The 71,123-nt window shown below is 33.2% G+C and overlaps 4 protein-coding genes across 13 annotated transcripts in view; all 4 read right to left on the reverse strand.

Annotated features, from left to right (window-relative positions):
• The window catches only part of LOC116113645 (disease resistance-like protein DSC1), a 6,121-nt gene extending 1,990 nt beyond the window's left edge, over positions 1-4,131 (reverse strand). The window contains exons 1-5 of the mRNA XM_031399799.1: positions 3,602-4,131; positions 2,524-2,588; positions 1,510-2,435; positions 997-1,290; positions 1-899 (exon numbers count right to left, since the gene is read on the reverse strand). The exon at positions 1-899 is cut by the window's left edge and continues 547 nt beyond it. Coding sequence (XP_031255659.1) covers positions 1-899; positions 997-1,290; positions 1,510-2,435; positions 2,524-2,588; positions 3,602-4,131 — 2,714 coding nt within the window. The remainder of the gene's footprint in view (positions 900-996; positions 1,291-1,509; positions 2,436-2,523; positions 2,589-3,601) is intronic.
• Positions 4,132-27,774: 23,643 nt separating this feature from the next.
• LOC116113643 (TMV resistance protein N-like) lies at positions 27,775-31,528 on the reverse strand. Its single transcript, XM_031399789.1, has 4 exons — positions 30,907-31,528; positions 29,375-30,155; positions 29,084-29,240; positions 27,775-27,909 (listed from the first exon to the last, which is right to left on the reverse strand). Exons 1-3 carry the CDS (start codon positions 31,389-31,391, stop codon positions 29,199-29,201), a joined length of 1,308 nt encoding a protein of 435 aa, XP_031255649.1. The 5' UTR covers positions 31,392-31,528; the 3' UTR covers positions 27,775-27,909; positions 29,084-29,198.
• Positions 31,529-39,685: 8,157 nt separating this feature from the next.
• On the reverse strand, positions 39,686-52,316 carry LOC116113646 (transcription factor TGA4-like). The gene is made up of 3 exons (XM_031399800.1): positions 52,053-52,316; positions 51,309-51,533; positions 39,686-40,258 (listed from the first exon to the last, which is right to left on the reverse strand). Exons 1-3 carry the CDS (start codon positions 52,314-52,316, stop codon positions 40,106-40,108), a joined length of 642 nt encoding a protein of 213 aa, XP_031255660.1. The 3' UTR covers positions 39,686-40,105.
• LOC116113644 (TMV resistance protein N-like) lies at positions 44,920-49,950 on the reverse strand. 10 transcript variants are annotated; one of them, XM_031399798.1, is made up of 5 exons: positions 49,848-49,950; positions 49,467-49,640; positions 47,217-47,642; positions 46,054-46,124; positions 44,920-45,389 (listed from the first exon to the last, which is right to left on the reverse strand). In XM_031399798.1, exons 3-5 carry the CDS (start codon positions 47,576-47,578, stop codon positions 45,262-45,264), a joined length of 561 nt encoding a protein of 186 aa, XP_031255658.1. In that variant the 5' UTR covers positions 47,579-47,642; positions 49,467-49,640; positions 49,848-49,950; the 3' UTR covers positions 44,920-45,261. The 10 variants fall into 10 exon arrangements, 8 of the variants coding, with proteins under 8 accessions (XP_031255658.1, XP_031255653.1, XP_031255650.1 ...); XR_004125457.1 differs by lacking the exons at positions 49,467-49,640; positions 49,848-49,950 and adding an exon at positions 45,781-45,918 and having other exon boundaries at positions 45,304-45,393; positions 47,217-47,984; XR_004125458.1 differs by lacking the exons at positions 49,467-49,640; positions 49,848-49,950 and adding an exon at positions 45,781-45,918 and having other exon boundaries at positions 45,333-45,389; positions 47,217-47,984.
• Positions 52,317-71,123: the final 18,807 nt, after the last annotated feature.

Raw genomic sequence — 71,123 nt, forward strand, 5'->3', positions numbered from 1 at the left:
AGTGCTTTTAAATTTCCCAGGCCGTCAGGCAATCTTTCAAGTTTTGAACATCCCGAAAGGGAAAGATATTTAAGAGATTTTAATTCACAAATATTCTCAGGGAGACTCTCAAGTCTTGAACAATTTTTTAGACTCAATTTTACTAGTCTGAGCAGATGCCCTAATGACAGCAATTCTCTTATTGCAGTTCCATCCAAATATAACTCTTTTACTGTACAAGGGATTTGTGGAACTGTTTTGAGATTTGAACAATTTGAGAGAATAACTTTTTGAAGAGATTCCAACTCACAAATGCTCTCTGGGAGACTCTCTAGCCATAAACAACTTTTAAGACTCAATATTTCAAGTCTAGAAGGATGCTTTAATGATGGCAATTCTTTTATTGGAGTTCCATCTAAATGTAACTCTTCTACTGTACAAGGGATACATGGAACAATTTTGAGATTTGAACAATTGGAGAGAATAACTTTTCGAACAGATTCCAACTCAGAAATGCTCTTTGGGAGACTCTCTAGCCTTGAACAACTTTCAAGGCTCAATATTTCTAGCCTAGAAAGATGGTTCAATGGAGGCAATTCTTTTATTGCAGTTCCATCTAAATATAACTTTCTTACTGCACTGGGGATATAAGGAACTGTTTTGAGATTTGAGCAGTTGGAGAGAATAACTAATTGAAGAGATTCCCAATGACTGTCGATTGAAAGAATATCCAAGCTTTTGCATTCGCTTAGATTCAGGACAGCAAGCTTATTGAGAGTATGGACAGATGAGAAGCTGTCAAACAAATTTGTACAACCTCCTAGACACAAGATCCAAAGATTCGGGATAAGTGAGAGATCTGGCATTCTGAGTAGATACTTAGAGTATCTGAGGTCAATAACTTTCAAGTTAACAAGATCCTGTAACAAAAAATTAAATTAGATTAAAAAAACACAATTAACATATAGATATGTACAATTTAAAGCGCAAAATAGTAATATAAAAGTTAACATATACCTCGACACTCGTCCAAAGTTGTTCAACTTTGCTGTAACGCATCTCCACTGCAACAAGCCTCCGTGGATTAAAATTTGGTGGCAATGATTTGGCAGAATATCCATGCCAACAAAGGTACCTTAGCTCAGAGAAATCGAAATTAAGGTCTTCAAAACCATGCACCTTCTGACCATGCTCGGAGCCATATACTTCCAAGAATTTTAGATTTTGCATCTTCTTGAAAGCTTTAGGCTTTAAATAAATGTCTTTTGCTTTAGACACATCCAAGCGCATGCTTCGAATCGCTCTAGTCCCCTAGTAATCAAGAGCAGATTGATGATTAGTTAGTATTAAATGGCTTAATTACATTAACGGTCAAGTGATTAACTCTCATTTAACACTTCATTTTTTAACTTTCTTTTCAAAGTATATAAATATAAAACATCTCTCTCTGTCATATAAATATTATCTTGCAGAATATTGATTCGATTATTGTGTGTGTACATATATAATATTAATCTCTTTGGTTCTCACCGTATTTGTTGTCAATACTGAAACAATATCCTCATGATCCCACAACCGACTACGTTTGCCAGGATCCTCAGGTGATTCTTCCCGAACAATTTCTCTGCCTAATTCTTGAAGTAAATCATGCATTGTGATGATGGAGGATGATGTCATAGTTATGAGAGACCTTTCAATGAGAACGTTCATATCAATAATTGATTCAAAGCCACAGGCATCCAAGATTAGTTGTATTAGACGTGCACGATACCCTTTTAAGAAACATGCAATATCTAAAAATACACGCTGCTCTTCATTACTTAATCCATCATAACTTACTCTTAATACCTTTTGGATATCCTTATGAGGATTTTTTTTCAATCTTCTTAGCGCACTTTCCCATTCGCTTTTTGTCCTCTTGAATAGAAAGGAACCTAACACTTTAAGAGCCATTGGAAGACCATTAGCATATGCCACTACGCTCCATGATAGCTTGATAAAATCATCAGTTGGAGGGGTTTCTCTAAAGGCATATAGGGTAAAAAGATCAAAAGCATTATCGTCTGATAATACTTTCATTTCGTGTATGTGATCCACTCTACAAGTTTTCAGTACGTGTGCATCCCTTGATGTTATGATTATTCGACTTTCTGAATCCAAGTTGTAAAAAACTCCCATTAAACATTCAATTTGTTCTAAATGTGTCACATCATCAAACACAATGAGAACCTTCTTGGTAGTATTCCTTTTTCTTGTATAGGTGAATCTATTGTTGGGATGCATATCCCCTGAAACTGAAGAGCTAAGTTTTTGGCACAAATCAAGTAGTCCATTGCTTTTCTCTGATTCTTCTCTAATATTCTCAATGATGTAAGAAGCTTCAAATTTTCTAGAGATTTTGTTGAATACAGCACGAGCAAGAGTTGTCTTACCAATACTACCGGTGCCCCAAATTCCTAACTTGCAAACACCAGTTGTACATAATAAATTTTCAATATGCTCGATTGTTGAATCTAGTCCAACTAGATTCTTGTCAACAATTACTGGCCTTGTCATTCAACCTTTCCAAAATACATTTGACAATATCCTTTACAAGTAATGACTCGAGCCTAAAAAGTATAAAAAGATAAATAAATAGATAAAACATTAATAAATTTATATAAATGAAAAAAGAAACAAAGATAACAAAATTTTAATTCCAAGAACTTAATTTCAATGAAGACGTTACTAATTAATAAGTAATCGAAGATTAATATACGGCTTTTTCTCCATCTTAGGATATGAAAAATTTATGCCAATAGTGTACTAAAGTACCTCTCATTTCTCTTTATTTTAAATGTTCATTGACTAAAAAAATTAAAAATATAATATTGGCAAAATAAGGAACTGTCAATACAAGAATTGGAATATTTTCTGATTCAAAAAAAAAAAAAAAATCACAATGAAAAAAGTACCTATAAATGACATATACTCAATGCAAAAACACTTACAAAGCTTATGATATATACTCAATGCTCAAATTCAAAGAAATGAAAGTGCAGTCCATGGAAAAATGAATTAATCAGTAATTAAATATCAAATGACATCATATTAGACAGTAGAGGAATATCCTATGTTAGCCTCATCCTAAAAGGAATTTTTTGTTAAATAATGTAATCTAAATTATTAAGGTTCAAATGTACCACGTAACAGTTAACAAATTGCAAGATTGTCACTACAGTACTTGATATTCAAACAAAGATATATTTTGAGACTTGGAAGAATTTATTAATTGCAAAAGAGAACAGTATGAAGCTGCAGCTGGAGTGAGAAAAGGAATAAAAATCATAGTTCAACTCATATTATTTAATATTTTATTGTAGAAATCTATATTAATTTCATAAAAACGTGTAGTGAATTAAAAAACAAAAAACGAATTATATCAATAATCAATATAGTTGGTGTGAGATAAAGAGTTAGTAACGTTAACAGAAGAAGAAATACTTTTATTTGTAACTATTTTTTTATCAGGCCTTGTTGCAAATCCATGCGTTGATCCAAATGAAAATATTAAAAAATAAAAAAAACAAACAAATAAACAAACTTACTATAAAAAAGACGATGATAATAAATTAATAGTTACCCAGTGTTATTTAAATCAAAGCCAGATATGTTGCCTGCTTCATCTAAAGCAGTCCTCCATCTCTGCAACATCTCTGAATCATCCTTAAAACGCTCTTCAAGCTGAGCAAATGTTGTCCCAAAATCGCCAGTTTGTTTTCTAACATCTGATGGATCTACGTGATAGAAGACTGGCAGTACAATCTGACCATACTTCTTATGGCATTCAAGAATCTTTTCAAGTTCTAAGAGACACCATCTAGAAGAATCATACTCTTTAGAGAAAATGATAACTGAGATCTTTGACTCTTCAATTGCCTTCAAAAGAGACGAAGAAATTTGATCTCCTCTCTTAAGTTCATTATCGACGAAAGTTTTAATATCGTTCCCACACAAGGCATCATACAAATGGCTGGTAAAGTTGTTACGAGTATCCTCACCTCGGAAACTAAGGGTAAAGTTGTTACGAGTATCCTCACCTCGGAAACTAAGGAAAACCTCATACTCTAGTTTACAAGTAGTGGAAGAAGAAGAAGAAGAAGAAGAAGCCATTCAGTTTCAGTGAATAGAGGCACCACACATTAACAAAACGTAGAAGGACAAACTAATTATATATTAGAGTAAATGAGTTTATACGGAATGAAATGGAGATAACGAAAAACAAAATAAATAGAAAACACGCAAACATAAACAGTAAAAAGAAAGAAAATAATGTATGATTTACTTGATTCACTTAATTAATAGATTATGTTCAGTATAATTATTATTATTTTAAGACTGTCTCACCTATTTCATCTAGTAAAATGGGGTCTTACATACCAAATATTTCACACAGGCTCTTTCTCACGGATTATTCATATGAATAATTTGAACAAAAGGAGATCTAGAGTTTTTGATAATGTGATAAACAAACAAATTTGGCACGAAAGAACAGTGCCTCCAACCCATTTCCCGCGCTATTCACTACCTGCTCTTTCGCTACTATACAACACACAAGAGCCGTCCGATTAAAGTAAAAATTGAGAATCCACTTGATTGAATCGGATCTACTTTTATCTGTGGTATTATTCTAATGAGGAAGAAGTACTATGCTTATATATATATACTTTAATTACTTTTTCAGTTTATATTTTTGCTTGTAATATATTTTAATTTTTCAATTTTGTATTTACTAATTTACAAAGAAATATATATAAATAAAAGCATACTTTAATTTCTTTTTCAGTTTTATATTTTTGCTTGTAATACATTTTGATTTTGTATTTATTAATTTACAAAGAAATATTTAAAAATCATATTTCAATTTTAAAAAAAAAAAAAATTTTGGGTTTACAAATAAATGTTAAGAGAAATATTTAAACCTCACCAATCCAAAATGTCTTAATCCAAAAGATAAAAAATCGTGGCGTAATTTGTGTAAAACGAAAAAATGGGTGCTCTTAAACATGACTTTTATAATAATTTAAATATTTGACTTAAATTTGTAAGACAAATTATTGATTATGGATTCATTGTAACTGGATAAACTTAAAAACTCAAGTCTTGTGTCATCTTTCGAGGAATGTGATGGAAAAGTGGATGCCTACTAAGAAACTCAGGAAAAGATAATTCTTTAGTTGAGCAATAGTAGAACAAGAAGAAGACGCCATTGACTAAGACATCATATAATCGAGTCTTTGCATCAAGTTCTCTGCATTTTAACTTTATCTTCTTTCCTAGAAGATGCCTTGCTTTTTTCTTTCTTTTTCTTTCAAGAAAATTTAACTATTTTTATGAAAATCCTAACATACCCTTCTCTACATTGCCCTCAACAAATGGAAAATTCTTAGATGTAATCCTATTTTTTGCACTAAAAGAAAATTTTCTAATCAAATTTCTTTCCTTTTTTTTTTTTTTTTTTTTTTTTTTTCTTTCCTCGTGTAATTTCCTCGTGTAAAAGTACTGTCGGCAGAAATGCCGTCAAAAGAGATGGAAATTTTTGATCTCCTCTTATAAGTTCATCCTCGTCAATGAAAGTCTGAATCACTTTTTGACACAAGGCTTCATAAAGATGGCTAATAAAATTATCATGGGGTCCTCAACTCTGAAACTAAGAAAAAAGATGATACAATTTAGTCGTGCAATAGTGGAAGAAGACAAACAAGCCATTAACTTTCCACTAATGACGGTCAGTTCACATTGACAAAAATATAGAGAGCATCATATAATTGAGTATTTGCATCAACCTGTAAGCATTTCAACTTTATCGCATCAAAATATTTATTTATATGTATTAATGTAATTCGAGATGGCACATCACCTGAAAAGAAAATTTTGAGATATCTGGTGACATACATAATCTTATCCTGATATCTGGAAATAAAAATGAAAATGAAAAAATTAAAATTAAAAATTAAGAAGAAATAATTTACTTACCAAGCATCATTAACAAAGTTGTTCTCTTAGCAAAACATAGGCGGGCTAAACTAAAACATCGTATAACAGTGTAATTGACTTCATATATCACTATCTCCAAATCTTTGCATTGATTTTTCTACATTGATTTTTTCTGCCTTTCCTACTTTAATCAGTTTTTTCCGGAAGATTCTTTCGCTGTCTTTTCTGACTTAAATTATAGGCCAGTGAACATTAAGTATGATTGAGACTGATAGTCTGATTCAATAATTCTGATCTTTATCCTCTCCATTTCTTCCACCAAAATTCCTAAAATTTTAAAAACTCTAAATCATAAGAAGACAAAGAAGCCATTAACTTTCCACTAATGACAGTCAATTCACGTTGGCAAAAACATAGAGAGCTAAACCAAGACATCATATAATCGAGTATTTGCATCAACCTCTTAGCATTTCAACTTTATCATAATTCATATTGGGCGGTTTCAGAAAAATTAGAATTTTAAAGTAAGGAATCAAAATTAACAATAGCAAAAATCAATCAAAATAAAAAACTAAATAAAGAATTAATTTATTAAAAGCCATAATAAAGTAGGTTTTGTGTTATTTTTTAAACCTCCGGAGATTTTGATATTCAATGAAAACCCCCCAGGTGGATTCATTAACTCTAAAATTCTAAAATTGATCTTATCTCTTTCATAGACTATAAGCCACTTCTAAGTTCTAATGTTATGTAAAAAACTTATTTCACTTTTAGCGCAATTTTAAGCAGCAATGTAATGCGTTAAGGTAGATGAATAAAGTTAATCTGCAAAAATTAAAGGCATTTATTTCACTTTTCTATTTCATTGTGTTCATCTCTTTTTCCTGGAAGATGCCCTGCATGCCTAAGATTATAAAAAATTCTGAATCATAAGAGTTAGATGGGGTTAACTTAGGGCCTGTTCATTTATAAATTGTTATGTTTCCACTTTCCATTCCTTCGTTTTTGTGTTGGAATCGTGTAATTTAAGTTCGTACACCGTTTCTTTCAAAGTTGAACCGCAAAAGAGAAGAAATGGGTGGGTAACAAAGGGCAATGGGTCCCTGTTTTCTTTATAAATAATTTATATTTTGAATCAAGTATAATACATTTCTTATCTTTTTCATATCTTGTTTTTCTCTTTATTAAAAAAAAAATTTCATTTTAGAGCAAGATTTTTGACACAAAATTGCAAGTGGCAATCAACCTTTGACATATTTGAGATGAGCTCTTCGAGATGAACAAAATAATTAATAATTGAAGCTGGTTTTATCGGTTGTGGAGATAATTGATTTCGTATTTTTTATTCTTTTCTTTGTGTTTTCAGGCAAACACGTAGAGTCCTTTGTTGTTGGTGACGTCTTTAATTTTATGAGTGGAATTAATGAAGTATACTTTTAACCTCTATCCATAAAAGAGTGAAAAATTTTAGTTGGAAGACAAGAATTACACAACTCTCACAAAGTTCTTTTCTCAATTTTGTAATTCGGAACTGGGATCATGTAATAATAGGATTAGGGTTAGATCTCTTACCATGAAACTAATTGATTTAAGCAATCAAATCTCTCTTACCAAGTTAAAAGAAGATGTTTAGTTTGCGTTTACATGTTAAAGAAAGCCTTCCAAATATAAATCTATAAACTAAGACATCATATAATTGAGTCTTTCATCAATTTCTAAGCATTTCTACTTTTTATCTTTCTTATTTTTTGCATCCCCACTGACAAGCAACTATTAAACCAATCACATTTGGTGTGATTATGTTACATGGATTCATTAATTCACACACAATAAATTCCTCATCAAGGGTTCACATTTACAATTTTGAGAAATTCATAATATACCCTTTTACGTTGCCCACTATTTGCTCTGTTACCAAATTGAGATGGGTCTGAAACATTTTCTTACTGAAACATGCAACCAGAATTTTTGAAACTGGATTTTCACAACAAGTGAATTAACTAAGTGGGTTTCGGAAATTGGATCCAATTAAGTGAAATTTGGGATTCAAAATTAACCAAAAAAAAAAAAAAAGAATCAATCAATAATGAAGCTAATTATAGCAAAACGGATTTTACATAACAAAGTCTTCACTCTGGCTCTTTCTTAGTAATATGATAATTAGAAGTCGAGAACATCGCATTCAATATAGACAAGTAATCGGAGGATCATTTGATTTTATCTATTTTATCCTCCTTGTTATCGTTACATGTTGTCACTTTTTGACTTAACTCAGAAATGCAATCTCAATGAGCAATTAATGGGCTCTTTCTCTACATTCTACTTTCATCATTTTCCCCAGAAGATGCTCGCCTTTTTCTTATTTTTCTTGACTTATTGGGCCGTGAACATTGTGTGTGATTTTGACACTAATTCAATATAAAACCTCATGAAATTTCATTCACACCTACTTTTACTAATTTTCTTGAAATTGTCTCAATGAATTGATTTTCCTTGAAGTAAAGTGATGGAAAAGTGTATGCCTCTTTCTACTTTTGCCATAAAAGTCTTTCTTTATACTTACCACCTATTATATTAATTGATTCAATTTTTTTTAATTGGCATGTCTCTTGCCTTATGTTCCAATACCCATAATTTGTGCCTCATTCATCACTAAAAACCCATATCAGTCAGACCCTAAATAAAACCTACTCTAATAAACTCTACTTAGAACATAATTGAACAGAACACCATATAATGGCAGGTTACAACAATATTAAAGAGCAATCAACATCATTTAACTACTCGAAAAACCAAACATCACCAACATTAAACATTAACATAGCAGTAGCCTTCATGCAACATATATAATTAAATTGTATTCCGGAAAGATAATCCAATTACCGGGAAGAAAATCTAAGAGAAATTACAAAATGGCAGCTAACATCCATTGGATTATTATGCAATTAAATAAAACATGCAAAGCCAACTACTTTGGTTTCGAAATATGGGTAGAATTTTCAGTGATATTAGGCATTAAAATTAAGAGTCTTACTGCTTGAAATCAAGATTAACAACATTCAAACTTGAAAGAAAATTAAATCAAGAATAGTGAAATGGGTTTTTATATACCAAGTCTTTTGTCTGGCTCTTTCTCACTAATCAAGAATAGTAAGAGACACAGGAGAGCTCTGTTATGAGACTTGAAAAACATAAGAAAAGTTATTGATATCCAATCAATTGATTCATAACAATATCCTTAGGTAATAAAAAACGATCAAATAATTTAGCCTCTCCTTACACCCAAAAGTTTTCAAATTAAAACAGTGATCTCCCCAAGTCTGTTTAAGAAAATTTAACCATTTTTGTGAAAATCCTAACATACCCTTTTCTAGATTGCCCCTCAACTAATTGAAAACTCTTAGATGTAGTCCTCCATTTTTTTAAAGTCCGAATCTTTATTCCTGACAGTAATTTTACACTACAAGAAAAAATTCCAATCAAAATTTCTTGCATAAGAACTGAAATTTTTTCTTTTCTAGTGTAGAACTGTCGGCAGGAATGCAGTCAAAGAGATAGCGAAATTTGATCTCTTCTAATAAGTTCATCTTCATTAATGGAAGTCTCAATCATCTTCTGACATAAAGCAAGATGGCTAGTAAAATTGTCATGGGGTCCTCAACTCTGAAACTAAGAAAAAGATGATACTCTAGTCTAGTGGAAGAAGACAACGAAGCCATTAACTTTCCACTAATGACAGTCAGTTCACATTGGCAAAAACATAGAGAGCTAAACCAAGACATCATATAATTGAGTATTTGCGTCAAGCATTTCAACTTTATCTCCTTTCCTAGAAGATGCCTTTGCCTTTTTTTGTTTACCAGACTTATAATTGCATTCCTAACAAGCAACTAATAAACCAATCAGATTTGGTCTGATTGTGTTACATTGATTCATTAATTCACAAACAAGAAATTTCACAGCAAGGCTTCACATTTACAATTTTGAGATATTCATAATATACCCCTCTACATTGCCCACTATTTGCTCTGTTACCAAATTGAGATGGGCCTGAACATTTTTATACTGAAACATGCAACCAGAAATTTTGAAACTGGGTTTTCACAACTAGTGAATTAACTAAGTGGAAATGGGTTTCGGAAATTGGTGAAATTAGGGATTCAAAATTAACAACAAAAATTAATCAACAATGAAATTAGGGAAAATGAGTTTTTCATACCAAGTCCTCAGGCTCTTTCTCACTAGTGTGATAAACCCTTCATTTGGTGCGAATCAGCGGTGTCTGCACCCCCATTTCCAGAGCTTTTCATCGTCTCTCTGTCTACTAAGAGACACGGGAATTTTTATAGCATATATATTTTAAAAGTTAGGATACAATTTTTAGACCTTAGATTAATGTATTTTAATGGTTTAGATTACATCTACGCAATTTTTTTCTAAAATGTATTAATGGTAAAAATTGTATTAAATTTAACTATCCAAAATATATTAATCTAATAAAAATAAATAAATAAATGGTGCCCTTAAACATGACCTACATGTTAACTTAAATAATCGATTTAAAACTGCAATGTCAATTATTGAAATTAATTATTGTATTTGTTATCTCTTCAACTTCTAAATAATTTAATTACAATGAGTTGACAGCTAAAATTAGAGTTTTATAGTTAAATCAAATATTTAAGTTATAATAATCTAATCGGTTAAAAACCTCATTTGTTTGTATAAGATTGATTTATTTCAGTGATTGGGGATGTTCGGGTAAGTTGACAAACACCTCAACTAATTTTCTAGGGTTCTAAAGTTAATAATCGGATAAATCTCCTCAGTGGAATCTTTATTAATGCTTGAAATGACTTGAACTCAAGAACTCATGTTAATTCTTTTGCTCTTTCACTATCAGGGCCACCTAATGATAGTTTTCCTTGAATTATCTTGCTTTTATCAGGTCCTGTTCGCAAGAAAGTAATGGAAAAGTGTATGCCAAGTAGGCCTGCAATCGAACCGAACATGAACGAACAGACCCGTTCGAAAATCGTTCGATAAGCATGTTTGATTGTTCGTGTTCGTGTTCGTGTTCGTGTTCGAACGAACACATGATGTGTGTTCGTGTTCGTTCGATTAACAAAAAGCTCGTTCGTGTTCGTTCATAACTCGTTCGTGTTCATTCGACTAACTTGTTCGACTAACTCGTTCGACTAACTTGTTCGTTCGACTAACTCGTTCGATAATTTGTAAATACCTGTTCGACTAACTCGTTCGATAATTTGTAAATTCCTAAATATTTTAAATGTTTACATATATATTTTGTATCAACACCCATAAATTTATAGTGGAATGAAAGTCTATTGTAATATATGATCAATACATATGTGTGATTAATTTGTTTTATATATATATTTTGTATCAACACCCATAAATTTATAGTGAAATGATGGCCTATTATAATATATGATCAATACATATGTGTGATTAATTTGTTATATATAATGTGTAATTGTGTATATACAAAATTATTATCATACATATATTAATCATAGGTTAAATATGTTATGAAATTACCAAAATTATAGGTTATCATATATTTATTATCATTACATGAATTATCATAAATATTTTAAATGTTTACATATATATTTTATATCAACACCCATAAATTTATAGTGGAATGAAAATCTATTGTAATATATGATCAATACATATGTGTGATTAATTATATATATATATATATTATCATTACTGTCTACATATTTATTCTGTACCAACACCTATAAATTCATAGTGATATGAGAGTTTATTGTAATAAATGATCAATACAAATGTGTGATTAATTTAGGTTTAATTAAACTATTATATTATTAAATTTGGTATGCTATACATCACTTGATTATACAATATGTTATGTTTATCAATTTACCATACTATATTTATTATTTATTAATTGAAATGCTATCTTATAATATTTAATTATTGATTACATTTAGAAAAATATGAAGCTATTATGTTATTAGATTTACTATATTATATATCACTTGATTATACAATTTATTATGTTATTAAATTTGTCATGCTATGTATCATAATAATCTATTACTTTTTAATTAAAATTCTATGTACTTATATATTTAATTATTGATGACATTTGGAAAAAAAAATTCAAACATATTATATATATAAGAAAAACAAAAGCATCATAATATTTTATTATTGATTACCATTAAAAAAAATTCATCTAAACTAAATCAAACATAATATAAAAATGAAAAAAAAAAATTTAATTATAATAATGCATAACATATTTTTCGAACATAAACAAACGAACAATCGAACGGATGGATTAGTCGAACGTATAGTGTTCACGAACATAATCGAACGAACAACCCCTGTTCGAACTCGATCGAACATATTATCGAACAACTATCGAACTGTTCGCGAACATTATCGAACAGTAATCGAACGAACAACGAACGTTCGCGAACTGTTCGGTTCGTTTGCAGCCCTAATGCCAACTAGCTCTCTCCATCACTAGTAAGATGAATTAGCTCTCTCATTCAGTAGTGAGAGATTGATTGGATGAATTACGCCTATGGTTTGTGCCCATGTTCAAACAAGACATTCAAGGGCTAAACTAAAACATAAGATAATTGAGTGATTGATTTCTTAGTAATGATTTTAATCACATTGTTTTGTTGTGGAAATGTAGATTTTGTTTTGTTTATTTTATTATTATTATTATTATTTTATTACCAAAAGTGTTTAGGTTAGTTTACGTATACTTTAACTAATCCCTTAGGACCTTAGGATTACCGATCAGGTAAGTTTCAATAACTACACTTATTAGCAACTGAGGAGGAACTCAAATTCAGTACTTCTTAAGTAATATACCTAAACTCTTCCTTAGTTCCTTTCTTTCTCTCTGGTGAAGGTCTCAAGCGGGTTTTAAGCCAATGGGCCAATGGGCTTTCATTGTCTGATGGACCAACTTCAATTACTAATGAGCGAATGGGCTCTCATTACGTGATATACCAACCTAAAATTTTCTAAATTTTAATTTTAATTTTAAATTTTTAAAAATAAAAGTGGATTTCAAGCTCAAGTTCAAATTAATTAAATGAAAATATAGGTTAATGGAAAAATGAATTAGTAATTTGCTATCAAATGACATCATATTCAAACAGTAAAACAGGGTAGAATATAGTTCTCCAATCTATCATGTGTCCACTCTTTCTTTAACATCTCTCTCCAAACCCATCAATACTTACTAACCAATCATTTATTTTAACTTCAAATTATTGGTTCTTATTATCTTTTTTTCTTTTTCCTTCAGAGAGACCAAAAAGACTTTGATTTGTCAGATAAGATAATTTTCTCCGTCTATATTAATAATCTAAGATTACATTATGGTTTAGTTTTGACTGTTTTCCATATATACAAAAGACATAATTAATAATAACTATTAACAGTTACCTAATGACATTTGAATCAAAGCCAAACAGATTGACGACTTCTGTCAATAACATCTTTGAATCATCTTTAAAACACTCTTCAAGCTGTGCAAATGCATCTGCAATTTCCTAGTTTGTTTCCTTACATCTAATGGATCTACGTGATGAAAAATTGGTGTTACAATTGGATCATATTTGTTCTTGCATTCAAGAATCTTTACAAGTTCCTCGTGGCAGCATCTTGAAGATGACCAACAAAATCTTTGATTGCTCAATTGCATTAAAAAAAGATGGAGAAATTCATTAAGCTCATCATCAATGAAAGTCTTGATTTGTTTTTGACATAAGGTGGCAGATAAAAAATTAGATACCAAGAATAAATGAGAATTTCACAATAAGAAATCAAGATTAACAACAGCAAAAATCAATCTAAACAACAAATTAAATCAAGACTAGTATAATGGGGTTTAACATTGCAAGTCTTTCACCCCGCGCTATTTCTCACAACTTAGGCATGTGAAGAAATTGAAATGGAAATTTAGAGCTTGATAATGAGGTAAACAACCAAATTTGGCGCTAATAAATAGTGTCTCCACTCCATTTCCCGCACTTTTCATCGCCTCTCTCACAACTAAACGACACACAAGAACTGTCCGATTAGAGTAAAAATTGATTGTTGATATTGTGTGAATGCGGATTTTCTTGTTGATGTTTTGGACAATGCAATTTATTCAATTTTTATCCAAAATTCAATTCTTTTCATTCATTTTTAAATGATGGAGAATTCCATAACTAAAGCACTGAGAGCTAAGAAAAAGGAAGAAGAAAAAAAATGAAAAAAAAAATAGAAATAAACAATTGTGCAACTACAAATTGCAAATTTTTGTTTGTCTAAAACATTTATTCAACACATATTATTTATTTTATTTCACATTAAACTTGATTTTTAACACTAATATCTTTTGGTAAAATATTTGTAAATGATTTTCAATATTCTTAAACTATGCTATGGTAGAACATCTTGTTAAATAATATTACTATAGGAGAATTATTGAACAAAATATAATTATTTTTGTTTATGCTTAATTTTGACACCAACGACTCGCACTTGTAAAGTGCTAAGCTGCTCTTAGAAATTACATGTGAATGATTGGGATAATCTAATGCAAAGACTGAATAATAAATGAAAGATGGTTTTTAAAGTGGTTTGAATGCTTAAAGCGAATCCTACGTCCATTATTCTTACAAGAGGTTGCAAACGCAAACAGCGAGCAGAGATACAATAATTGAGTATTTAAATAGAATCTCAAGTAAATCTCTTTCTCGTTGGTTATCTTTGCTCTGAAAATAAAGATTACAATTAGAATGCGATTTCAGTATCAAAATCCTCGAAATGAGAGGGGGAATCCTCTATTTATAGTTGAAGAATTCAAGGTAATGATTACAAATCTGCAAGTGGGTAGCTGCCATGCAAATCCTTCATTGCGTCCCATTGGCTAATAACTTAGGAACTATCCTCAAGTTACCTCGGGCTTGGACAAGTGTGTGGCTGTTATTCACTCATAGACAAAACCTGAATCTACCAAGTTGGTGACAGCCATACTCTTCTTGTCTTGGGGTGACATGGTAGCTTCTAGACAGTGCAAAGCCTTCCTGAACTCTGATTGGTGCTTACTGATGTAAGTGTACATCAGCCTTGACTTTTTGGGCATAATAGGAGCTCCCCAGTTCTTAAGGTTCAAGGATTGAATCTTAAGCACTTCATGATTTTTCTGCTACCTGATTGGTTACGAGGAGAATTTGCCTGAATTAACAGTTGAGGACAATCACATTGTTATAAACAACATAAGGCTGATAGGTTTACTCAACCACCAAGCTGAGTAGAGATCGCAACATGGATTTCTAAAAGTTACACAAGCGACCTGAGGTGATCGTTTCAAAATGTTCAGTGACCCATGTCGGATCCTGCACAACGCTATAAAAAATGTGTTTTGAACTCTATTTGCCATTTGCAACCTGAAAATACTCAGGGTATTTTGCTATAAAAAAATTGAGAATCACTTTGTTTCGAGTTTGACATGAGGAAAAGAGTGTTTTATTTGAATGATCTCTTCAGATGTTATCCGTTGCGCTTAACAGTTGTCTTAGTTAATAAAATAAGCTTTATCTAATAGATGTGTCTCTACGCAATAAGTGTCAGCTATGAGCATTAAATGTAAGCCATGTTGAAACGACATTCTCTTTTGAAGCATTAAATGCGGATGAGGGCACATTTAATGTGGATGAGATAATCTTGCCAACGTTTGGTGATTTCAATGAAGGAAAACACCGGTTGATCTCCATGAAGCGTGATGGTTACTATTTACGTAGATTGACGACACATGGTCACAATCAATAGCTAGAAACATGTCCCGCCCAAATGTCACTTATAAAAGAAAACCAAGCATCGTCTTCTTCCTTGTAAAACCTCAAGCCATTTCAAGTTTTTCTCAAAACTTAAAATTTTAGAGAGAAAAACAACGTTTTTACACTCAAGAAATTAGTTCATCCTCTTCCAAGTTAATGCGCACTCATTGCTATGAGAGAACATTTATTCCTAGCAATCAAGAGGTAAAGAAAATTCTTTTCTATTTCTCTTTTTCAATTATGTTAAAAAACTTAGTTTTTACAATAATGGTGGGTTTAAACATCTGGTAGACTCAGACAGTGAATTCTTGGGTAGTGTTTAAAAAAAAAACACTCTTAAGAGTTGAAACCTAGGGCGTAGATCTTTAGAAAATCACCCTTAAGAATTTTTAGGGTTTTGGCAGCTATAGAAGAGAAACCAGGGTTCTTTTACTCTTTTAAGTTGCCACACGAGGTAATGTAAGCAGAGACTAAGTCACCTTTACATGTCGCACATTTTCAAACTCTAAGAGCAATGGACATCCCTGAGGCGAGGATGGTCGAAAAGGATGGCTCATAACCACCGGGCACCTCAGCAGGTCCCGAGCAGGTGGTATAAACAATAGTCACAAAGGATGAAATCCAAAAGTGATAGACCAATACTCGATCAACATAAACATCTTCCAACACAGGTCGCACATTGTTCAGGACCCTTCCAAGGGAATGACTGCGATCTCGGAGGCGATCTTCAAATGTGAAGTAAGGATACCCTTCCACCCCTACTTCGAGTCGATCCTCAATCACTTTCAGGTCACACCATTCCAGTTAATGTCAAATGCATATATGATAGCAGTCGCTGTGTATATCATATTTGGCAAACACAACCTTGACGAGCCAATAGCACTAGAACTCGGTTGTGCTTATTATCTAAAGAAGAGTAAAGATAAGGATTCATACTACCTTTCTAAGTGATCTACGATCGAAAAAGGGATATTTGCTTACCCCAACAATGTCGAGGCTTATGAAATTAAGTATTTCTTCTTTGAATATGATGGAGTTTGTAAATTTAAAGAGCCAAGTAGGTTTTCCTTTTAATTTCTAGACTACTTGTCCTTTATCTTTAACTTTTCCTTAATAAATAAGGCTAATGATTTTTTTGCTTTCTTGCAAAAAAAAAGAACCAAATTGTGGGCGCTAACAGACTTTAGCCACATCAAAGCATTTGGTCGATTGCCCTTGATCCATCTCCTGAGTGGGAGTTAGACTACCAACATACTCTTTGAAGTGCCTTTTTTCAATAAGGTTTTCAATTGCCTATTTAAGAGCTTGGCACTTCATCGGTATGGTGCCCATTATCCCAATGATAACAGAATATTTCTTGTTTTTTCTTGCTAAAGTGGGATTATTCATGGGCATTAGCTTTCTGAGCAGATTAACTTCTTCTAATTTATCCAGAATAGCTGATACCGATGCATTCAACGGAGTATACTGATTCTTGTCGCGATGCGACGAGGGACCTGGGCATAAGACTTCTTGGGCTCAAATCACTACTTTTTTCCCTTTCGTTGATCGTCATTAGCCCATTTGCGATCAGATTTCTACTACCCTCCCCCCGGTTTTCATCCTTCCAACTAGGAAAGCTAGTCGAAGGACTGGGGTTGTGGTAATTAAAGGAAGTTACTGAATTTTCAATCCTGAGATATTTCTCAGTGAGGTTGGAGAAGTGGGTGAGAGAAATATCATCCTCAGACTGTAGCTTCTTCCACAAGTCAATTTGCAGGCGAACTCCCGCAATAATAAGAGTCTGAACTGAATCTTCGGGTGTATTAGCCACCTTGTTCCGTTGCTGGTGGAACCTATCAATATAAGACTTGAGAGACTCATTCCTTTCCTACTGTATGTTGGTTAGATAGTTCAACGACATTGAGAACTTCTTGTTATCCTGGAAGTGTGTCTCACAAATAACGAACTCGTTTGCTGTAACAAATTAATAGATCTTGGCGAAAGCAATCTAAACCAATGCTTGGTATGGGCAATTAGAGTCACTACTAAGCAGCGACATTTGGCCAAGTTGGAAACTTGGTGAAGCTCCATAAGGTCGTTAAACTCATAGAGATGATCCTACGGACAAAATTTCCATCGAATGCTCGCATGTCAGGTATTCTAAATCTTGACGGAAGAGAAGCAGTCAACACTACTAGAGAAAAGGGAGACGCCTCAGCGACCTGCCCTTGCTCATTTTGTTGAGCTCTAATTTGATTCAAAGCTCATTGTAACTTCTCAATCTAAGGAAGCAGAGCTATCTGGGGATCACTTTCCACAATGTAGGCTTGCCCCTCACGATTGTAGTTGAGGAAAGACCACAGGTTGGACTCTTCCTCACCTTGGCCAGATCCTTCGGCATACCTTGACACACACTTGTTGGAACCATGTGAAGACACTGAGTGACTAGGAGAGCTATCCTGACCTCCACGATAATCAAAACTGACCTGTGGATTGTGGGCATTTTCCTCGCAGTGATAGTTGAAACCATTATGTCGACGATAATGGGAATCTCTCTACCTTGCACTCTTGTGGGGATGCCCATGCAATGTGGCGTCAGGCGGCTCATGATGCGACATACTGCCAAGTCGCAAAGCCACGGGTATTCTACCTACTTTACGACTGGTATTTGCTAGTGCCTTAGAGCCCTTTAGCCCTTTATCTACCAACTGTTTCCCCTTATCTTTATGCCTTATAGTATGCGTGGCATGAGCTTTCGCCCGTTTCTGTGCTTTAGCGTGACCTACAAGCGTCTTCAGAGGTGGCACCACTTTGTCAAAATTGGGCGGTACAACCTCATCCAAACAATCCAGCCTTCGGCTGACCGTTTGGAGAGTATTTTTGAACCTCTCCAAGTAATTCATCATAGTTGGGTCGAGCTATGAGTTGGAGGGAATATCTGTCATGGTACCCTTCGGAATTGGAGGTACTTTAGGAGAAGTATCATCGTATACTATAGGGATCTCCTCTTTGCTAATGTTGGCTCGCTTGGCTTTAAGGCCACGAGCCATTTGTTTGTGAGTAAAACTAGTTGATCAGAGATTCCTGATGAAAAGCATATACTAAATCAGACCCTTTTTCTAGTGTCAAATTGTTGATGCTTGATTTTGATACCAACGAGTGGCACGTGTAAAGCGCTAAACTGCTCTTAGAAATTAAACGTAAATGATTGGGATAATCTAATGCAAAGATTGAATAATAAATGTGAGATGGTTTTTAAAGTGGTTTGGATGCTTAAAGCGAATCTTACGTCCACTATTCTTTCATATATGAGTGATTACAAGAGGTTGCATGTAGCAAATAGCGAGCAGAGGTACAATAACTGAGTATTTAGATAGAATCTCAAGTAAATATCTTTCTCGCAGGTTCTCTTTGCTTTGAAAATAAAGATTACAATTAGAATGCGAGTTTATTATCAAAATCCCCAAAATGAGAGGGGGAGTCATCTATTTATAGTAGAAGAATTCAAGGTAATAATAACAAATCTGCAAGTGGGTAGGTGTCGTGCAAGTCCTTCCTTGCGTCCCATTGGCTAATAACTTAGGAACTATCCTCAAATTATCTAGGACTTGGACAGGTGTACGACTCTCATTCACTCATAGACAAAATCTAAATCTGCCAAGTTGGTGACAACCATACTTTTCCTGTCTTGGGGCGACGTGGCAGCTTCTGTATAGCACAAGTCTTTCTAAACTCTGATTGGTGTTTACTAATGTAAGCCTACATCAGCCCTGACTTTTTAGGCATAACAATTTTCATATTTTGTTTTATAATGATTTGTTAAACTAGGAAAGGAAAACTAAGTCATTTATTTTTTATTGCCTTCATAGAACAAGAATTTCTCTTGATATAAGCATTTTCCTGAGCTAATAAAGTGTTTTATATATTAGCTGCATCAGTGTAATTTTTAGTTTAGTTAACACAATGGACTTGTTCTTTAGAAATTGTAAAATTTTTATTTTGTTTCACTTACAAATGAAAAGATCACCAGAGGAGCCAATCAAACCCTGTTATTTGCTTTATAACACCTTCTTTTTCTGGAATTGCTATGATATTCTAATTAGCAATATATTAAATTATTGGAAGTTAAGGAAATATTGCATTCAATATATAAATTATAATGGTATGCTATTAAAGTATGAGTAATATGATGACATCTTTTAAAAAAAAAAAAAATCCAAAATGCATCTTCTTGACTCTTGAGATAATAATATATATATATTTATAAACCCAATAATTGTATTAAAAAAAAATGAAAAAATACATAGGTAAAGAAGAAAACCCCCCACGGCTCTCTTACCTTGGACAGGCCCAAGGAAGCAAATAAAGTTACAGCCTAAAACCTAAGGATGTACAACCTTTACAACAGGCTTAACAAAAAAACAAGGCTGGAACAAAAAGAAAGAACAATTTACAAAGCCAAACCAAGGCCAGAACAGACCAGCCTTTTTCAACTTACACAGTAAAGCCCAAAGTCTCTCTATTCCTAATAGTAGCAAATAGATGATCCATTAAACCATTAATGACTTCTTCCGCAGACCTCCTATTGACTTTGACATTATTATCATTAACAATCTCATTCCTAAACTATGTTTTAATAAAACTTCTTATTAAATAAAATTATTTCAGGAGCATAATTGACAAACCATCACATGCAAAGATCAATGAAATATTCGCTAAAGCTTATTTAAAGTCTCCTAATAAGAACAAGTGTATAATTACAAATTGTATTACAATTTAGATGGATCATTAAATGAGGTGAAGTCATGTTAATTGATTTTATGAAATTGATAAGTCAACAATTCTCCATCTTTTCTTTCATATATATCTTGTTGATAAGTGTAGAAATTGTAATATAACTTTCAAAATAATATAAATTTTGGTTATTTTAAAATAGATAAATCACTGAAAAAAGTCAAATCGTGTTATATAGTTGTATTAAAAAGAGTTGTCCTAAAAGAAACACGCAAAATGAATATAGACACCACAAACATATCCTAATTTCTCAACCCCCTTAATCCCTTTTATTAATTCTATTCTTTTTTAATCCCAAAATTCAATTATTTTCTTTCATTTTCAATTGATGGAGAATTTGATAATTGAAATTCAAGTTGAAATGTCGGGCAAGTTTTCGAATCCTGGAGTCAGTAAGCCTAAGAACTCTGAGTTAAGAAAAGCGAATGAAAATAGACAGAAAGGGCAATTTATGAGCTTATTCAAATTTTGCTGATGAACATATATTTCACTAGATATTTATTTACTTAATTTCACATTAAACTTGAATCCAGATTCATTATTAACAATAATTCTCCTTGGTATAATACTTTTAAATGCTTTTCTTATATCATGAAACTGCGTTTAATAGAACCTCTTAATTTTTCCTAATAAGGATACATGCATTGATATACTGATTTTTTTATCTTTTAAGGATTTTGGTGTATGTATTAAAAGCACGCGTTAAGATAATCCTACTAAGTAATATTATTATAAAAATATTATTGAACAAAAAATTATATGCAAACATTAGTAGAGTATTCGCTGAAGCTTATTCAAAGTCTCCTAACAAAAACAAATTTGCTATTACAAATTGTAGAACAATTTAGATTTATCACTAGAGGAAGTCAAACCATGTTCATTAATTTTATGAAATTGATGTGCTAACAATCCATCTTTTCGTCAGTATTTTTATCAATAAATATAGAAATCGTAATATAAATTTCAAAAGAAAAGCAATTTTGGTTACTTTAAGATAGATAAATCACTAAAGACGGTCAAGTCAAGTTATGATATATGGTTGTAATACTTTGAGGTAGATAAATAAATCACTAAAGGAGCAATCAAACCCTGTTATTTGCTTTATAACACTTTTTTTTTTTTTCTCAAATTGCTATGATATTCTAATCAACAATATATTAAATTATTGGAAGTTAAGGAAATACTATATTCAATAATTAAATTGTAATGGTATGCTATTAAAGTATTAGTAATATGATGACATCTTTAAAAAAAAAATTAATAATAATAATCCAAAATGCATCTTCTTGTGAAAAAAGTAAAAACCTTTTTTTTCCGTAAACCCAGTAATTGTATTAAAAAAAAAAAAAAAAGAAAACCGGGCGTCTCTTACACTGGACAGGCCAAAGGAAGCAAACAAAGTAAAGCCTAAAAGCTAAGGATGTACAAAAACAAAGCTCGAACAAAAAGATCCAACAATTTACAAAGCAAAAACAAGCCCAAGCGAATGCCAGAACAGACCAGTCTTTTTAAACTTACACAACAGAAGCCCAAAGTCTCTCTATTCCTATTAGCAGCAAACAGATGATCCATTAACCCATCAATGATTTCTTCCTCAGACCTCCTATTGCCTTTGACATTATTATTATTAACAATCTCATTATTAAACTATGCTTTAATAAAACCTCTTATTAAATAAAATTATTGCAAGTATATTATTGAACAAATAATCACATACAAAGATTAATAGAATATTCATTAAAGCTTATTCAAAGTCTCCTAATAAAAACAAGTGTATAATTGCAAATTGTATTGCAACCTGACAGATCACTAAAGGAGGTCAAGTCGTGTTAATTGATTTTATGAATTGATGAGCCAACAATTCACTATTATTTTCTTTTGTATATATCATATCAATAATTGTAGAAATTGTAATATGACTTCCAAAAGAATAGAAATTTTGATTACTTTAAAATAGATAGATCATTGAGAAAGGTCAAACCGTATTATTTGATTTTATTAAAAAGAACTACCATAGAAGAAATATAAAAAATGAATGTCTAAGCAAGAGTGCACAACCACAAGAAACCTAATCTCTACAATCTTGTGATCCTATACAAAAAGCCAAGCAAGAGACTAACACCATAAAACTCTATCCATCTCTCCCAACGGCAGCAAAAAACAACAAAAAGATATGCACAAAGGGCAGCCTCACTTCCCACACCAAAGCCACAACTGAGACTGCAACTCTTCCACTGTCTATGCTTACAATGCAGCATATATATATATATCAACTGCAAGAAATCCATCCTGCCCAAGTTCCCATCCTTCATACATGGCACTACAAGGACTGCAGTATACTGGATGCATATCGAAACCCACAACTGCATACGAGACTGTTTAAAAACTATTTATTTTATAAATGTAATTTTTTCCAATATATTTTGAACTTTAATATTATAAATTTTATTTAAATTAGTTATTATATTATTACGAAATTTGAATATAATTATTTTGTTCAATCCAGTATGGTCCCAAACATAATACAGTATCCTATCACACACACATGTATATATTCAATCCAATAGAATCATTTTAGGACTTTCATGTCTACACATGTTTCTAAACCGCCCTTGGTCGGCAATTAAATGAGTTGAGCCGGCTGCGAGGACAGATTTGAGGAACAAATAAATGGTGCTGCTTATAATGGCACATGGAAATGATAGAGAGAATGGCAGTTGGTCTGGCATATCGCATGATTTTATTGCCATGATTTCTGATATGACTAACACAAAACAATAAAGATAATGAAGATAAACAAATTTTACTTCTTGTGAACACACTCAATCTTCTTGTTTCTTTATTGCACAACTTTGTCTTATGCTTTAGAGTGGCAATGTTTATTATGCAGTTCTTCTCACATTGATCAAATCTTGTTTCAGTCGTTGGAGATGTGAGAGGGAGGGGCTTAATGGTGGGGGTAGAATTAGCAACTGACAGGAACGAGAACACACGTGCCAAGGCCAAAACTGTAGTCTTTTTTGAGAAACTCCGAAGTACAAAATACTTACTCTCCTCTTCAGAGAAAAGCTTTTCATCCTCATTTTTTCATTATGAAACTCTCGCTGCAATTGCAGAGCTTGGTGTTCTTGTTGAGAAAGGTGGACTACATGGAAAGTTACCATTTTTTTATCAGATCCAACAGTGATATTGGAATTAAAGCTGTAAACCCTTGGAGATTTTCCTTATGTACCTAAACTTCAGGTTATCAGACATCCCTAGTATCAGCAATTAGCAGTTTATATGATCGGGTATAGTATTAACGATATACTGAAAAACAAATCTAAGTATGCAAACATGTAGACAAAAATCAGCCTCAGAAGGCAAAAGTTCAAGAAAAGTTCAACAATGAACTTAGCAGTATCCTTAATGAAACACATAATTAAATAGTAGTTCGGCAACATAAACCAATTCCAGAGATGAAAATCCAGAGAACATCGAGATGACAGTAAAGGAAATATGCGTCCACGTGCCAAGTTGCCAGCCAAATTATTAGCATGGGCGGGGATCAAGCCAGCCTGAAAGCACAATGAATAGCATTAAAAAAGAGGCACTTCAACAATTCTGAAAGAGAACTGCAGGGCATGAATATAAAAACAGAGTTTCAAAAACTGAAGAGAATAAAAAAGAGGCACTTCAACAATTCTGGAACAGAGAACTGCAGAGCATACAACATGAATATAAACTGCAGAAAGTTAGCTGAGTAGCTTCAGAAGGCAAACAAGATTAGGCATATCCTGAAGATCGGGCAGAAATGGAGTAAAAAGCCTTGAATTCCCCTGGAGGGTTTCCTACTGAAGCAACAACAATCCTGCTATCCCGAATTAGCACAAGCATCGCCCATCAGCTTACTGTTGGAGAGACGTAAGGACATAAAAAGGGAATCCTTTTTCTGTCATAAAATTTACCTCCAAATTTTCCCAAGACTAGCGACCAAGTTAGCTTTCAGATCTAATGGAGTGGGTTATCTTCGAGAAATTGACAGTAAAATGCCAACGAATATGAACCCTCATTATGACCAAATATGATTAAAACCAAAAAGCCATGGCTAAATTAAGTAACACATAAATACAAATAACAATCAACAAAATCTATAGCTAAACACTCCAGATTATTATTGTTAACAAAATTTATTAGAGTATGAGAAGTATCCAATACTGAAAAGACTTAAAATGAAGATTTGACAAATAAATATCACATTAAATAAATAAAATTGAATTCAATGTTTGAGTCCACTTAGTGTAGCCTTTTCATATGCAGTCATCATCTGAGCCATTTATAGATTTCAATCTCTGGTCTTTGTCCACTCTTGCATCTATTCTCAAATCATTATCTTCGGCGTACAACAATCTGACTCCACACTTTTTCAACTTGAACGGAGGAGAACTATTATCAACTGAGAACTTAATGAGGCCCTCACTATTTAAACTGAGTGGAAGCAATTCAGAGGGCATAATTCCATAATCATATCCTATGAATGCATGATCTGAATCTGATTCAATAACCACTAGGCCTGAAAAACCATTACAGAGTGGGCCACAGAAAACAAGCTTCTCGTTAATAGAAAGATTAAATCGAACTTCGAAAGCATTGTCGACCCACCTTCCTGTGTGTGGAGATGATATAACAGCGCACACGGCAAAACCAATTAAGTTATCGTTGAGGCAACCTGGTGGAAGCTTTATAAAATTTTCACTACTTATAAAGTTAAACCAGTCTGAAATATCTCTTCCGGGGTAAAGTATACAACCACGTAGAACGATTTCCGGTCCCCATAACTGCTCGAATCCTCTTTCCTGTACCAAGAAAATCATCAAATTGCAATCTCCCTTTTATATATATGTACATATGGAGAGAGACACAATATGGGTGTGATTGTACTGGATAAAACAAGTGGGTGCAAACATAGATTTGAGAGTAAGCCTTTCACAATCTCCAAATCTGTTTTTCTGGGAAAAAGAAAATAGATTCCCTATTTTTATATAATGAATTTTGATATATCATATATAATATGTGAAAATTGTAATAGACTTCCAAAGAATAGAAATTTTGATACTTTAAAATTGATAGATCATGAGAGGTCAAACCGTATTATTTGGTTGTATTAAAAAGAGCTACATAGAAAAATATAAAAAATGAATGTCTAAGCAAGAGTGCACAACCACAAGAAACCTAATCTCTACAATCTTGTGATCCTATACAAAAAGCCAAGCAAGAGACTAACACCATAAAACTCTGTCCATCTCTCCCAACGGCAGCAAAAAACAACAAAAAAGATATGCACAAAGGGCAGCCTCACTCCCACACCAAAGCCACAACTGAGACTGCAACTCTTCCACTGTCTATGCTTACAATGCAGCATTATATATATATATCAACTGCAAGAAATCCATCTGCCCAAGTTCCCATCTTCATACATGGCACTACAAGGACTGCAGTATACTGGATGCTATCGAAACCCACAACTGCATACAAGATGTTTAAAAACTATTTATTTTATAAAGTAATTTTTTCCATATATTTTGAACTTTAATATTATAAATTTTATTTAAATTAGTTATTATATTATTACGAAATTTGAATATAATTATTTGTTCAATCCAGTATGGTCCCAAACATAATAAGTATCCTATCACACCACATGTAAAAAAAAAAAATTTGAAATTGATGATAAAATTTGTACAAATGGAAGCTTTTTTAACATACTCCTAAAAATTCTTGAATGTTTGGTTGATTTACGGCGAATGGCAGCGGAGATTTAGGACTTAGGGTTAATGAAAAATCGCAAATGGGTTTTACTTTTTCAGTTTTTGTTTCAGCTTTGATTGAAAAATTGAAATGGGTTCTGCACTTCTGCGTTTTTGTCTATATGGGTGCTATTTGCAATTTTAACAACCTTAAAATAAAAAAGTTTTGAAATCTTGCAAATTGCCCCCTAAGATCATTTAAGCTCACGAGCCTGACGAGCTAAGCTCGGCCCGAATCGAACTCGACTCGTTACTATTCACGAGCTGCTCGAGCTCAAACTCGACTCGACTAATTTCGAGTCGAGCTCGAGCTTGGGACTAGCCGAGCTCGAGTAGCTCGCGAGCTACTCGGCTCGCGGCTCATCCCTAGATAGATCACTAAAGACGGTCAAGTCAAGTCATGATATGGTTGTAATACTTTGAGGTAGATAGATAAATCACTAAAGGAGCAATCAAACCCTGTTATTTGCTTTATAACACTTTTTTTTTTCTCAAATTGTTATAATATTCTAATCAACAATATATTAAATTATTGGAAGTTAAGGAAATACTATATTCAATAATTAAATTGTAATGGCCTGCTATTAAAGTATTAGTAATATGATGACATCTTTTAAAAAAATAATAATAATAATCCAAAATGCATCTTCTTGTGAAAAAAGTAAAAACCTTTTTTTTTTCCGTAAACCCAATAATTGTATTTTAAAAAAAAAAAAAACCCGAAAGAATACAGAGGAAAGGACGAACCACCCCACTGACCCCCCCGGGCATCTCTTACACTGGACAGGCCCAAGGAAGCAAACAAAGTAAAAGCCTAAAAGCTAGGGATGTACAAAAACAAAGCTCGAACAAAAAGATCCAACAATTTACAAAGCAAAAACAAGCCCAAGCCTAAGCCAATGCCAGAACAGACCAGTCTTTTTAAACTTACACAACAGAAGCCCAAAGTCTCTCTTTTCCTATTAGTAGCAAACAGATGATCCATTAACCCATCAATGATTTCTTCCTCAGACCTCCTATTGCCTTTGACATTATTATTATTAACAATCTCATTCTTAAACTATGCTTTAATAAAACCTCTTATTAAATAAAATTATTGCAAGTATATTATTAAACAAATAATCACATGCAAAGATCAATGGAATATTCACTAAAGCTTATTCAAAGTCTCCTAATAAAAACAAGTATATAATTGCAAATTGTATTGCAACATGACAGATCATTAAAGGAGGTTAAGTCGTGTTAATTGATTTTAAGAATTGATGAGCCAATAATTCACCATTCTTTTCTTTNTCATGCTCGGAGCTATTATTTTCAAAGAACTTCCATAAAAACCATTCAAAACAAGGCTTGAATATGTTAAGGCACAGCAAACAAGAATCAGATTCAACGACTTCCAAACCAGGCACCTTCTTATCATACTCGCAGCCATCAACTTCCAAGAATTTTAGATTTTGCATGTTCTTGAAATCTTCAAGCTTTAAATGTGACTCCGATACTTTAGACATATTCAAGCGCATGCTTCGAATTACTTCAGTCCCCTAATAATCAACAGCAGATATATTGATGATAAGTTAGTATGAAATTGCTTAATTACATAAATTGTTAAGTAATTAACTCTCATACAATACATTATATCTTCAAATTTCTTTTTAAAATACATAAATATAAGACATGTCTCATTCCCACCCAATCACTTTACCAATTGAGTAAGTTACCAATGATAACTATGATGAATATTCTGCAAGCTAATATTTTATTACATCTCATATGTAAAGTAGAAATAATAAAAATTAAAGCCTTTGGCGCTGACCTTATTTTCAGTAAGTACTTTCAAGATATCCTCATGATCCCACAACCAACGACGTTTGCCAAGATCATCAATTGATTCTTGCCAAACAATTTCTCTACCCATTTCTTCAAGCAAATCATGCATTGTGATGGTGTTGTTGACCGATATAGTTATGAGACACCTTTCAATGAGAACTTTTATATAAATATGCGAGTCGAAATTACGGGCATTCAAAATTGTTTCTGTAAGACCTCTTTCATGCCCTTTAAAGACACATGCGATATCTAAAAAAACAACCTTCTGATTTTCACTCAATCCCTCATAACTTACTTTTAACACCTTATGGATTTTCATATGATCATTGATGTTCACGTTTACTAGTGCACTTTCCCATTCTTTCTTTGTTCTTTTGAATAGAAAAGAACCTAAAACTTTAAGAGCAAGTGGAACACCATCAGCATATGATAGCACCCTTTCAGCTAGCTTCAGAAAATCTTCTGGTGGACACTTTTGTCTAAAGGCATGTCGACTAAACAATTGGAGAGCTGCATCATTGGATAATATTTTAGTCTCATATATGTCATCCTCATCACAGTCACAATTTTTTAATACTTGTCTATCCCTTGTTGTAATGATAATTCGACTTCCTAAACCCAAGTACTTAAAATCTCCAATTAAAGGTTCTATTTGTTCTAAATCTGTCACATCATCTAACACAATAAGAACTTTCATACGTCNAATCCATTATCTTTTCAAATTTCTTTTCAAAATACATTAACATAAGACATGCCTCATTCCCACCCAATCACTTTACCAATTGAGTAAGTTCCCAATGATAACTGTGATGAATATTCTGCAAGCTAATATTTTATAATATCTCATATATAAAATAGAAAAAAAAAATTAAAGCCTTTGGATCGCACCTTATTTTTGGTCAATACTTTCAAGATATCCTCATGATCCCACAACCGACTACGTTGGCCAGGATCATAAATTGATTCTCGCCGAACAATTTCTCTACCCATTTCTTGAAACAAATCATGCATTGTGATGATGTTGTCCGATGTAGTTATGAGACACCTTTCAATGAGAACATTTACATAAATATGGGCATTCAAGATTGCTTCTATAAGATCTCTTTCATACCCTTTAAAAAAACATGCAATGTCTAAAAATACAACCTTCTGATTTTCACTCAATCCATCATAACTTACTTTTAACACCTCCTGGATGTCCCTATGATCATTGATGTTCAAGTTTACTAGTTGACTTTCCCATTTTTTCTTTGTTCTTTTGAATAGAAAAGAACCTAAAACTTTAAGAGCAAGTGGAACACCATTAGCATATGATAACACCCTTCCAGCTAGCTTCCTAAAATCTTTTGGTGGACGCTCTTGTCTAAAGGCATGTCGACTAAACAATTGGAGAGCTGCATCATCAGATAATATTTTAGTCTCATATATGCCATCCATGTGACAATTTTCTAATACTTGTTTATCCCTTGTTGTTATGATAATTCGACTTCCTAAACCCAAGTACTTAAAATCTCCAATTAAAGATTCTATTTGTTTTAAATTTGTCACATCATCTAACACAATGAAAACTTTCACACGGCCAAGCCTTCTTATGGTGGAGGGGGATCCTATATTAGCATTTTTATCCCCTAAAATTTTACAAATAATTTGCTGTTGCAAGCCAGTTAGTCCCTTGTTTTTCTCTGATTCTTCTCTAATATTTTCAAAGAAGTAAGAGCTTTCAAAATGTCTATTTTCAGAGATTTTATTGAATATGGCCCTGGCAAGAGTAGTCTTCCCTATTCCACCAGCACCCCAAATTCCTATCTTGCGAACACCAGCAAACCCAATGCGTAATAGCCCTTCAATATCCTTGATTCTTGAATCCACTCCAACTAGGTTTTCATCGATTAAAGGAGAGGCATTATTCAATCTCATCAAAACAGCTTTGACAACTTCTTGTACAAGTTCAAACTCAGACCTAACAAATATGAAAAAAAAAAAAAAAAAGAGACAAAAAAAGAACAAAACTCAAATTAAATAAATCACAAAGAAAAGTTACAAAACATATATTCCAATAAATGAATCTCAATGAAGGTCATAAAAACAGGGAAGGGCAAATATTCCATCCTAGGATGTGAGACCAATGGCACTAAAATTTGGAGATCAATAGATTTTGAACATTTGCATATTCCTTAACAATACATTAATTACTTTGAAGTATTTATATATATGCCATATCTCAATGCAAAAAACAACAATAAAAGTTATGCTACTCGATGATCTCTCGAATAAGGAATATCAAGCTCAAATTACATAAAAAAAAAACAAACAAAAAACCTTACAAGATTGCATGAAAATCACTTTCTTTTAACTTCAAATTATTGGTTCTCATTATCTTTTTTCTTTTTTCTTTCCAAGTAGATCAAAAGGACTTTAATCTTTCGACTACGACCATCTCCTCAGTCTAATAATCTAACTTATATATAATTAACAAAATATTAAATAGTTCAATCAATGATTAATGCTAAATTAATTAAACCGAAAAATCCAATCTATAAATTTAATAATATGATTGTGCACAGTTTGTTCATTTTTTTGTAATTATATGTTCAATCAATAATATTGTCGTTGTTTCTTCTAAGAAAATAAGTCAAATGAAAAACAAAAAATGAGAGGAAAGGAAAAGTATCATGCATACAAAAGACATAATAATAGCTATTAACAGTGACCTGATGACATTTGAATCAAAGCCAGATAGATCGGCAGCTTTTTTCAGAGCAGCCCTCCATCTCTGTAACATTTCCTGCCTACCCTTAAACCGCTCTTCATGCTTAGCAAATGCATCCCCAAAAGTCCCATTCTGACTCCTGGCATCTGAGGGATCTATATTATGGAAGACTGGCATTACAATCTGACCATACTTGTCCATGCATTCAAGAATCTTTTCAAGTTCTTCAAGGCACCATCTCGAAGAAGCATACCCTTGCGAGAAAATGATCAACGATATCTTTGATTGCTCAATTGCATTCAAAAGAGATGGAGAAATTTGCTCCCCTCTTTCAAGCTCTTCATCATCCATGAATGCATTGATCTGTTTTTGACACAAGGCAGCATACAGATGGGAAGTAAAATTATAGCGGGTATCCGCACCTCTGAAACTAAGAAAAACATCATACTTTTCCTGAGGAGAAGCGGAAGAAGAAGCAACCGCCATTAAGTTCCAGTGATGAGAATTACTTACATTAACAAAAAAATAAAGAGTTAAACCAGCACATCGTATACTTGAGTCTTTCCATCTCTAAGCATTTAAACTTTATCTCCTTTCCTGGAAGATGCCTTTGCCTTTTGCATAAAGAGTTAAACGCATAATTGCAACCCCAAAAACAACCAATAAGCCATTCACATCTGGTGTGATTCTGACACAAATTCATTAATTCCCACACAGGAAATGTCCTAGAAGTTTCCAAATCATCACAATTCCTAATCTACCCTTCTACATTTCTGGTTTCATCAGTGAAAATTCCCCGGAAGATGCTCCCCTTTTTCTCATTTTTCTTGACTTATTGGGCCGTGACCATTGGGTGTGATTGTGACACTAGTTCAACATAAAAACCTCATGAAATTTCATTCACACCTATTTTTACTAAATTTCTTTGAAATTGTCTCAATGAATTGCTTTTCCTTGAAGTAAAGTGACGGAAAAGTGTGTTCCTCTTTCTACTCTTTCCCTTTAAAAGTCTTTCTATAATAAATTGATTCAATTTCTTTGAATTAGCATATCCATTGCTTTATGTTCCAATTAGGAGTGTTCAAAAAAATGTAAAAACCGAACTGAACAGTTAATCGAACCGCTAATAGAACCGAAAACCGGTTAACTGAAAAAATGGTTCGATTACGGTTCAAAAAATTAAAAAATCTGAATTTTCGATTCGGTTACCGGTTCGGGAGAAATTAGAAACGGTTTTTCAAATATATATATATTAAATAAATAAATAATAACCTAAACTAAAATAAATCACTAATTCAATCAATCTAAAATCCCAACCCAAATTTTTTTTCTTAGTTCCCAATGTATTGTCTATATTTACAATTTAATTTAGGACAAAATTTAAAAAAAAAAAGTGGGAAAACTGGTTGAAAACCGGTTTTTCCTAAAACCGGTTCGGTTTCGTTAGAAAATTTTCCCGAACTGAAAATCTGGTTCGGTTCGGTTAACCGCTTTTGAACACCCCTAGTTCCAATACCCATAATTTGTGCTTCTTTAGTCATTCATCCCAAAAAAGCCCATATCAATCACACCCTACATAAAACCTACTCTTACGAACACTACTCTACTTAGAACATAACAGAACAAAACACCATTATAATAGTAGGTTACAATAGTATTAAATAGCAATTAACATTATTTAACTATCCAAAAAACCAAACATCGCCTACATTAACATAGCAGTAGCTTCATCCAACATACATAATTAAATTGTATTCCGACATGATCATCCGATTGCCTGGAATAAAATGTAAGAGAAATTTCAAAATGACAACTATTGTGGTGTATATATAAAATCCCTAACTGGGTTAAATACAATTATATAATTTTTATTTGTTTAACCATTAATCACTTTTTGCAAAGGAACTAAAAAAAGGATTTATAAATCATAAGTGCAAGTGGGAAGCTAATAAAAATTACAGTTAATTATACTAATTTCCTTGTGGTTTTAGAAATAACAATTTACCTCCTATAATTAGTGTTTTAATATAGTTTTTATCACCTAAGTAACACATATTACCATTAATCCCGCTAAATTAAACACCAAAAGCTCCAACCGATGATGACAACTGAAAAATTGTTACTACAAATACCTTGTGAGGAAATTTCAAGAGTCCTCAAGGTGAATTTTATTAAATCCAAAATAAATTATAACATTATGGTTGTGAGACTATCTAATTAAAAATAAGGGTTTAAACCAATTACCTCCCTTGTGGTTTTCAAAATTGACAAGTTGGTCCCTATGTTATGCGAATTATCCAACCACCTTCCTGCCATTAGTTTTTTCCATTAAATCAAACTGTTCATTGATTTTGACCACTAAATGACAATATTATCCTAAATTGTTTTTTTTTTTAATTCAAAAGAAGAGCCTAAAAATTATGTTAAATTAATAAAATATATATATAATCATTAAAAAAAACCCAAAAGTCTTAAAATTATGTTAAATTCAAAGAAAAAAAAGGAGGGAGGGGGGGTGGGTTTAAATAATTAAAAAACCAACCAAGTTAAAAAATTTCTTAAAATTTATATTAATTTTTGGCCTTTTAAATTGTTCTTAAAAACTTTATGTTGTAGGTAATTTTATTGAATTTTTTATGTTAAGTTATTTAAAAGTAAAGATATTTTTGTTAATTTTGTGGAAACTCAGTCTCAGGGGTAATTTGGTCATTGCATAAATCAATTTGCCACCTCCCTGCAACCATATCCCACCCACTAGCAATGAAATTTGAATCTTACAATACAGAGCCAATATTAACAACGGCAAAAATCAATCAAAATAAATAAAGAATTAATAGATTAAAAGCCAATAACAGTAAATTGGGTTTTACATATCCAGCCATCACCCTTGCTTTTTCTCATAGATTAGGCATGTGAAAAAAGTGAACAAATGGAGATTCATGATTGATAATGTGATTAAAAATAATACAAATTGACGCCAACGACCAGTTCATCCACCCCATTTCCCCATCGTTTAAGTGCCTCTCTCACTACTGATGAGAGTCGTTATGTTTTGCAATTCCACCAGACTGATTCGACTCTCCGATCCATCACTTGACCATGTCACGTGCTCATCACGTTTTATGATGAGTCGAAAAACATTTTAAACTTCTAGGTTTGGTAATAGTATGATTAGGGTGTTCAAAACCGATTAACCGATTTTGTGAACTGAACCAGTTTTTCGATTCAAAAATTTTCCTAAACTGAAACCCAACCAATTAAGGGGAAAACTGGTTTTGAACACCATAAAACCAGTTCTGAACCAGTTTTAATTTAATATTTTATATATTTTTATAATAAACCGATTTATAAACAAATTTTGGTTAACCACTTCTTACATTCTCATAAACTGGGAACCAAATGGAAAAATCAGTTTTTGTATTTCTTTGAACCAAAACCGAACCGATTTTTCAGATAACTGGAAAACCGATTCGGTTCGATTTCTGTATTTTTTTCAAACACCCCTAAGTATGATAGGTCCCAAGGTTCTACCACATGTGTCTTTTTACAACAATCAATAACGGGTTTTTGTTACAATAGATTGCTGCAATAAGACAACAACATGAAACTTGTAAAACAAAAACGTAAAACTTGTGATATGCACTTTTACATGGTATTATATAGCCACATCATAGCCATAGAAAGAGCAAACTAATTAAGCAAATACAAGAAAACAAAGCAGCCTTAGAAGGCAAAAATATCCGGAAAAGCCCAGAAAAAAAACAACCAGAGTTTCACACAGAAAATAAATACCCTAAATAGTAGCAGCTTACAACAGTAGAAAGAGCAACCAACATCATTTCACTGCCAAGAAAACCAAATATCACCAACTATTAGATAGTAATTATGTTGAATCACAACACAGAAAGCATCCGGCAGTAAAAGATTATATAGCAGTAGCCTTCATCTAACATATCTAATTAAATATTTCAGCAACATAATCCGAATTCCAGGGAAGAAAATCCAGAGAATTTCAGAATGACATCCATCACAATATGTGTCCACTGGCCAGCGAAAAGTTATCGTTATGTGTGCACCAGAGACCAAGCAAGACTGACAATCACTGTCAATTTGCGATTCTGAACAAAGCAGTGGTATTGTCTTCCATTGTTTGGTCAGCTTGAACTTCTTTCATTACTTGGTTGCAAACTGACTAGCATCAGAAAGAGAAATTACACAATTCAGGAATTGAAGAATAATTCATAAAAGATTGTGCGACCTGATGTAACACAATATGCATGGATGGGCTGCTGCCTCAATTTGGCCTTTTATCCTTGTCAGAGGAGAAATTATCAAATTCCCTCCACTTTGAGGCAATGAGTTTTTTATTTGAAAAAAAAAAAAAGACATGCTTCACCAATGAATGCTTGATATTAAGTAATAATAGCACTTCAAATTGCAAAACCTAGAGGGCCTGGCATGGATTCACCCAAATAAAGTAATGCAAAACAAGACAAAACCAAATATAATGACCAATAAAATTGCAGAAAGCTAGCTTCAGAAGGCAACAAAAAGTAACACTCCCTTGAAACCATTGAACTATTATGCAGGAACCACAACAACTATACAGAATACCATAGAGAGTTCCAAGATTTCGCATATTCTAATCAAATGCAACAAGAAACCCCTAATGATGGATTGCAAAGCCTTGAATTTCTAACACACGTTGTGCAGAATTTGCATAAGTCATTTTTTCACATTTTACCATTGAAGATATGGGGATGTAAAAGGTTATCCTATCAACTTGTTCCAACCTGCATATAAGCTCATGTTTTGAACTTAAGTTACCTTTTTATAAGAGATTTCAACCTCCAAGTTTCACTCAAGTGATACTCACTTCTTTTAGGACCCCAAGCCTGTGTCAGTTCCATTCAGTAACAAATTTGGAAAACGTAAAATACAATCAACATCTTACATCAATAATACAATAAAAACATAATGGCCTAGCCCTGCATTATTTCTACAAGTGAAAAACATTGCCATCATTCCTGCATTATGACTTGAGATCATTGTATCATTTTCTTTTGGAACAAAAGTCATATTTACGTGAAATTTTTTAATTAGGCTTCTCCAAAGTTTAAAATATTAATAATAATTCGGTGATTTTCATGGAGCTTATTGAAAATCCTTAAACCAATTAAATCATATAGGACATGTTTAATTCTTCACCCATAAATCATACAGGCAGATAACAAGGTTAAAATGCATTTTAAAACTGAAATGCATGGCTAAGTAATACTAATGCAATTATAAAAAGTTTAATAGAGTATGAGAAACATCAACACTGGAAAGAGTTGTGACAAGATTTAACAAGTAATGATTTCCTACATAAGTAAATTGACTTCAATGTTTGAGTCCACTTACTAAACATTATATAGCCTAATTAAAACATCCATAAAAAACTGAACTAGTAGTTTGCTATCGTGACATCATATTTAAACATTAACACAGGATCAGCCCTCCAAAACAAAAAAGTTTAAAGATTGTCACTGAAACTCGATATCTTTCATGTATCCACTATATCTTTAACATTTCTCTCCAAACCCTCAATGCCAAGAACTTATCACTTGTTTTAACTTCATATTATTGGTTCTATTGTTTTTTTTTTTTCCTTTCCAAAGAGACCAAGAGACATTGATTTGTTAGACAACATGATTTTCTCATTGTAAAGTAATAATCTAAGAGTATATGGCTTGTTTTAATATAAAATATATTTTTCCATACATCAGCTACAATATTTCTATTTAACATCACATGTGGATACATTGAGTGATACACAATTAACAAATATTAAGTAGTTCAACCAATGATTAATGCTAAATTGACATGAAGAATCAAATAAGTCAAATGAGTTAAATGAAAAACAAAAATCAGCAGAAAATAAAAGTATTAACAGTTACGCTGATACATTTGAATCAAAGCCAGAGATTGGCAGCTTCTCTCAAAGCAGTCTTCTATCTCTGCAATGTTTCTTGCGAACCCTGAAACGTTTTTCAAGCTTAGTAAATGCATCCCCAAAAGTCCCAATCTGATTCCCTACATCTGATGGGTATACACCATAGAAAACAGGATTACAATCTTACCATAACTGTTCTTGCATTCAAGGATCTTACAAGTTCTTCAAGGCACCATAACAAAGAAGAATACTCTTTTGAGAAAATGATCAAGGAAATCTTTGACCGTTCAATTGCATTAAAAAGAGATGGAGAATTTGATCCCCTCTTTTAAACTCGTCATCAATGAATGTATTGATCATTTTTTGCACAATGCGCATACAAATGGCTAGTAAAATATTGTGGAGAGGACGAAGAAAAACATCATACTTTTCTTTGGGAAGAGGAGAAGAAGCAACAGCCATTAACTTACAGGATGAGAATTACTTCATTAACAAAAACATAAAGAGCTAAACCAAGACATCATATATTGAGTCTTTGCATCAATCTCTAAGCATTTCAAATTATCTCCTTTCCTGAAATGCCTTTCACATCTGGTGTGAAGGCAACCCAACAAACCACTAATAAGCCATTCATCTCTGGTGTGGTTGTGACACAAATTCATTAATTCACACACAGAAATTCCTCAGCAAGGGTTCACGTTTACCTCTCCTTACACCCAAAGTTTCCAAATCTACAATTTTGTTATTCTTAATATACCTTCTACATTGCCCACTATTTGCTGTTAGCTTTGTCCCTCTCATCAAATTGAAATGGAGCTCAACTTTCAAACATGCAACAAATTTTGAAACTGGGTTTCCACTAGAAGTTTTAATTGAAATTAAGAATAAATCTAATGAAGATGTATTTTTACATTTCTGTCATGACAATCGAACGATTCTATTTTCGCTTTTGTAATTTGGTCCTTCATTGTGGACAAAGTTCTGGAATAGTTTTAGGAATCAATCACTAGAAATTTTAACATTTTTTTTTTCTCCATCATATATAACAGGATAAGGGAAAAGATGCTTATACGTAATCAGAACTCTAATAGATGCTTGTTTTACATTTTCACATAATTTAACTAAAACATAATTCATTGACAATATAATGCTAAATGTATTAGTTAATTAATTAATAATTAAATTTTATTTTATTTCTAATTGACTTGCCCCAGTTAACTTAATCCTATGGGATTGGCACTAACACCCAACCACTGCTTCATATTTTTCACTTGGTAACTAGTTGACTTCTAATAAATTGTTGAACTAATATTTTAGAAGGATTAGGTTCTGAATTCTTATTCATGTTCTTAATATGATTTAGTTTTTTAGTCTTTAATTACTGATTTTCGGCCACTTGACCTTCTTCATTCACATTAATTAGTCATATGACATGATGTCGCAAAACAAAAAAAAGGGAAACATTAATTTGACTAGTATCAATTTAAAACTCAATCAAACATCCACAATAAGAACGGATTAAATTAAAATTAATACTTTATTTCCAATTGACTTCTCCTTGATTGACAGTTATGAATACGCCAACCCAACCAGAATATGAATAGAAATAATAATTAATATATAATTTAGCAGCCAACTCAAACTCTGTCCGTTAGTAATTGTTGTATGTATATATAAGTTTTATTTGATGTTTTACTCCCAATTGTTGCGTGTTCTATTTTTCATATTCTTATGACAAAAAATTTAAAAAAAAAAAATTATCGTATTTATCTTTCACCGTGGTAAACAAACATGGCGTTCACATTATCCATCTTCACTAAGTGAGTTTCGAAATGAAGTCTGATTAAGCGAAATTAGGGATTCAAAATTAAGATATCAGAGTTTCGAATCAAGATTACAACCAAAAATCAATCAACAAAACAAATTTATTAATGAATTAATTAAAGGAAAAATGGGTTTTACTACCAATGTATCAGTCTGGCTCTTTCTCACGAATCAGGCACATGAAGAAATTGAATGAAGGAGATTTAGGTTTGACAATGCTATTTTTAACCATATTTGGCGCGAATGAACTGTATCTACATTCTTGATCTTCCTAACGGAGCTCTGCATTAGAGGAATAAAAAAGAATAATGAAACGGGTTTTCACTAGAGGTGGTTACAGTGGTTCGAAATGGAGTAGGATTAAGTGAAATAAGGGATTCAAAATTAAGAATATATTAGTTTCGAATCAAGATTAACAACAACAAAAATCAATCCCACAAATTTATTAACGAATTAATTGAAGGAAAAATGGGTTTTACATACCAAGAATTCAGTCTAGCTCTTTCTCTCAGCGAATAAGGCATATGAAGAAATTAAATGAATGGAGATTTAGGGTTTGACAATGTAATTTGTATCCCCTGTTAAGAAATTGTTAAAATATTTAGTTGAAATATTTTCAAAATTGTTTTATGATACCCCCCGTCAAAGTTAAATTTATTTCATCTTTTGTATTTGTATGAAATGTCAATTTTATCATCCTTGTCATCCATTTTAACAGCTCCGGCCTCCAACACCAACAGTCGGGGTTGAGGGTATATTTTATAGTTTTTGAAGTTGGTGGAGGCTGCGTCAGGCAAAGACCCTTTTTTCAAAGACGATAAAAGAAAGTTTAGTCACTGATTATTAACCAATCATTGAAGTCCAAAGAAAGTGATGGTTTGAGATTCATTATATTAGAATGAATAGAACGAATTGATAGTTATAAAATGAGCATTCTTTCATTCTCGCACTAACTATAATGACTAAATCTTCAATTAAATACACTACTACTTCAAGAACAAGTATCTTTTCATACTGGAAGAACATGAAAACATTATGAAATACACGATTTACACAACAAACATAAGAAATACAAAAACTGTTGTCTTGTAAGGATTTGCATGACGACGCTGCAACGGTACCCCAAAGCATAAAACCTAAATATATTCTTTAACAGATGATAAAATGTACATCATACATCGAAAATTGATTTAATTACAAACTTAAGTTCTTCTCAGGTAAAAAAGACTATTTATATTTACAATTTCTCAGGACGCGTGCGTGTGGCTGCTTCAAAAATGTCAGCAGCTTAAAGGATGCAGATTATGTTTGTAACAACAATGTCCACAAGTACCTCTGATGGGGGAAACAAAGCTTGGACCTCTGATGGGGGAAACAAAGTTTGGATGGCGATGATCTTCCAGAGATTTGTGCGCTTGTAAGACTTTTTTCCGGTACAAGATTAGGCAGGCTCACGAGGACGAGTGGCCCAAATAGAACTCAGAGCTCTAAGTCGTTGGAAGTACTCCCCCAACGCGAGCAAGCCTCGAGCTGCTTGGCGAGTTGTTAGGATACGAGACATCTGCTGTAGCGTTTCCTGGCGAAGATGGTCAGCCTGTTTGGACAAGAACTTGTAAAGTTGGTAACATGTCAAGATGTTCCACTTAAAAACTAACATAGTTCAGATGGTATGAACCCGAAAATTAAAGAACCATGCTATGCTAAGATCCATATATTACTTTCTATCAATCATATCACTTTTGTTAACGAAACACCAATGGTGGTTTGGTCGCCGATCATGAAATCTTATTCAAAGAAAATTCAACAGCAGAGAATATCCATATTAGACTCTGTAACCACACTTAGATTTGCAGTAAAAGAGAAGCACTCGAGGAAAATTTGACTACGGTTTTTGAATACATCGCGAAAATGATATTGCCTACACATCATGAATGCATTAAACCACCAAAATAACAAATTCAATACAAAGAAGATGGCTTAAAAGGTAAGGGAAGAGAAAAGAGGGGTGATTTGTCTCACATCACAGGCTTGCAGAATTTCGGCCAGAATAATAACTGAATCATCAGCCAGTTAACAAACGGCTAGAAGTAGAAGAAAACTTCAATTTCACAGATAAATGCAAATTCAACTCACTAGAAAGTTTCTCCATTTAAATCAGATGTGCTCAATTTAGATTTGACAATGCTATTTGTAACCATATTTGGCGCGAATGACACTGTATCTACATTCTTGGATCTTCCTAAGCGGAGCTCTGCAATTAGAGGATAAAAAAGATAATGAAACTGGGTTTTCACTAAAGTGAGTTAATAGTGGCTTCGAAATGGAGTAGATTAAGTGAAATAAGGGATTCAAATTAAGATATATTAGTTTCGAATCACGATTAACCACAACAAAAATCATCAACGAAACAAATTTATTACGAATTAATTGAAGGCTAATTAATAATTAAATTTATATTTTATTTCTAATTGACTTGCCCCAGTTAACTTAATCCTATGGTGATTGGCACTAACAACCCAACCACTGCTTCATATTTTTCACTTGGTAAATAGTTGACTTCTAATAAATTGTTGAACTAATATTTTAGAAGGATTAGGTTCTGAATTCTTATTCATGTTCTTAAATATATATTTAATTTATAGTCTTTAATTACTGATTTCTGGCCACTTGACCTTCTTCATTCACATTAGTTAGTCATATGACATGATGTCGCAAAACAAAAAAAAGGGAAACATTAATTTGACTAGTATCAATTTAAAAACTCAATCAAAACATCACAATAAGAACGGATTAAATTAAAATGAATACTCTATTTCCAATTGAGTTCTCCTTGATTGACAGTTAAAAATACGCCAACCCAACCAGAATATGAAATAGAAATAATATATTAATTTAGCTGCCAACTCAAACTCTGTCCGTTAGTAATTGTTGTATGCATATATAAGTTTTATTTGATGTTTCTATCCCCAATTGTTGCGTGTTCTATTTTTCATATTCTTATGAACAGAAAAATTAAAAAAAAAAAATTTATCGTATATTATCTTTCACCGTGTAAACAAACATTGGCGTTCACATTATTCCATCTTCACTAAGTGGGTTTCGAAAATGAAGTCTGATTAAGCGAAATTAGGGATTCAAAATTAAGAATATCAGAGTTTCGAATCAAGATTAACAACAGCAAAAATCAATCAACAAAACAAATTTATTAATGAATTAATTAAAGGAAAAATGGGTTTTAAATACCAAGTATTCAGTCTGGCTCTTTCTCACGAATCAGGCATATGAAGAAATTGTAAGAATTCGTGATTTTCATGGCTTTATAAAAATCCTGATAAGCCAATTAAATCATATAGGACAGTTTAATTCTTCACCCATAAATCATACAGGCAGATAACAAGGTTAAAATGCATTTTAAAACTGAAATGCATGGCTAAAAGTAATACATAATGCAGATAAACAAGTTTAATAGATTGAGAAACATCCAACTGTAAAGAGTTGTTACAAGATTTAACAAGTAATGATTTCTACTAAGAAATGGACTTCAATGTTTGAGTCCACTTACTAAACATTATATAGCCTAATAAAACACCTCAATAAAAACTGAACTAGAGTTTGCTATCAAATGAATCATATTTAAACATTACACAGGATCAGCCCTCCAAAACAAAAAAGTTAAAGATGTCATGTCAAATCGATATCTTCATGTATCCACTATATCTTTAACATTCTCTCCAACCCTCAAGCCAAAGAACTATCACTTGTTTTAACTTCATATTATTGGTTCTTATTGTTTTTTTTTTTTTTTTCCTTTCCAAAGAGACACAAAAGACATTGATTTGTAGACAACATGATTTCTCATTGTAAAGTAATAACTCAGAGTAATATGGCTTAGTTTTATATAAAATAATATTTTTCCAACATCAAGTCTACCATATTTCTATTTAACATCACATGTGGATGAAGTTGAGTGATACACAATTAACAAATTAAGTTTCACCAATGATTAATGCTAAATTGAAATGAAGAATCAAATAAGTAATGATAAATGAAAAACAAAAATCAGCAGAAAATAAAGTATTAACAGTTACCTGATGACATTTGAATCAAAGCCAGATAGATTGGCAGCTTCTCTCAAAGCAGTCCTCATCTCTGCAAGTTTCTTTGCGACCCTTGAAACGTTTTTCAACTTAGTAAATGCATCCCCAAAAGTCCCAATCTGATTCCCTACATCTATGGGTATACCATAGAAAACAGGAATTACAATCTTACCATAATGTTCTTGCATTCAAGGATCTTTACAGTTCTTCAAGGCACCATAACAAGAAATACTCTTTGAGAAAAATCAAGGAAATCTTGACCGTTCAATTGCATTAAAAAGAGATGGAGATTTGATCCCCTCTTTTAAACTCGTCATCAATGAATGTATTGATCATTTTTGACACAATGCGGCATACAAATGCTAGTAAAATTATGTGGAGAGGACGAAGAAAAACATCATATTTCTTTGGAGAAGAGAAGAAGACACAGAGCCATTAACTTACAGTGATGAGAATTACTTGACATTAACAAAAACATAAAGAGCTAAACCAAGACATCATATAATTGAGTCTTTGCATCAATCTCTAACATTTCAAATTATCTCCTTTCCTAGAAGATGCCTTTCACATCTGGTGTGAAGCAACCCCAACAACAACTAATAAGCCATTCACATCTGGTGTGGTTGTGACACAAATTCATTAATTCACACACAGAAATTCCTCAGCAAGGTGCCACTTAACCTCTCCTACACCCAAGTTTCCAAATCATTACAATTTTGTTAATTCTTAATATACCTTCTACATTGCCCACTATTTGCTGTTACTTTGTCCCTGTAATCATCAATTGAGATGGGCTCAACATTTTCAAACATGCAAACAAAAATTTTGAAACTGGGTTTCCACTAGAATAATTTATTGAAATTAAGATAAATCTAATGAGAGTATTTTTAATTTCTGTCATGACATCTCACGATTCTACTTTTGCTTTTAATTTTATGGTCCTTCATTGTGGACAAAGTTCTGGAATAGTTTAGGAATCAATCACTAGAAATTTTAACATTTTTTTTTCTCCAATCATATATAACGGATACGAAAAGATGCTTATACGTAATCAAAACTCTATAGATGCTTGTTTTACATTTTCACATAATTAACTAAAACATAAATTCATATTTTTATTAATTTTGTGGAAACTCAGTTTTAGGGGTAATTTGGTCATTGCATAAATCAATTTGCCACCTCCCTGCAACCATATCCCACCCACTAGCAATGAAATTTGAATCTTACAATACGGAACCAATATTAACAACAGCAAAAATCAATCAAAATAAATAAAGAATTAATAGATTAAAGCCAATTACAGTAAAGTGGGTTTTACATATCCAGTCATCACCCTGCTTTTTCTCACAGCTTAGGCATCTGAAAAAAATGAACAAATGGAGATTCATGGTTGATAATGTGGTTAAAAATAATACAAATTGATGCCAACGACGAGTTCATCCACCCCATTTCTCTGTCGTTTAAGTGCCTTTCTCACTACTGAAACACACATGAGAGCCGTCTTGTTTTGCGATTCCACCAGACTGATTCTGCTCTCCGATCCATCACTTGACCATGTCACATGCTCATCACGTTTTATGATGAGTCGAAAAACATTTTAAACTTCTAGGTTTGGTAATAGTATGATTAGAGTGTTTAAAACCAATTAACAAATTTTGTGAACTGAATCAGTTTTTCGATTTAAAAATTTTCCTAAACTAAAACCCAACCAGTTAAGGGGAAAACTGGTTTTGAACACCAAAAAAACTTGTTTTAATTTAATATTTTTATAATAAACCGATTTATAAAACAAATTTTGGTTAACCAATTCTCACATTCTCGTAAACCGGTAACCGAATGGAAAAATCGACTTTTGTATTTCTTTGAACCAAAACGGAACCGGTTTTTCAGATAATCGGAAACCGGTTCGGTTTGATTTCTGTATTTTCTTTTAACACCACTAAGTATGATAGGTCCCCAGGTTCTGAGACGTGTCTTTTTAAAACAATCAATAGCGGGTTTTTGTTACAATAGATTGCTGCAATAACACAACAACATGAAACTTGTAAAACAAAAACGTAAAACTTGTAATATGCACTTTTACATGGTATTATATAGCCACAGCATAGCCATAGAAGAAAGCAAACTAATTAAGCAAATACAAGAAAACAAAGCAGCCTTAGAAGGCAAAAATATCCGGAAAAGCCCAGAAAAAAAACAACCAGAGTTTCACACAGAAAATAAATACCCTAAATAGTAGCAGCTTACAACAGTAGAAAGAGCAACCAACATCATTTCACTGCCAAGAAAACCAAATATCACCAACTATTAGATAGTAATTATGTTGAATCACAACACAGAAAGCATCCGGCAGTAAAAGATTATATAGCAGTAGCCTTCATCTAACATATCTAATTAAATATTTCAGCAACATAATCCGAATTCCAGGGAAGAAAATCCAGAGAATTTCAGAATGACATCCATCACAATATGTGTCCACTGGCCAGCGAAAAGGTTATCGTTAGTGTGTGCACCAGAGACCAAGCAAGACTGAAACAATCACTGTCAATTTTGCGATTCTGAACAAAGCAGGTGGTATTGTCTTCCATTGTTGGTCAGCTTGAACTTCTTTCATTACTTGGTTGCAAACTGACTAGCATCAGAAAGAGGAAATTACACAATTCAGGAATTGAAAGAATAATTCATAAAAAGAATTGTGCGACCTGATGTAACACAATATGCATGGGATGGGCTGCTGCCTCAATTTGGCCTTTTATCCTTGTCAGAGGAGAAATTATCAAATTTCCCTCGCACTTTGAGGCAATGAGTTTTTTATTTGAAAGAAGAAAAAAAAGACCATGCCTTCACCAGATGAATGCTTGATATTAAGTAATAATAGCACTTCAAATTGCAAAACCTAGAGGGCCTGGCATGGATTCACCCAAATATATAGTAATGCAAAACAAGACAAAACCAAATATAATGACCAATATAAATTGCAGAAAGCTAGCTTCATAAGGCAACAAAAAGTAAACTCTACCTTGAAACCATTGAACTATTATGCAGGAAACCACAACAACTATACAGAATACCATAGAGAGTTCCAAGATTTCGCATATCTTCTAGATCAGGCAAACAAGAAACCCCATAAATGATGGAGTGCAAAGCCTTGAATTTCCTAACACATTGTGCAGAATTTGCATAAGTCATTTTTTCACATTTTACCATTGGAGAGATATGGGGATGTAAAAGGTTATCCTATCAACTTGTTCCAACCTGCTATAATAAGCTCATGGGTTTGAACTTAAGTTACCTTTTATATAAGAAGATTTCAACCTCCAAGTTTCACTCAAGTGATACTCACTTCTTTTAGGACCCGCAAGCCTGTGTCAGTTCCATTCAGTAACAAATTTGGAAAACTGTAAAATACAATCAACATCTTACATCAATAATAACAATATAAACAATAATGGCCTAGCCCTACATTATTTCTACAAGTGAAAAACATTGCAAGATCATTCCCTGCATTATGACTTGAGATTATTGTATAATCATTTTCTTTTTGGAACAAAAGTCATATTTACATGAAATTTATTAATTAGGCTTCTCCGAAGTTTAAAAATATTACTAATAATTGGGAGATTTTCATGGAGCATTATTAAAAATCCTGATAAACCAATTAAATCATATAGGACATGTTTAATTCTTCACCCATAAATCATACAGGCAGATAACAAGGTTAAAATGCATTTTTAAAACTGAAAATGCATGGCTAAAAGTAATACATATATGAAGATAACAAAGTTTAATAGAGTATGAGAAACATTCAACGCTAGAAAGAGTTGTTACAAGATTTAACAAGTAATGATTTCCTAAATAAGTAAATTGACTTGAATGTTTGAGTCCACTTACTAAACATTATATAGCCTAATAAAAACATCAATAGAAGTTACGCTACCTCATAAAAAACTGAACTAGTAGTTTGCTATCAAATGACATCATATTTAAACATTAACACAGGATCAGCCCTCCAAAACAAAAAAATTTAAAAGATTGTCGCTGAAACTTGATATCTTTCATGCATCCACTATATCTTTAACATTTCTCTCCAAACCCTCAATGCCAAAGAACTTATCACTTGTTTTAACTTCATATTATTGGTTCTTATTTATTTATTTTTTTTCCTCTCCCAAAGAGACCAAAAAGACATCAATTTGTCAGACAACACGATTTTCTCTGTGTAAAGTAATAATCTAAGAGTACATATGGCTTAGTTTTAATATAAAACAATAGTTTTCCATACATCAAGTCTACCAATATTTCTATTTAACATCACATGTGGACGACCGTTGAGTGATACACAATTAAAAAATATTAAATAGTTCAACCAATGATTAATGCTAAATTGAAACAAAGAATCAAATAAGTTAAATGAAAGACAAAAAATCAGCAGAAAATAAAAGTATTAACAGTTACCTGATGACATTTGAATCAAAGCCAGATAGATTGGCAGCTTCTCTCAAAGCAGTCCTCCATCTCTGCAATGTTTCTTCCGAACTCTTGAAACGTTTTTCAAGCTTAGTAAATGCATCCCTAAAAGTCCCAATCTGATTCCCTACATCTGACGGGTACACACCATAGAAAACAGGAATTACAATCTGACCATAACTGTTCTTGCATTCAAGGATCTTTACAAGTTCTTCAAGGCACCATAACAAAGAAGAATACTCTTTTGAGAAAATGATCAAGGAAATCTTTGACCGTTCAATTGCATTAAAAAGAGATGGAGAAATTTGATCCCCTCTTTTAAGCTCGTCATCAATGAATGTATTGATCATTTTTTGACACAATGCGGCATATAGATGGCTAGTAAAATTATTGCCGGTATCCTCACCTCTGAAACTAAGAAAAACATCATACTTTTCTTGAGAAGAAGAGGAAGAAGAAGCAACAGCCATTAACTTATAGTGATGAGAATTACTTGACATTAACAAAAACATAAAGAGCTAAGCCAAGACATCATATAATTGAGTATTTGCATCAATCTCTAAGCATTTCAAATTATCTCCTTTCCTAGAAGATGCCTTTGACATCTGGTGTGAAAGGCGACCCCAACAAACAACTAATAAGCCATTCACATCCGGTGTGGTTGTGACACAAATTCATCAATTCACACACAAGAAATTCCTCAGCAACGGTTCACATTTACCTCTCCTTGCATCCAAAAGTTTCCAAATCATTACAATTTTGTTAAATTCTTAATATACCTTCTACATTGCCCACTATTTACTGTTAACTCTGTCCCTGTAATCATCAAATTGAAATGGGGCTCAACATTTTCAAACATGCAAACAAAAATTTTGAAATTGGGTTTCCACTAGAAGTAATTTAATTGAAATTAAGAATAAATCTAATGAAGATGTATTTTTATATTTCTGTCATGACAATCGATCACGATTCTATTTTCGCTTTTGTAATTTTATGGTCCTTCATTGTGAATGAAGTTCTGGAATAGTTTTAGGAATCAATCACTAGAAATTTTAATATTTTTTTTCTCCAATCATATATAACAGGATAAGGGAAAAGATGCTTATACGTAATCAGAACTGTAATAGATGCTTGTTTTACATTTTCACATAATTTAACTAACACATAAATTCATTGACAATATATATGCTAAATGTATTAAGTTAATTAATTAATAATTAAATTCATATTTTATTTCTAATTGACTTGCCCCAGTTAACTTAATCCTATGGTGATTGGCACTAACAACCCAACCACTGCTTCATGTTTTTCACTTGGTAACTAGTTGACTTCTAATAAATTGTTGAACTAATATTATTCTTATTCATGTTCTTAAATATATATATTTAATTTGTAGTCTTTAATTACTGATTTCTGGCCACTTGACCTTCTTCATTCACATCAATTAGTCATATGACACGATGTCGCAAAACAAGAAAAAGGGAAACATTAATTTGACTAATATCAATTTAATAACTCAATCAAAACATCACAATAAGAACGGATTAAATTAANGGATTAGGTTCTGAATTCTTATTCATGTTCTTAAATATATATTTAATTTATAGTCTTTAATTACTGATTTCTGGCAACTTGACCTTCTTCATTCACATTAATTAGTCATATGACATGATGTCGCAAAACAAGAAAAAGGGAAACATTAATTTGACTGATTAAAACAAGAAAAAGGGAAAAAGGGTATCAATTTAATAACTCAATCAAAACATCACAATAAGAACGGATTAAATTAACATTAATACTTTATTTCCAATTGACTTCTCCTTGATTGACAGTTATAAATACGCCACCCAACCAGAATATGACATAGAAATAATAAATTAATATATTAATTTAGCTGCCAACTCCAACTCTGTCCGTCAGTAATTGTTGTATGTATATATAAGTTTTATTTGATGTTTCTATCCCCAATTATTGCGTGTTCTATTCTTCATATTCTTATGAACAGAAAAATTTAAAAAAAAATTATCTTATATTATCTATCACTGTGTAAACAAACAGTGGCGTTCACATTATATTATCTTCACTAAGTGGGTTTCAAAAATGGAGTCGGATTAAGCGAAATTAGGGATTCAAAATTAAGAATATCAGAGTTTCGAATCAAGATAAACAACAACAAAAATCAATCAACAAAACCAATTTATTAATGAATTAATTGAAGGAAAAATGGGTTTTACATACCAAGTATTCAGTCTGGCTCTTTCTCACGAATCAGGCGTATGAAGAAATTGAATGAAGGGAGATTTAGGGTTTGACAATGTGATTTGTAACCATATTTGGCGCGAGTGAACTGTATCTCCATTCTCCATCCCATTTCACGCGCTATTCTGGATCTTCCTAACCGGAGCTCTGCAACTAGAGGAATAAAAAAGAAAAATTGAATCTGGGTTTTCACTAGAAGTGACTTAACTAAGTGGGTTTCGAGAACGGAGTCCGATTAAGTGAAATAAGGGATTCAAAATTAAGAATATCAGAGTTTCAAATAAAGATTAACAACAAAAATCAATCAACAAAACAAACTTATTGATGGATTAATTGAAGGAAAAATGGGTTTTCACATACCAAGTATTCAGTCTGGCTCTTTCTCACGAATCAGGTATATGAAGAAACTGAATGAAGGGAGATTTAGGGTTTGACAATGTAGCTTGTAACCCCTGTTAAGAAATTGTTGAAATATTTTCAAAATTGTATTATGATACCCCCATCAAAGTTAATATATATTTTTTTTAAATTTATTTCATCTTCTCTATTTGTATGAAATATCAATTTTATCCTCCTTGTCATCCATTTTAAGTTTTTAACAGCTCCGACCTCCAACACCAACAGTCGGGGGTGAGGGTATATTTTATAGTTTTTGAAGTTGGTGGAGGCTGTGGTTACGCTTTTCAGTTTTAGGGTTGTATATGGTAAAGACCCTTTTTTGAAAGACGATAAAGGAACGTTCTCTCACGGATTATTAACTATGAACCATTGAAGTCCAAAGAAAGTGATGGTTTCAGATGAATTGATTTGGCTCTCTTCATCGATTTCCAATTCATTACATTAGAATGAATTAATAGTTATAAAATGAGCATTCTTTCGTTCTGCCACTAGCCACAATGATTAAATCTTTATTTAAGTACACTACTACTTCAAGTTTTTCAAGTATCTTTCTATACTCGAAGAACATAAAACAACTATGAAATATACAATGTGTAATGCTATGCTTACTCATGATCTTATTAACCGTCTAACTAATAGTTATAAACATAAAGCATAGTACGGGTACTATATGTAATTTTAACAAAAGTGAGTAAGACGGTTAGTAAGTTCGTGAGAAAGTATAACATTATTCATACACGATTCACGCAACAAACATAAGAAACAAAAATTGTGGTCTTGTAAAGATTTGCATGACGACATTACAACGGTACTCCAAAGTATAAAATCTAAATATGTTCTTTAAAAGATGAAAAAACATACATCATGCATCAAAGATTGATTTAATTACAAACTTAACTTCCTCTGGGGTAAAAAGGCTATTTATATTTACAATTTCTCAGGACGCGTGCGTGTGGTTGCTTCAAAAATGTCAACAGCTGAAAGGATGCAGATTATGTTTTTAACAAGAAGTCCACAAGTACCTTTGATGGGGGAAACAAAGTTTGGACCGTGAGGATCTTCCAGAGATTTTTGTGCTTTTAGACCTTTTTCTGGTATAAGATTACGCAGGCTCGCGAGGACGAGTAACCCAAATAGAACTCAGAGCTCTAAGTCGTTGGAAGTACTCCCCCAACGCAAGCAAGCCTCGAGCTGCTTGGCGAGTTGTTAGGATACGAGACATCTGCTGTAGCGTCGTATCCTGGCGAAGATGGTCAACCTATTTAGACAAGAAGTAGAAGAAATGCAAATTCGACTCACTAGAAAGTTTCTCCATTTAAATCAGATGTGCTGATAAAGAACTAATTGACAGATCAGAAAATGGATTACTGAAAGATATTGAAAGTACAGATAGCATGCAATAGAAACATTAGCTATTCTTACCTGGTTCACAAAGACGACTAGAGCTTCCAACTTCTCCATTGCAGTAGATATCCGTGGGATGTAATCTCTTTCTACTAGTTGACCAACAAGTACAGTTTCAGCAAGAGTTGATTGCAATTTCTCCATGCCTTGAGACAGAGCATCTTCCGTTTCCTGACATGACTGTCTTAGGTTACTAACTTNTCGTTTCCAAGAGTAGTACAACAATGAATTGTCAAATTTGGCCTTTCAACATTATTCCCCTTCATCCACAAAAACTCAGATCACTATGATCATTTAGAACCAAATTTATTGCTTAAGAAGCCCGTTAAATTGTGCAAGGTAAAAATTCTGACATAAAAGCTAATACTAAAGTAATACAATATTCTCTCGCCTCAACCCACTCCTGCAGTCATTGTTTGTAAAATTCAGAACACAATAAACAATTAAAGATATTCTCCCTTTTAAGATTATATAATTTTCTTTACAACCCAAGTATTCCGCCATTGTTTTCCTAATCAATACAAGAAAGAAGCGACATAACCCTAATTCTTTCAAATGAACTAAAAATACCTGATAACTAAAATTAGCATAATTAAAAGAACAGTAAAATATAAGGAATACAGCAGAGCACTTAATTTCGCAAAAATTTGAGGCAATAAATTAGACAATTACAAGCAAAAAACAATCAAACAATACATGTATGTTTCGCAAGTTCATAAACGATAATAATCATAATGTTTCTGGTAAAAAGGAGATTATTACCTTGTAAACGCACTCAGCGAGCACCATGCAACAAAAAATGTCCTGAAGATCAGTCACAGACTCGGCCTTAAAGGCTCGGCAAAGATCTTGAAGTTGCTTCTTTCGTCTCTCATACTCTTCCTGAATCCTCTTCCTCTGTTCTCTGTCGTTACCGTTCCAAGGCGGCCACCTCATTCTCCACTGGAGTGGGCCCCATGACACCTTCAGCATCTTGGCCTTCTGATCTCTGATCCATGTCTCCAGTCTGCTCTGTATTGCCTCCATCGTCGGAGAAAGAGATCGAGTTACTGGAGCAAGAGAGATATTTCGTTGCGTGCTATGGAAACGAAGAAGATGGAGAGAATCTGAGCATCCTTGGGGAAGCATATACTCAAGCGATAATTTTCGCGTTCAGTTTTTTTCGGCTTCAGGTTTTAAACCTTCTTATGCTTGTTTTTCCGCTTTTGCCCTTGTAAGGCGGTTACTAATTTGGCTTCGCTGCATATTTGTAAATTCTAAGGCTTGCTTGGTTCACATGTTGGGAAAACTTGTTGGGAATTTAGTTTTCCTAAAAAACGTTAACTTTATTTCATCTATTTTGAAAATAGTTTTCTAAATTATTCAATTCTCTTAATCTCCCTATATTTATTAATTTAACTAAATAACCTCCAAAGAAAATTTAAAAAATTGATAAAAACACCCCAACAACCAAAATTTACCAGATTTCGGCCACCATTGTCGAAAGCTGGACAGAATCTGGTATATTGACACACTATCAGCTAAAGCTTTTTGGTAGTGCATCGATCTAGCCTTTTTCGGCTAGATCTTTGGCCGTAGACAGTCATCAACGACGGCCGTATCTTTGGCCGTCGTTGACGACCAAATGCGGCCAGATCTGGCGGTCAGTGGCCAGATCTAGCCGCAGATCTGGCCTTTTCCAGCCAGATTCATGGTAGATCTGATCGGAAAAGGCTATATCGGCGCACAACGGACAATATCGAGCCTATCATACTCTGATACGGCAACTCCGGCCACTCTCCGGCGGTGGTGACCGGTTGTCCTTATTTATGAGTGGATTGGGGGTGTTTTGTTAATTTTGAATATTATATTTGGGGCTGTTTGGTAAATAAATAAATATAAGGGGGTATTTATGTTAATTTTTAAAATTCTACATCGTAATATCCTCCCAATTTAACTTTTTTCAAAAGATTATTTTAAAAACTACCCAATAATGAACCAAACGGGGCCTAAATAAATAAATAAAATTATATTGAAAGAAAAGGCTAATCTTTTGAGAAGAAATTTTTTTTTTTTTTTTTAAATCTGGGTTTTTCTTTTTATTTTTAACTTAAACAAGATTAATATTTCATATCCCATTGAGAGGAGAGTGAAGTAAATTTATAATTTTGAGTTCAATTAAAACTAAAGTAGTTGTAGAAATAATAGTGTAATACTTATATTCATTCCAAATATTTCTAAGATTTATTGATTTTATTTCAATCTACCCCTAAAACCAATAAAATACTTATCTATGTTGATCTCACTTGAGATAGATTGGTACCAGCGGATGAAATTCTCTAACTAAAATATTTATACCCAGTCTTTAGTCTTTACCAAATGACCACACATGATTTATAAAACCATAAGCATCATTATAATATATCTCGATAATAATAATTGTTTAACTTTCATCAATAATCAATTAGATACAAGCATGATTATACGTTTGTCCTTGATAGCTATCTTGTTAAGAGTTTGATAAAATTAAAAAATATATTCAAATTGCATTATTGAGAGAAACTCTTGTCACTCTTCTGCTGTCACTCTTCTGCCGTCACAACGGCAGCACGTAGTAACCATATTTATTTAACAATAACACTACAGACACCGAAAAAGTTACACCGAAATTCTGTACCGGCCTACGTGTAACACACATCTAAATATTTTTACAATTTTTTTTTCTAGTGAACGACCGTCCATCAAATTTGGACGGCCATTCACTCACATGGACGCCCGTCCATATTATATGGACGAGCGTCCATATACAAGGGACGGACGTCCCCATTTAAAGGACGCCTGTCCATAAATAAAATATAATAAAAAAATTTGTAAAACATTATGGACGGCCGTTCATAGGTTGTGGACGACCGTCCCTTAATTTTGGACGGGCGTCCTCAAATACGGGACGCCCGTCCAAACTTAATTTGTTTTAAAAAATAAAAAAAAATTTGGACGCCCGTCCATAAATTGTGGACGGGCATCCCTTAAGTTTGGAAGGGCGTCCATAACTAATGGATGCCCGTCCATTATGTATGGACGGCAGTCCACACTAAAGGGACGGCCGTCCATTATTCCTTCTCTCTTTTTCTATTCTAATTCATTCTTCTTCTTCTTGTTTTGTTTGAGTTTCATTGCTGAAACTATTTACATTTGCAGATTTTTAGGACTGTGTGTTAATGGCTTTGGGATCTTTGGTGCAATTATTCATGGGGTTTCAGTTCCTGTTTTCTTTATATATTTCAGGAAGATGATCAATATTATTGGATTGGCTTATCTTGCCCCCAGAATAGCTTCTCACAAAATTGCGAAGGTATCCAAAATTCTTCAAGAATCTGTAAATTACTTCATCTTTAACTTTCTAACTTATTCTTCAAGACAACCCCAACTGGGTATTTTCCCTTTTCTATTCCATCTTTGAAAATTTAAAATTCATCCAATCTCTTCCATCTTTACTATCTCAACGACACTACTCCTTAACTTAGTCACAATGACAACCCAAGAAGTGGAGAAGAAATCACAAGACACAGTTCTGGAAGAGTTTCATCAGCTGGCTGGGAAACTTAGGAAAGATGAAGAGGGAGCACACCTTCAGGTTCTACTCATAATAGTGGAGGACATGGGCCGCATGCTTCATCCAAGCTGCATGGCGCCCTTATTCCAATAGAAAGAAAATGGAACATTTACGAAAGGAAGAAGAAGAAGCAGAATTATTATTATTTTTTTTTTTTTTAAGTATGGACGGGAATGGACGCCCGTCCAAAAGTAATGGACGACCGTCCATAACAGATGGACGCCCGTCCCCAATATTTATAAAAAAAATTTATTATATTTTATTTATGGATGCCCGTCCTTTGTATATGGACGCCCGTCCATGTGAGTGAATGGCCGTCCAAATTTGATGCACGGCCGTTCACTAGAAAAAAATTGTAAAAATATTTAGATGTGCGTTACACGTAGGCCGGTACAATATTTTGGTGTAAAAATCTCGGTGTCCCTAGCATTATTGTTTATTTAAAGTAAGAATGGGTTTTTTGGGTGTCTTTGTTTCACTATTCATATCCAACCCAAAATACATATTATTTGTTTAATTATTCTCAAAATTTAATCATATTTTATTCAACTCAAAATATTTAGATTTTTAATCTCATAGGTTTGTTAATTTAGCTAAATACTTACTACAATAAAAGTTTATAAATTAACAAAAACACTCAGACCCACCCACATTTGCCAGATTCTAGCCACCACTGTCGAAAGGTGGCTGGAATCTGCCGTAATGGTGCACTATCAGCCAGATCAAGCCGGTGCCGATAGTGCACCATTACGACAAATTCCAGCCACCTTCGGATGGTGGTGGCCGGAATCTGGCAAATGTGGATGAGTATGAGTATTTTTATTAATTTTTAATATTTTATTGTAGGGAGTGTTTAACTAAATTAACAAATAGTGGGTGTTTTTTTTTTTAGTTTTCAAATCATATTCTCGAAATAACAACCTAACTCAACTTTTTTTAAAATATTATTCAAAATAATAAAATAAACACATCATATAAGTTTTTTGTAACACAATTTGTTAGAAGACGATTTATATTTAATGAACAACATAAATTATATCTGTAGACAACATGAGGCCGATAAAAATGCTGAGAAATACTGCATCTGCATGTAAAATGTATTAGCCATTCTCATAAAAAGAAAAAAAAAAAATTTACATATTCTTTATCAAGTGAATGATTTTTCCCACGCGAAGTTTGCCATAATTACTTTTGCCACCCATAAACTTTGAAAAAAAAAAAAAAACATTTTTCCACCCATCGTTAAATTGAGATGTTAGTTTTAACAACAAAAAGGCATTATTGTTATTCAATAATGCTAGGGACACCTGGACTCTACACTGAATTCTTACACTGAATTACGTGTCCCATGACTCACACCAGTCACGTTTCACGTTCACAAATATTTTGTTAGTGAATGGTCGTTCATCAACTATGGATGGTCGTTCACTTATGATGGACTCTCGTCCATTTACTATGGACGGGAGTCCACATTTAAAGGAGCTCATTCATCAGTAAATAGAAAAAATAATATAAACAAAAATAATAGACAGTTGTTCATAGGTTATGGACGGACGTCCCTAAATAAAGGACGGGCGTCCACATATAATGGACGCCCATCCAATCTTTAAATAATAAAATTTTTATAAACAAAATTAATGGACAGACGTTCATATGTTAATGGACGCCCGTCCATTATTAATGGTTTTAAAAAAAATTAGGGATGCCCGTTCATCAGTTATAGACGGCCATCCCTGAATTTTGGACAGGTGTCCTCAAATAAGGGACGCCTGTTCATAATGTAAATATAAAAAAATAAAACAAAATTTTGGACGAGCATCCCTAACTTGTCGACGGGTGTCCCTAACGATGCCCGTCCAAAATTCATGGACGGTCGTCCATAACCTATGAACGGTCGTCCTTTATTTTTTGACGGGCGTTCATACTGTAAATTAAAAGAAAAATAAATAAAAAAATTAGGTTAAAACACAAATTTGGGGGAATTTTTTAAAATTAAAACACAGTCGCTTCTTATTCATCTTCATTCCCCATCTTCGCTCTTCTTCTTCGTCTTCATTCCTCATCTGCGCTCTTCTTCTTCTTCTTCTTCGAAGTTCTCATCTGCCGCGCTCTTCTTCTTCAAGTTCCCCATCTGCCATTATTATTGTAAGGTAATTAGTCACTTTGGTTTGTCAATTTTTTTTTTATGTTGGATGAATGTGTTGGATTTGAAATTTGTGTTGAATGGAGTTGTGGTGGAATATTATTTGTGTTGTAATTTGTTGAATTGAGTTGATAAAGAGAAATCCAGTCAATTTGGTGGGACTGGTTTGTGTGATTGATAAAGAGAAGTGTTCGTAGTTTGTGTTGTTCTTTGTTATTATTGGTTCAGAGTTAAGGGTTCATTTCTATCCTTGTAAAGTATATAAATCCTAAATGATAATGATCAAGAGAAAAGAAGAGAAGTAGATTCAGGCAAAGTGAATCTAGTTTTTGCTTCCATCTTCAAATATGTCATCCTTACCTCTGTTGGATGGCGTCTTTCCCTTCCCATGAAATAATTTCTTGGAAACCAAACATGGGAAAGAAATTGAATAAAAGAAAAAGAAGCCATCTGCGACAGAGGTTAATTGATGAGTATGTGAAGATGGTGAGTCGTTACATAAAAATTACATTAACTTTGACAGTTTCCACTTCTCTGTTTCTCAGTGAATTCCAGCTTCCTCCACATCTTTTCCATAGCATTGCATACATATATATAACAGATATTCAAACCTTGGAATTTCAGTCTATTTTGTCATCTTTATTAATAATCAAAAAGCATTTAAATTTCATCTTCCTTGAGAATTCCGTTAATTGCTTCTTTTTAAATCGTTTTCATGCATAAGAACAGATGCATACAGATAAATATCAAACATATAAACCTAAGATTCATTCCAAAGCCACTATTAACTATAAAATGTTTTGACTACCATGGACATGCATATGGTTCTGCCATCTGCTTGACAGCTCGCTTATGGCGCAAAGCCTTGAGCATGACTGAATCCTGTAGCAGAAGTATCATCCCATCGCCCCTCTCTCCCCTAAAAACTGGAAAATAGAATCACGAAATTGGCCTTGGCTTTATACGAAATAATTAAAAGATATACGGTTTCTCAAGGTAATTAATCAATTCAATTAAGGTATCTGATTCAGGGATCATGAGATTATCATTTCCCCTAAATATACAAGGGTTGTCATGCCAGATGTAATATGAACTTGGTTCATAAATTGGCCTGATTAAGTTTGGTTCCTTCACTTGGGTTTAGAGTGGTGACATAGCTGTGGCATGCGATTAAAGATTTTCAGTACAGTTGTTTAGAGTGGTGACTTTACTTTTCTCTACTGCATGTACATAGAATGTTCAATATGAGGCATCAATTCATAAGGATGTACATTTATACGTGATATATGACTTTTAAATTTCTGGAAGTCATATCACTCCACACACTTCTCAGCCATTATTTAGTTCTGAAAAGCATTATTCAGTTTAAGCTTTAACATATACACATAATGAATATGAATAAGATGGTTCACTTGACAAGTCTGTTAAAATTTAGCCTAATACATGAGAAGTCCGTGAAAGTTAAATTACTGCTGTTTGTGTCCTTTAACATAAGTTTAAGCTTTTGGGTTGTTGGTTACAATATCTACACTGTAATATTCTAACATCTCACTATTATTTAATATTAGTTTTGCACACCATGAGCTGTACATTTGTAGCACAAATACAAAAGGCATGAAATATTGGTCATGGAATTTAACCATAGTCCATAGCACACTAATTGACAAATTATTTTACAATGTAAAATGTTACACTTACATGCCTGCTTCTGCCTCAGCCTCAGTCACCAACAGTTCCCCAAGAGAGTGTGTATATTGCTGAAACTGCAAATACCCACGAACATAAAAATTTAAACTAATTTCAATGGAAGAGTTGTGTAAGGCCCCAGAAATCAAACAAAAAACATAGAAAACAGCAACCACAACAGCAAGCATGGAAAAATCTTATGAAGTTTACTTCTCCTCTCCTTTTCACCGAATTAGAATAGGGAGAAAAACAATCATCAAACAATAGAACCTATTTCATATAAGGGGGTCCCAGATAGAGGTTGCATGTTGAAATCTTATAAAATCAATAATGGCTCAGAAGCATAAAAATTATTACTTCTTTAAAGATTCTTTGAAACATTAATTCAAGCACTTTTAGCAGTAAGTGAAGCAGATGACATTTCAATTTCTAAATTGACACCTTTCTTTTCTTTTCTTTGATACCTAAAAATCCCTTTACTCTCCCTACATGTTCACCGAGTTATAAATTATGGCAAGACTGCAACTTAGGTAGCCAAAAAAGGTTGTGATATATAATATGCAAGTACATGGCGTCAATAGGATTTGAACATTGGCCTCTTAATTGAAACCAATATTTTTTGCCACCACAACAAACTAATATTGTATATCATACTGTGTCTGAGTTTCTTTTCTTTCCTTTTTTTGTTTCATTTTTTCACTCAACTTCTATACATGTCTGTTTTGTTAGAGGAGAGAAAATACGTTTGAAGCAGATAAGAGGAAGCCCCTTACAACTTCTTAGATTTAGGTTTGAATCTCCTAAAAGAGTAAGATGGTGTTTCTTAATTTCCAAAGCAAAATGATCTGTTTTGGAGTCTGAGAAGCTTTCTCTTATTTCAATGGGATCTTCTTGTCATTGAAGATTTTCCCCTACGTTCTTATTGGAGTTGATTAAATAAGTTCTTTGTTTCAAAGTTTTCATATTGTCTTATCTGTAGACTAACTGTGATAATTGTTTTCCAATCTGTAGACTAACTGTGATAACTATTTTCCAAAAATGTGATAATTGTTTTCTACTCATATAATCGTAAAATATACATAATAAAAATACATGTATGATAACATAAATAGTTGGGCCCAAATTTTTCTTTTATTAAATACATGCATTCTTTATACAAAATTTAGTATCATATACCAAAAATCACCAAAACATGGTGGATAGTGTAGCTATTTCTCCTCGCTTGCTGACGTCCATCCGAACTGCGTCCTCACCTAGATCCTGCAAAAACATAGAAAAACAACGGGTTGAGCACAAAAGATGCTCAGTAAGTAAATCATCTACTCCTCTATCCCCGTAACTCTCTCTCTTCAATTCTTTCCGTACAATTACTATCTTCTCATTTACTCTCTTATTTACAATTCTCTCTATTTTTTTTTATTTTTTTTTTTATAACTCTTTTCTACTAACTCTCTTTTGTAAGTCACAGCCCCATCTTACTGGAGGCACGGCCGAGACTCGGTCCCGCTCTTCGTGACTTCTACTCGTTCTCAGCCGATCAGACTCGGTTATGCATGGATTCGGAACCCTTGGCCATGTGAGTGTATATTCTCTCTCGCGGGTACTCTCGAGTATAGCCCTCATCCGCATGCACTCTCACGGGCCACACCACTTTTCTCTCTCATACTCAGGCCGCTCTCTTTTTGCGGCGTACATGCGGGAATACTCTATCCATTACTCACGGGTTCTCCATCGCGCAACCTACTCTATTCTCTTTTTTAGCACTTTTCTCTCTTTTACTCTCTAGTGCTTAACCTCTCTTTCTCTTTACTCTTAGAGTAGTTGCTTCTAAAAAATTCTATACTCTTTCTCAAACTACCTCTCCAATGCACAAGTAATGTTTATGAATGACTCATGCTCATTAATGTATTCATAAAATGCAATTATGCCATGTAGCAATGATTAAAGTTCTCTACTCTTACTCATGCCTCTCTTAAGCCTTTCATCAAACAACTCATGTGTATACAAAAACTCTACTTTAATTATAACTCTTCTTCTCTCTTTAATCATCCAAAATGAGAGAAAACTCCCTCATACACTCTAAGTTCTTGTCAAGGACAACACTCCCAAAAAAAATTCATGTAAAACTCCTCCAACTTTAACTCAATTCCAAACTCTCTTCACACATCAAACAATTCTCATAAAGTAAACATATCCAACAACCATAAACTCAATACACATCTCATCTCAATTTCTCAATAACATAACATACACATGCATATCTAAATCTCTACTCAAAAGATTTCTTAAACCTCAACTTGGGTTGGATTTACTTACCTTATGATGGAGAGACTCCACTAGCTCTTCTCTTTTCCTTTGGTAGCTTGTCTTTTCTCTACAACTTTAAACAACAATACTATAAGACTTCAACATATCTATAAATAAATTTCACATCTAAAGCAAGAATTTTTACCTTAGGATGCTTTAGATTAACTTTCTACCATAACTACTCAAAAAGCCCTCTAAAATCCTTGAAAGATTGAATGAAGAGTTGAGAGAAAGTGGTGAATGGGAATGGCGATGGAAGAAGAAGAATGAAGGGTTTGCTAAACTTAATCCCTTTTTAGCTCATATTATAACCACTCTTTCCCATTTTACCCTTGCTCTTCCTTAGAGGTGGAAAATTAACCCGCCCGACCTGACCCGGCCCGGCCCAGCCCGCGACGGGTTACGTTGTTTAGTGGGTCGGGCCTAACCCGCCCGCCAACAAAGGCAGGCCGGGTTAGGCCCGCCATTATGGAGAAAATGGCTGGCCCAGCCCGGCCCGCCAACCCTAACCCGCAGGGTTAGCAGCGGTCCGGGTCGGGTTAGCCTGATTTTCTTATTTTCTTATTTTTTTTGTTTTTTTTAATTTAACTTTTCAAATAAATAATTATAAATATAATTGTTTTTAGTTAACTTTTCAAATATCAATAATTCAATTCAATTCAATTTTTTTTTTTTGTTAACATTTCAAATATTAATTCAATTTTAATACAATAAAATTGTAATATAAGAAAAATTAGACTTATTCATTTATCAAAAAATAAAATAAGAAATTACAACAATTATTGCCTCATTAAAAACCTCACCAAGAAAAACAAATAGGAGAAAAAATTGGTAAAGAAAAAAGAGTGCAATAATTGACAATTAATTACAAATTACATTTTACAAAACAACTAATTTGGGGGTGCTTACTAGGACCTCCTCATCTAATCATATATTACAAATTGAAATGATTCTACTAAAGTATTGTCGATACCTCGTTGATCTTGATGGCGCGATCGTTCAATACTCAAAGATATGTGAGGACTTCAATCATTTTTTGAGCAAGTTTAGTCCTCTTTTCATTTAAAATCCTTCCACTTGCACTAAATGTTTGTTCGGATGAGACGGTTGAGACAGGACAGCGAAAACATCAAAGGCGAGTCTTGATAATACCGGAAAAATACATTTTCTGGTCTCTAATACTCAAGATATCAAAGTGACCTGCTGTAAACATTTCGGGGGTTGCCAAATATTGTTGAAGTTCATTACTTGTGACTCTATGGAGGACAGTATATTAGTTGTTGTTGTTGTGGGTGGTGCTTCTAAAGAGAAGGTTGTGCTTCGGATGTCCTCTTAGCCTATTGTGCATTCAGAGTATAAGTCTTATTTGTTGTTTCTTCTGATACAGCTTCTCGGATATTTCGCTCTTTGCGCATGCGGATTCCCAACCTGTTTCATATTGGAAATATACTTCGAAAAGATATTTTTTACCTCTCCGATTTGATGACAATGTATTGTTTGTAAATTTTCACTTAAATTGTCAAAACCATTTTCAACATGCTAATTTAATTCTAGGATCAAATATAGCACCTAAACAATAAAGAAAATGAATGGGTTCCCAATATTTCAAAAAAAAAAAATTTTACATTGCTTTATTGGTGCATTTAAAATTTCATGTCTTTGTTTTTTGTAAATAACTCGGAATTTTTATAATTATATGTATTACCAATGGACTAGTAGGTAATACACACAGAAAGTTGTAAAGTGGATTGGTAAAAACGTTGAGAAAAGAATCAAAACTTTTAGCTATCTTCCAATCATTTTCTATCAATAATGGACCTCTATTATTGCTACAAAATAACTAATTAAATTAGCATAAGGTAAACGAATCAAACATTAAATAAGTACTATTCCATCTACCAGACATATCTAATCAAAAGTTTTAGGAGACATATTTGATTTTATACAAGCTTCTTGAAATTCAGCATTTCTTTTATTATACCAGTAATCCAAGCTAAAGATTCCTAATATCAGTATTTTGTTTAATTGTTTTCATACCACTTTTCACAATTAAATAATAAACATGACATGCACAACGTTAGTGAAAAAACTTCAAATTGTTATATAAAGATAATTAGTTTGAAAAAAAACTATAGCTTTACTATTAGAACCTGCATTATCTAAAGTTAACTTATTGCTTATGATAATATCATAATCTTCTAAAACTTCAACAATTTTATTATAGATTTCTAAACCACTATGATCCACATCCATTAATTAAATCCTAATAAAGATTATTTAATTTAAATTCATTTTCAAATAATGACTAGTCACACAAATATAATCTTGTTAGCTCTACCACTCCAAATATCGGCAGTTAGCAGCACTAATATGACAAGTATGAAATTTATTTTAATTCTAATTTCATTTTTAAACAATTTTATTAAATACATTCTAGTTGCAATTTTAGAATAACTTTTAAATCCTGGAAAAAATGAATTTTGAACAAATCTCAAAATATTTATCTTCAGCCATATTAATAGTGATCAGCTGCCGCAATATAAAAGCTAACTGTTCCCTATATATATCAGAATTATAACGCCAAGTAGTACCCATATTAGTTATTTGAGTTTGATTGCTTTCTCTATTTCCATGTTGATAATATGTTTATTAGCATGCCTTTTTAAAGTACTAGTACCATTATGAATCAGCTTTATAAACATTTACACAATATTTGCATCTTGCTTTTGACTTGAACGCCATTTTCTGTCTCGTAAAACTTGTCGAAATGCGCCAAACATTTGATGTGTGCCTGTCTTCGGTTCCGACGGTAGTGATGAACCCGTCTCAACTTGAGATGGAGTTGGACGAGGAGACGATTACGAGGATGACTTCTAGAACCACCGGGAGCTATTGGATCGACGGCATATTTTGAGGTGTATCGGATTCTGAGACTGGGATTGGGACAGTGGGACTATTTGAATCTCCTGCATTCATAGTAAAATCAGCGCGACAAGACTAGGATAGTAGTTTTCTTCATCATTGAAATTGATGGGAGAGAAATATCTATCCATTGTAGTTGAAAAAAAAAATTGATGTAGAAGAAATAAAAATTAAAGAAAGAGAATTGGAATTTGGAATTTGGAAAACTAGAAATATGAATTGAAAATTGCAAAAACTAATAAAAATTAAAATAAGAGCAAATTGATAACAAAAAGATTAAGAGAATAAATGAATAATTGAGAGAATAGAGATTAGAGAATAGAGAATATAAAAGAATGAGAGAATTTGAGTTATGAGAAAAATATGAGAGTTTAGGGCTAATTTATAGAAAAAAAATAGGGAAAGAAAATGACGAAAAAGACCCCTCCAACGACTATATTTCAAGGGTAAAAGGGTAATTTAAAAAAATAAATTAATTTAACATTTTTTTAATTTATTTTTCGGCCAACCCGGAGCCAACCCGCGAGTTGGCCGTTGGCAACAACCAACCTGGCGGGTTGGCCGTTGGCTACAGCCAACCAGCATGCAACCCGCTGGGTTGGCGGTCCTCCTACAGAGAGGACAAAATAGCAACCCACGGGCCATCGGGTTGCCATTTTGCAACCCGGCCCGCCCGGGGGTTGTTGGCGGGTTGGGCGGGCCGGGTTGAACCCTCTTCATTATGGGCCGGGTTAGGGTTGACCCGCCTAACCTGGCCCATTTGTTCCACCTCTACTCTTCCTTAGAAATTCCATCTTTATCCTTTAATTTATTACAATCACACCCCCAACTCTAATGCATTCTCCATGAAATTTTCTTACATTTCACTCCCCACTTTTCTTGCTAATTAGGGGTAGAATGGTCATTTTGCCCCTATGAAAAATTCTCTAGAAACTTTACTACACATTTCAACCGGCCCGTCGCTGCGGCAAAGACTTTTCCTTCGCCCCGGCAAATAAATCCAAAGCCTACGTCGCCGCGGCGAAGATTCTTCCTCACCTTGGCAAAAACTGAAATCTCAAAATTCGCCAAGTCTTAATCAATTTCAGGGCAAACACTCAACCAATCCAAAACATAAGTTCAACCAAGGGCCAACCAGCCAATATTAACCATATACCAACTCAAGTAAGAGCAAAACAATAAACATTTAGGCAAAACACCATAAATTAGCTACGTACCTCAAGTTGGGCGTTACACTAACAGTAAGGGATTATGATGAATAAAGTTATGACTGACTATGATGATGATTTTTTTATGTATACAGGCTTTAGAAGAAAGTATAAAATGGTGAGAGCCAAAAATACAACCATTCCTCATGAAGGCACATCGTCATCTGGAATCCAATTTCGAGACTTGCGACATAAAAAACAATACAAGGAGGTGTCGAAAAGAGATATTTGACTTGGAAGAAGTTTGGATTTAGGACTTATAACAAGTTTAGGATTAGGTGATGAAATCAATGGTTGGATTCATAATTTGAAATGGGACCGATTAGTGAGTATTAGATATGATGGATATAAGCATTTTATCTATGAGTTTTTTGGTAGTTTGGAAGTTATGGAGACAAATACTGATGAGTTTCCGGCATATACAATGTTTTTTAGATTAAAGAATCAGAAATTTGTAGTGAGACCGCAAGATTTAGCAACCTGGATATGATTTGATTTTGAAGGTTTGGATAACGTATCTAGAACGTGGTATTCCAAACAAGCTTGGATAGATGTTTTTGGGATAAGGATTTACCATCCACATAGATGTAAATCTACATAGTTAAAGAATCCTACTATGAGAGTATTTCACAGGTACGAAAGAGACAAATGAAAATGTGACAGTTAAAGATTTAATGTTCATGGAAGCAGCAATAGCAGGGAGACAAGTAAATTTAGCAAAGTTATTGATTAAGAAGTTGGGAGAGGTTCAAGCAAAAAAATGAGAAATATATTGGGGGATGCTTGTTACGTTAATATGTGAGAAGTTGGGTATTGAGATCACCTCTAATGATGCAGCAAATAAGATTAAGTTTTCTGCAAATAATGTTTGTATAAAATGGGTTTGATTAAAAAGAATGTGGCAGGAGAATGGTTTGTGACTAGGGATGAAATAGAGGGAGATGCAATGGTTCAGGAAGGTGTCAGTGTTCCAAAAGGGGTAAATCAAGGACAAGTCTATGTGTGCAAAAAAAGAAGAACGAGTATTGAACCTGAATCATCTCAGAATGTAAAAGATATGTCTTCTCATACTTTAGACGAAATAGTAAGCAGATTTGAGCGGATGGAAAAGTTTCAAGAGGAGCGTTTTTCATGTATTGAGAGGCAAATGCAAGAACAGCATGATCAATTGCAAAGTGATTTCAACTCGTTCGCATCAATAATAGAAGAAACAGTTGACATCATTGGGGAACGCATGACAGTGATTTTTAGCATGATGAAGAACTTCTCAATAACCTCCTTCTCTTCCAGTCAACCTCCACCCCCTGCACCATGATGAAGAATTTCTCAACAGCCTCCTCCTTGTCAACATTTTTGGGAAACGTACTATAAATGTTAATTATGATTATGTGTACTTCAAATACTAAGCTTGATGTACGAAGATTATATTTACCTTTTGTTTATAAATAGATTGATTTCAATGGATGTTCTTGATAAAGATTGTCTTTTGTTTATAAATAGATTTGCCTTTTGTTTATACATATATCAACTACTCTTTTGAATGCATATGTATATGTAATACTACAACTGGAGTCTGCAATGTGACGATAATATATACTGAAAACATTCATAATAAGTTACATTAAGGTCATTATCATGAATTCACAACCCTACAGCAAATAACCTACTCATACACAACCAATTACCAAAATACTAAAAACAAAACAATTGAATCAGCATACAACTCAACTGCATTCGGCAGAAATTAACCAAAGCATGAATAATTTCTACCAAATACAATTCTATATGCTTCAACCCATCAACAGTATCAAACATCTCCAAACGAGACATGTTCATCATTTACAAACTCCTGTCCAGTATAGAAATTACTTTGTCCTGCGAGATTCTGAACTAGACCAGTAGACATATGTCACTGTTTAACAACCACAATTTAGCACATGTTATAGAAAACTTAAGCCAATTACAATTATACAACATACATAACACATACCTGGGTAGTAATAACATCATTTGACAACACTTGAGTTTCCACATCGGCCACGGAAGTATATGAAAGAAACTGTTCCTTTTCTCGCTCCGCTGATGATCATTTCCCTAAAAAGTAGCATAACACATTAATAATCAAGTCGATATTATTCTAAACTTCAAATAAGTAAATAATGTTTCAAAAAATAAATATCATGTAAGAATAGGTGTATAACTCATACCAATTCTTTGTTTTTGTAATTTTTTCCTTTTAATCCTACGTACAATTTCTTCAACCTTTGATTGTTTTCTTCTACATGAAGGATGACCTTTGCTACGAACTGCCTATGGACTAATAATTAGACTATTCCCCTCTTTCGAAGGACTATCCCCATCTTGACTACTCAAACCGGTTGTGGAATAGATGTTCACTTATGTACCAAGCCCTCCCTCACTTTCTTTTTGCTCTAACTTTTTTCTCATGTCAATCATAAACTCCATCAAAATATTATAATCTTCCTCATTATTTGATGTCATATCAGCTACTGTCAGCATTAAATTAGACAACTTATCAAAACGTTGTCCTTCAATGTTGGTGCCCCACCTGTTATAACTCACCTTAATTTTCGTATGTCATATGTTTATATTTTTCCTCCAACGCCGTAAAATGTACTTTTCTGGAACATGTGAAACCCTTTTATGAATCAACACCATAATGGCATGTCTGCGACAAGTACAACGAATATCACACGAACTTTCTTCAAAGTATAGCGCAAACAGAACACAGTGACTACTATCTCCAAACCAAACATCTTCCAAAACTTGATACTCCTCATATGAATCACATTTATTCAAAAAAGGTCATTCACAATAAATCTTCCCCACAATCTTTCTAGAAACTCTTTAAACTTTGCAATTGTGTATGCACTTTAAAATTGTTTCTCCATAGGGTAATTAGTTATGCATGGTATCCAAGATTTGAAAGATCTAAAATCAGCCTCCCTTTCTTTTTCCACTTTATCTCGCAATACATTATCATATTTTTCCACAAATTGTTTCAAAGTAGTTTTGGAATTTACATACCCATCAAAAAATGCATGCATACTTTCACTATATTGGGTAGTAGACATACCTGCGCAGAAAGTATCTTTAAGAAATGCAGGCACCCATCGTACTCTTTCTTTGTACAATCCACATAACCATGTATTCTCGTGAAGGTTGTGCACATCAACAAATTGGTTCCACCGTTCTTCGAACTCTTCATGCGTAAAGGAATCATACACAATATTTTGCAACTGAAACTTTATAGTTTCATATTCCTTATACCCTCTTAATTTTTCAGGCAGTTTCTTCATTATCTGCCACAAATATCATCTATGTTTTGTACCAGGGGAAACAATCTCAATTGCATTTTGCATGGCCTTATCTTGATCAGTGATAATTCCATTAGGAGCAACATCCATGCATTCAAGCCAATAACGAAATAGCCATACAAATGTCTCAGTGTCCTTATGGGAAATTAACCTACAACCTAACAACGTCAAATGTCCATGATGATCAACCCCCACGAAAGCAGCAAATGGCATATCATACTTGTTCGTCAAATACGTTGTGTCGAAGGTGACAATATCACCGAATTCTTTATATGCAGCCCTACATCTAGCATCAACCCATAGCACATTCTATAATCGACTCTCTTCATCTACATCAATCATGTACCAGAAATTTGAATTCTCCTTTTGCATTTTCATAAAATACTCAAGTACTGTCGAAGCATCTCCAACTCCAAGTCGTAGCCTTCTCACTTTTTCAATGTAGTCCCTACAATTTTTTTGTAGAAACGTCAAATTCTCTACACCTCCTACCTCAACTGAACATGATTGAAAATTGTTACACGGTCTAATCCCAACTACATCATTAACTTCAAGTCTCTTTTTCACATAAGTTTGTATCATTCGGTTAACCTTGAAATATCTTCTTTTTGTTAGACTTGTAAGATCATGGTTATGTTCAAGTACAACTGATTTAATTTCCCATTTGCATTTACCATTCAAAGCTGCACTAATCCAACTCTTACAATCTGTTTTGGCAACAGGTTGTTTTTTCAAGGTATTTCTGGACTTATATCTCTCCTTCCCAGAACAAGAACATGCCACTCTCACATATCTCATCTCTCCATCATCGCCTTTCTTTGACGTACATATCATTGCTTCAAATCCCATTTTGTTACCATACCATTTGTAATACTTCACCAGACTATCAACTGAATCAAACACCATTCCAATATGAGGCTCCACTTCTTCCTCTGCACATCCTATATCTTCTAATTCATCACGTTCATTTTCCTGATCATTTAATAGTTTTATAATAGACAAAATTAGAATGTACTAATACAACACATCAAAAGAAAAAATACAATACAATAAATTTAAAATCATGTTAACGAAAAAGTTAAGGTTTCGAGCACAATTTACCTTAACATCATTGAAATGAAGCAAACTAGACTCTTTCATATTCTGTAATTGTCACGACCCAGATCTACACCCCTGGGCTGGGCTGATCGGCCTACTGCGGCCCACTCTGGGCTGACCCCAGCGTGACTCACTAGGACTATCCTCGGCCCTGGACCACCGAGTTTCTTTCGCCTTCCCCACCACTCGAACCCATGCCCTCCAGGCTTAACAGGCAATGGGAAGCATGGTGAGTACCATCAGGCCAGCTTCTGCACGATGAAGCAGAAGGTGGCAATAGGTATAAAACGAAGTTTTTTCATTTTTCTTTCGCTCAAAGAATTTTGGCGCTTGTTTTTGGAGAAGCCGTATCGGAGAAGCTAATGTTTTTCGCAAATAAAAAAAAAAAGTAAATTAAAATAACATTTGATTATATTATGGACGGTCGTCCATATTATATACACGACCGTCCTTTCTATATAGACTCCCGTTCCATGAATTTTGGACGGGCGTCCACACGTTAGGGACGCCAGTCCAAAATTTTGTTTTATTTTTTTATATTTACATTATGGACAGTCGTCCCTTATTTGAGGACGCCCGTCCAAAATTCAGGGACTGTCGTCCATAACTAATGAACGGCCGTCCCTAAATTTTTTTTAATTTTTTTAAAACCATTAATAATGGACGGGCGTCCATTAACATATGAACGCCCGTTCATTAATTTTGTTTATAAAAAATTTATTATTTAAATATTAGACACGCTCGTCCTTTATATAAGGACAGTCGTCTATAACCTATGAACAATTGTCCATTATTTTTGTTTATAATGTTTTTTCTATTTACTGATGAACGGACGTCCTTTAAATGTGGACTCCAGTCCATATAATATGGACGGGAGTCCATCGCAAGTGAATTCACTAGCAAAATATTTGTGAACGTGAAACGTGACTGGTGTGAGTCGCGGGACACGTTATTCCATGTAAGAATTCGGTGTAGAGTCCCGGTGTCCGTAGCATTATTGGTATTGTTTGTTCGCACAATATATATTATATGACTAATGTTACTTAAACCCTTAAATTACAAACACATAACAATTACCTTCACAAACTTAGAAATTAGCCATTTAAACCCCTATCTTTACTTTCTATATTTCATTAAAATTGTATGTATTAAACGCCACCAAACAACTCAACCTCAAATTATTTTTTCTTATAAAATCATCTTCCATCTCTTTTCTCATTCTCTACTTGAAGAAAAAGAAAATGAACAAAGCAAAACTCATCTCTATTTTATGCAACCGTTAGCTACCTCGGAGAAGTTGCAATTTCTTTGTGGATTATTTCAATTTTGACGATTGATTGATGATCGAAGTTGGGTTGCTATTGTTTGAGATTTTTGGCGATTGAGGTTGATTGTGAGTGGCGATTCAATGGTTTGATGTAGCTATCAGTGGTAGTTTTCTACAGGCTACTGAGCTCACCCTTTGCCAGATTGTCGTACAATGGCACAGGTTGAAAAAAGGTTGGCCATAATCACACCTAGTTGGGTGTGATTCTGACT

Source organism: Pistacia vera, unplaced genomic scaffold, assembly GCF_008641045.1.
Source record: "Pistacia vera cultivar Batoury unplaced genomic scaffold, PisVer_v2 Contig687, whole genome shotgun sequence".
Classification (NCBI taxonomy): Eukaryota; Viridiplantae; Streptophyta; class Magnoliopsida; order Sapindales; family Anacardiaceae; genus Pistacia; species Pistacia vera.

Coding starts and splice junctions, on each gene's coding strand:
- LOC116113643 (XM_031399789.1), bottom strand. CDS start 31,391: ATGGCGGTTGCTTCTTCTTCCGCTTCTCCTCAGGAAAAGTATGATGTT. Junction 30,156..30,906: donor TTTGATTCAAATGTCATCAG/GTCACTGTTAAT, acceptor CATATTTGTTAG/GTCTGAGTTTGAACTTGTAC. Junction 29,241..29,374: donor ACATCCAGGAGGTGTTAAAA/GTAAGTTATGAT, acceptor TCTCATTGAAAG/GTGTCTCATAACTACATCGG.
- LOC116113644 (XM_031399790.1), bottom strand. CDS start 47,740: ATGTTTTTGTTAATGTCAAGTAATTCTCATCACTATAAGTTAATGGCT. Junction 46,125..47,216: donor TTTGATTCAAATGTCATCAG/GTAACTGTTAAT, acceptor GAACTGACACAG/GCTTGCGGGTCCTAAAAGAA. Junction 45,390..46,053: donor GAAATCTTCTTATATAAAAG/GTAACTTAAGTT, acceptor GATGCTAGTCAG/TTTGCAACCAAGTAATGAAA.